Source organism: Dipteris shenzhenensis, chromosome 14 (genome assembly GCF_047967505.1).
Source record: "Dipteris shenzhenensis isolate YYH24624 ecotype China chromosome 14, Dip_SZ_1.0, whole genome shotgun sequence".
Taxonomy (NCBI): domain Eukaryota; kingdom Viridiplantae; phylum Streptophyta; class Polypodiopsida; order Gleicheniales; family Dipteridaceae; genus Dipteris; species Dipteris shenzhenensis.
This window is the reverse complement of record NC_141609.1, coordinates 13,099,530-13,171,618: the sequence shown is the minus strand read 5'-3', so window position 1 is coordinate 13,171,618 and position 72,089 is coordinate 13,099,530. Positions and strand designations below refer to the sequence as shown.

At 43.1% G+C, this 72,089-nt stretch overlaps 1 pseudogene; it reads left to right on the top strand.

Moving 5' to 3' along the window:
* Nucleotides 1-25,731: 25,731 nt before the first annotated feature.
* Nucleotides 25,732-64,250, top strand: LOC147894212 (uncharacterized; annotated as a pseudogene).
* Nucleotides 64,251-72,089: the final 7,839 nt, after the last annotated feature.

Below are 72,089 nucleotides of genomic sequence, written 5' to 3'. Positions count from 1 at the left end.
TGAGCTTATGCGTAAGTTTCCGCAAGAGCTTATACGGAAATAGAGAATAAGAGAAGCATATGCTTCTCTCATTCTCTTTTTCCGCATACGCTCCTTCTCTCATTCCGCTTAAGCTCATTCTCTATTTTCGCATGAGCATAAGCATGAGCTTATGCTTATGCTTATGCTTATGCTTATGCATAAGCATAAGCATAAGCTCATGCTTATGCTCATTCTTCGCATGAGCTTATGCGTAAGTTTCTGCAAGAGCTTATACGGAAATAGAGAATGAAAGAAGCATATGCTTCTCTCATTCTCTTTTTCCGCATAAGCTCCTTCTCTCATTCCGCTTAAGCTCCTTCTCTATTTCCGCATGAGCATAAGCATGAGCTTATGCTTATGCTTATGCTTATGCTTATGCATAAGCATAAGCATAAGCTCATGCTTATGCTCATTCATCCGCAAGCATAAGCATAAGCATATGCTCATTCATCCGCAAGCATAAGCATAAGCTCATGCTTAAGCATAAGCTCATGCTTATGCTCATTCATGAGCATGAGCTTATGCGTAAGTTTCCGCAAGAGCTTATGCGGAAAAAGAGAATGAGAGAAGCATATGCTTCTCTCATTCTCTTTTTCCGCATAAGCTCCTTCTCTTATTCCGCATGCAAGTTTTCGCAAGTTTCCGCATGAGCTCCTTCTCTTATTCCGCATAAGCTCCTTCTCTCATTCCGCATAAGCTCCTTCTCTATTTCCGCATGAGCATAAGCTCCTTCTCCTTCTCTTTCCCTTTCTCTCATTCTCTATTTCCTCGTTCTCATTCTTTTCTTTCCTTTACATCTTCTTTCCCTCTTATCTTTCCCTCTTTCCTTTCCCTCTTTCCTTTCCCTCTTCTTTCCTTTCCCTCTTCTTTCTTCTTGCCTATGCCTATGCCTATGAGAATGCTCATGTTTGTTTATTTGTTTTCTGTTTTCGTGTTTGTGTCTATGTTAGACATGGGATCACGTCGCTCATCGGACGAGTACGGACAGCCTCGCAGGAGGAGAGCTCACGATCTATATGCTCCAGAGGACTTTGATTCCTCTCAGGCGACTACCCCGAGGACTACCCCTGTTCCGACTCCTCTCGGTCCTAGCACTGTGACTACCCCTGGTCCGACCCCTCTTCCACGTAGCACTGCGACTACCCCTCAGGGGACTCCTTTGCTAGCCGCGCATGGCTTTGTTGGGACTCCCGACGAGTTTGTAGCGCAGATGAGCGATGAGGAGGCAGCGAGATTCTTCTCTCTGCTCTCTCAGAGGACCTCCGCAATTCCTTCCCCTACACCGACGGGTGGACGTACAGCCCAGCCATCCCGTCGCGCCCCTTCGACCGCGGGATCATCACCTGCGCATGCCTCCCGCAAGGGAAGGAAGAGTAGGATGGGCGGCTCATGTTGTGCTGACTCAGGAGATGTAGACGAGTCAGCACACTCACGCTCCTTTAGGTCTCCACTTGGTCCGGAGACACAGTATCAGTCAGGTCCCTTTCCCTCTCCTACTCCCACAGCTACTCCTCGATCCGGAAGCGGTCGCGCAGCTTCCACTCCTTCAGACTCTGCTACCGTCAGTCCCCCTTACTCATCAGGGGATCTCTCCTATCAAATCACATCTGCCGGAGAGATAATAGAAGACAAAAAGGGCAAAGCAGTGATGGCCGCCATGAGGCGGTTGATGAGTCATCACTTCAAGAGCGGAATAAATATCGATTGGCGGTATCAAGATGGCCAAAAGAAACAGGCGGTGATCGATGAGTTAAAACTCAGATTTCCTAATCCGCCAAATGTGGAGTTTAATAACAGTTATATGCTCGAGCGCATGGGTTTGGTCCTAAAGCATCGCAGATCAACCATGCGTACTTCCATTACAAAGGGGTTGTCTAAACCCAGCTGGGCAGACAAAGCTGATTGGAAGTTCTTGAAGAAGCAGAATAGGGACCATCCTGAAATGTTCGAGGGTCAGAGGAGGGCTGCGAAGAGACGGCTGGATGTCGTAGGTACTTCGCACTTTGGTGCAGGTGGACGGTATGCGTTCGAGGCAACCGTGGTAAGTTTACTTCTTTCCATTTAATGTATTGTTCTATTTGTTTTACTTACATATTACATGCACTTTAGCTAACTCTAACTCTCGTAAATTGGATCCACAGCAAGCTGCGATGGGTCGTCTTCCTACGGATGCAGAGACGCGACGCGCATTTCGGATAGGAACCAAGCCGTGGTTCATTGAGCAAGAGGCAATGGGAGCGACAGTCGATTGGGCTGAGGTGGCTGCTCGCACGGTATAAGTTTACTCCTGCTTGTAATCTCACTTTTTAATTTAAGTTCCAATCTAATTTTCGATTTATATGGTTCAGTCTCAGGGTCAAAGCTCAAGCGTCCCATCATCAGAGACGAGCGATCAACAGGGGCAAGGATCGGACGCAGGTGCCGATGACGAAGGAGAAGACGCAGGTGTCGGGGACGAGGGAGAAGATGCAGGTGCCGAGGACCAGGGAACAGCCCAACAAGACGATTCGGATTCGGATTCGGATTAGTAGTGGTAGTAGCATTTTTCATATCCGCTCGTTAGAGCCATTTTGTATCACCCTTTCACAGGGTAATTTTGTTTCAAACACAGTTGTATATGTATATGCATTTCTTCCTCATCGTTCACAAGAACAATTTTGTATCACCCTGCAAGCAAGGGAAATTTTGTTATAAAAAAATTTCTTTTGTAATTACAAAAAAAAAAAATGGTTAGTGGGGCTAAACAGGGCTTCCTTTTGGCCCTGTTTAGCCCCACTAACCATTTTTTTAACCTTCTGTTAATCGTCGCTATATAGCGACGTTTACCAGTGTCGCTATATAGCGACGATTAACAGAGTCGCTATATAGCGACGTTTTTATCGTCGCTATATAGCGACGTTTACATCGTCGCTATATAGCGACGATTAACAGCGTCGCTATATAGCGACGGTTTATAGCGACGCTCCTTTTCCGACGATTTTAACGACTTTTATAGCGACCTTTGCGCCCGTGAAAAAAAAATTTTTTAATGTAAAAAGCGTCGGTATTTCCGTCGGAAAATGGCCTATGCCTTGTAGTGATGGAGCAGCCAGCAGGTTATGTTCATGCTATTCATCCTGAGTTTGTTTGTAGGTTGAAGAAATCCTTGTATGGCTTGAAGCAAGCACCTAGAGCATGGTCTGACAAGATAGGACAGTATCTTGTCACTATTGGCTTTCAGATTTCCAAGGCAGATTTCTCACTCTATGTGAGAAAAACAGAGAAAGGGATTATGCTGCTTGTCATTTATGTTGATGATTTGATCATCACAGGTGATAGTGATGAAGATATCCTTCATGTGAAAATGCTATTGAGGCAAAAGTTTGAGATGAAGGATTTGGGAGAGCTACGTTATTTCTTGGGCATTGAGGTGATTAGATCACCAAGTGGGATACAGCTCTTGCAGAGGCAGTATGGATTGGACATGCTGTCCAAATATGGGATGACAGGCTGCTGTAAGCCTATTTTAGTTCCTTTGGAGCAGAATGTGAAGCTGAGCACAGATGCAGGTGAGCTTTTGGAAGACCCTACTATGTACAGACGCATAGTAGGAAGTTTGATTTATATGACTATTACCAAGCCAGATCTAAGCTATGCTGTTGGATTGGTAAGTCAGTTTATGCAGGCTCCAAGGAAACCACATTTGGATGCGGCTAGACACATACTCAGGTATGTGAAGTCCACATTGCAGTATGGACTATTTTATGAGGCTGGGGTTCATATACAGTTGCATGGATACACTGATGCTGATTGGGCTGGTAGTATTTCTGATAGACGATCTACCAGTGGATATGTGTTCTCTTTTGGGAGTGCTGCAGTCACTTGGAGCAGCAAGAAGCAGCCTACAGTTGCCTTGTCGAGCATAGAGGCTGAGTACAGGGGTGCAGCAATGGCTGCATGTGAGGTAGCTTGGTTGCATAAGCTACTTTATGATATGCATCAGATGGGCCAGTTGTCATTTATTGTGACAACATAAGCAGTATACACTTGGCAAAGAACCTAGTATTTCATGCTAGAACAAAGCACATTGAGGTGCATTATCACTATGTGCGGGAGAAGGTTTTACTAGGTCTTATTGATCTAGTTTATGTCAGCACAGAGGATCAGGTAGCTGACATATTCACAAAAGTATAGGGTGCAGAGAAGCTGTGCAAGTTCAGAGACCTGCTTGGTGTGTAGGAATTGGGATTGAGCTCGAGGGGGAGTGTTGAGATATCGAGCTCCACTCGCGATATGCCAGGGTGACCGTTGTGCATTTATGTCACCGACTTGTGAGCTGCAGATGCGGTTGGTACACCGCCCACGAATAATAGCTGGATGACAGCTATCCTTATCCACTCTAGTTTGTGGCTCAGTTAGTATGCCACCTTAGTTAGTTGAGTTTGGTTTGAGACCCACATATAGGGTTCTTCTATTTCTTTGTACTAGAGTTCTTTTGGCTTTCACAACTAAGAAGAGGAAAACTGTTTTTAGCCTCCACCTTTGTGTGTATTCCCCCATTGTGCATGTGAGAAAGCCGCAAGTGAGACTCCTTCCCTCTCTCCCACTATCTTCACATGATGACCTTGAAGATCATAATGTCCCAGTTGATGATGATGAAAAGATGGACTTACATGACCCGTTTAGAGAGAGGTTGGTGGATGAAGAGAAAGATGATGATGCCTTCTTTGATAATTATGGCTCATAGGGTTATGTAAAAAGGCCAGTACAACAATACTTAGCGGTATAAACTCTCCATTTCTCAACTAAATACCATTTTTTAAATAATATTTAAATTTAAAGATAATGAATCTAATCTCTCATATTTGTTTACAGGCAATAGAGGGGAAAGAAATGGATGAAGTCAATATGGAGGCACTCCCTTCTACTTCAGCAATGCAACCACCTCTATATTTGGTTGAAGATTCCCATGAGCACAAGAGCTTTAAAGACACCATGGAAAAGCAGAATGACTGCAAACATAGAATACAAGCTATGATAGAGACCCATTTTGCAAATTTAGCTGCATTGGATAAAATGGAAAGCTCATTTGAAGTTAGGATCGTTTTGAAATGAGAACCTCAGTATTTGAGCTTTGGTAGAGAGGAGGTTTCAATCCTCTCCAATCCTTTAAAAGAGGTTAATGACAATGTTATCCTGGCCATTCTCAGGTAACGTTTGTTTATTTGTTGCTTTCAATGAGCTAACATTTGTTTATTTGTTTACAGTGTAGTTATATCTCAGTTTCCTAGTGTAGAATGCAAATCAATTCTATGAGCTAACGTTTGTTTATTTCTTGGTTCAGTGTAGTTATTTCTCAGCTTCCTAGTGTAGTGCAGAATCATGTCTATATGCTCGATGCTCTCCTTTCTTCTATTCTTAGCTCTCCTCAAAAGACTTTAGAAGACAACTATTGTTGGTTTGTCAACTCAATTGCAGGCTTTCATGGCTCAGTGCAAACGTAAGTATTCTATTAATCTGTTGTTACTTGTATATTATGTACCTTATGTAATAGACACACTAAGTTTTTTTAATATGTCATGATGAGCAAGTCGGTTGAGAAGTTGGTATCTGCTATCGGAGAAACAGGATAGTACAAAGACTCGCTAGACTTCCAAAAGCATTTAGTAGTAGAGCAGGAAGATGGGCATAGTTGTGGGTAGAGAGTTACCTATAACTGCATGTTGATTTTCAAAGATTTTTGTAAATGTACTCTAGTTTTAATAACATGTCATGCCATTTTTTCTAATTTGATTTTTAAAATCTTACTTTTTGTCTCTTTTAACAATGTGATGTCCTCTTTTTTTAATGTACTTTAGTTTTAATAACATGTCACGTCATTTTTTCTAATTTGATTTTTTAAAATCTTACTTTTTTACTCAAAGTTTTGTTTTATAAGAGCCTCTTTTTTTTAAATGCTTTACCCAAAATTATCTCACAAAACGAATTTGGACAATTTACCGGTCCAAAATTAATGAAATAGGTGTTTTTGCCTTTCTAAGCATATGTCAATCTAGCTGGTGGCCTACTTTCCCTAGAAGACCATCTAAGCTGTTGTGGCTCTGCTTGGGGTATTGCTGGCAATTCTAGCTCTTCTTCATCAACCTGTTTTGTAGATGACTGTGAAGTCGATGCTTCCATCTCCTATGTATTTGAGGTTTTTCATTCTGATTCCTCATCAAAGATTACATCTCTGGAGATAATGACCTTGTGGTTGATGGGATCATACAACTTGTATGATTTACTTTCTTCATTGTAGCCAACCATGATGCATTTGTGTGACTTTGCATCCAATTTCCTGCTATGCAACCAAATATGCGAAGATGCCCAATGTGTGGCTTGTGTCCAGTGAATGCTTAATAAGGAGTCATACCCTATATTGGTTTGGTAGGAAGCCAATTAAGCAAATAGTTTGCAGTGGCTATTGCTTCTGCCCAATACTGATTCGAAAGATGCTTCTCACTAAGCATTACTCTAGCACTGTCTGTTGAAGTTCCATTCTTCCTTTTAGCACTTGCATTCTGCTGAGGAGTATATGCACAAGTGAATTGTCTTCGAATACCATGATTTTTGCAAAGTTCATGAATGCTGAAGACATGTATTCACCTCCTCTGTCTAATCTCATGACTTTGATCTTTCTACCTGTCCGGTTTTCTACCATGGCTTTGAATTCTTGAAATCTAGAAAAGACTTTAGATTTCTCTTTCAAAAAGTAGACCCAACAATATCTGTTGTAGTCATCCATGAAAGTCAAGTATAAAGTGAACTATTGATGTTGCGGGTCTGAGCATAACCCCATACATCTGTATGACTCAAATCAAGAATACCTCGTGCATGAGAGGTACTTTTGCCAAAGTTGGTTCTTTTTTGTTTGCCGAAATAGCATGCTTCACAAACTTTTCCAAGAAACTATAGCTTAGGAATCCCAATTGCCATATTTTGATTCCTGAGATCTAACAAGTACTTGAAATTGACATGACCATATCTCTTGTGCCATTTTGTAGATAGTGGCATCTGTTGTGGTTAAGATGACATGGCATGCTTTTCTGGTAGTGTAGCTAGCATTCTATATAAGTGTCCTTCCTTGACACCTTTTGTTACTAGCTGACATCTTCTAGATTTATCTTTGATAGTGCATTCATCTCCATCAAAGATGACTCAATAATTGTGTTCCGTCATTTGACCTACTAATAAAAGGTTCTTATTGAGTTTTAGAACATAGAGCACATCTTTCACCAATCCTTTTGTACCAGTGAAATTGTTCATAGGGATAAGACTTGTCCCTTGAACTAGATTCGCTGTATTGTCTGATGTGTAGATGACATTTTTTTGACCTTCTAATGGTTTCATCTCTGTGAAACATTCCTGATGATTTGTCATGTGAGATGATGCACCGCTATCGATGTACCAAGGATCCTGTTCCACTTGGTTGACTTGATAGCTGAAATCCTCTTTGGGATTGAATTCAGTAGGTATACTGTATTAGTTTGATGCATTTCCTTGCTTGCAAGAAACATATTCCCATGTTCATTTGCAAAGTGATTGTGACTAGAATGTCCGCCATGATGATTTCCTCTGCCGGGAAAATTCCCTCGATTACTGCTAGATTGAACGCCTTGGTCATACTGCTTCTTGTGCCAATCTCTTTCATTGTGTCCAAACTTGCGACAGTAGTTGCACTGAATGTTTGACACGTTCATGGAAGCATTCCCTCATCCTTGGAATCTTCCTCGATTGGAATGATTTTCTCTTTGCTGAATTTGATATTGCTGAGGATGATGCTGATGTTGATTTTGACTTTGTTGATGATGACCTTGTTGTTGCTCATGATTACCACTTTTCTCGAATGATCTACCTCTGCCTCTGCCTCTGCTTCTATCTGAAGCTGTGAATTCCTGATCATTAGAATGACCTTTTCGAGCTTGAATAGCTTGAGTCCTAAGTTCTTCACCAAGTAGGACTGATTGAAGTTCTTCCAATGTTGGAATTTGCCATTGAATGGCAATACTCTAGAATAGATTCTTGTATCCCTCTCCTAGTCCATTCAAGATTGCTTGAACCATTTCTGTGGGGTTCATAGTCTCTCCTAGTCTTTTATCCGGAGTACATAAGCATGACCGATTTTGCTGCTGTTGCGGAAACTCTGGTTGATTTGGTTTCTCAGTGTGAGAATCCTGGATGTGTTCTTGGACTCATAGAGAGCTATGAAAATGTCCCATGCTTCTTTGGATGTCTTGATTGTGTTGAGCTATCCTAGCATGACATCTTGCACATTCTTCTTGATCAGATGATAGGCGTACTTGTTTTTCTTATCCCATTCTACCTGAGCTCGGGCAACGGCAGGACCTGCTACAAGTGTGAAAACTATTTGTGTAGCTATAGATCCCATTGTAGATCCTGTTGCTGCTATTGTGACAATAGGTGGAGTAGAGCTACTACTGGCTGGATCATCTAATGGTCTAGGTGTAGACCCATCGACATACTCCCATTTGTCTGAAGTACTAGAATGATCTCCATTTGGTATTTCCATGTACCGTAATTGGAGTTGTCTAGCTTAGTAGATGCCTCTAGATTGAGGTTGTTAGTCATAGACATGGTGCAAAAAATGTACTCAAAGTGTCGTGAAAATCACTGTATAAATCAACTACAAAAATCATTGACTATGGCTAGTGAAATTTTTGAATTGTTGATGAAGAACTGCAATATATAAAATCAGATTTGTGTTACAAGGCTTGTGGAAAATCATGCCGGGAATAGCCAAGAGGCTTTACAAGGCTGAAATGATGTGAACACTACCATGAAATACCCGTGTAGGCTTTACAATGGTGGCATGTTTGTGTGAAATCAAATTCTATCTGCCCACTGAACAATCACCAATGCCTCTAAACTCTCTGAAGTCTGCTCACTGAATTAATGAACGTCAGGTTTCAGGTAATTTAATGATGTGAAACTATATGTGAGTGTATGGATTGATTTCCGAGTAGGTACTAGTTGGGAATTTTGGGCATGGTTAGATTAGCAACTTGGGGAGATTCAAAGCATCCCCTCTATGGCAATCTAGTCTACTCTGATCTACTATACCAACTATCGATTGATGAAAGAACAACAAATAATTTCTTTTCTTTTTTTTAAAAAAAGTGCTAGGTCAAATGCATCGATGTAGAGGCTAATGTGCATGTAAGAAGTGGTTTTGGCAGCGAGGCTAAAAAATGAGTTAAAATTGCATTGAAATTTGCACATGATGTGATGAGCGCATAGAGCACAAAAAATCAAGCGACTTTCCTTTTTGGAGCACCCTCAAATTCTTCCTGGATCAAGAGATATGACAGATCTAGTTGGAGGGACAAAAGGAGTGTAAATGGTGCCTCAATGGTGCTCAATGATGATGTGTCACTGTGGGTCACATGCAGTGATGATGTGGCACTGTGCCTAGCAAGAGGTGTGCCTGTGGAGTAGTGATGAGGTGGCAGGAGTGGTCACATGAAGTGCCTGTGGAGCACTGTGTGTGCTTGCACAGGGTGAGTGTGGCATGTGGCACTAATGAGGTGGCACAAATGATGATGTCAATAGATGATGTCATAATGCTGATGTGGCAATGATGACATGGTAATGTTGATGTGGCAATGATGTCATGGTAGATGACATGGCATAGGTGACATGGATGCTGATGTGGACTACTGATGTGGACTACTGACATGGCTACTAACGTGGCAGTGCTGACATGGACTGTTGACGTGGTAGTGTTGACATGGCTACTGACGTGGCAGTGTTGATGTGGTAGTGCTGATGTGGCTACCACCGTGGTAGATAAGGATGACATGGCAATTGACCAATTGGATGGTGACATGGCAACCGGGGCTACTGACGTGTCACTCGAGTCTGATGTGATAGATAAAGTCTGCCATGTGTCAACTTTCTGGCCAACCCCAAGGATAGCCTTAGCTTGCCACGTGCCACTGTGTGGCTGATCGAAATCTACAAAGATTCCCACAAGATGCGATGGAATCTAATACGATTCTATTGATGAAATTCTTTAGGATGCTAGAGCATGGGTGTTGTCGGTTGTGCGGGTCATCGAGCTTGCAGTTGATGAAGATTGATGGAGAGAGGCGTTGGCCTTTTGGAGCTATGCTATGGAAGTGGTCATCGTTCACATTGGAGCAACCATAGATATCGATGATGGCGCTGTGCTTGTGGATGCCGTGAGGAGCTCAAAGGCTGCGGGTCATTGCATGTAGCCTTTGATGGAGTTCGGAGTTGGCGCTACAGTCCAGATGGCGGAGCATGGCTCATTGGAGAGGTAGGCTTGTTTTGGAGTGCATGCGTCGATGGAGCCTTAGAGCTCCTTAGATGCAAGTTGCTACAGATTTGAGAAGGACCTGACATTCGTTGATGAGTTGGTGCTGGTTGTTGGCAAAGGGTAGCTACTATAGCTCTCATTGCCTATTGATGAGTGGGCTAGCTCCACAACTCGGCGGTGCAAATGATAATGGCTGTGGTGTAGAGACCTTGCAAAGGTCACTTGACATTGGCGGTATTGTAGAATCTTGCAAAGGGATAGATAGTCAACCAATGAGTCTTTGAGTCTGCATGCTAGTTGAATGGCTTTGGAAGAGTGGTGGAGCAGCTTATGTCATAGTAGCTATTTGAAGCTCCTTGAAGGGTCTGTTAGCATAGAGAGCATTTGGCAAAATACTACACAGGAGCACCTTAGAGCTGTCTTTTGTAGCTGTCGGAGGTCGCGGGGCTCATGTGTGCTGGTCTTTTTGAGTCATCTGCTAGCCTTAGTCGTTGTAGCTTGGATGAAGGGCTATAGTTTGCTAGGAGCTTGCAAAGAGGCTGGTTATAGCAATGGAGAAGGTCATTTGTAGTGATGCAGAGGCTTGTTGTTGTAGGGAGTCGAACTCTTGTGCTGAAGCTTCAGCTTGGCTCGAAGCTTGTAGAAGAATCTTAAGTCTCAGAGAACCTCTAGGCTCTGAGTAGAATTCTCATAGATATCCTTACAGAACATCTCTCCATCTCAAAGTAGGATAGGCTCCTCTCTTTTCCCAGAAAGCTCTTTCAAAAGGACAACGGAAATCTTTTCTCAAGACATTCTCTTAAGATTCTAAGTCTCTCTCCATATCTCTCTATTTCTCTCAATAAGAGAACTCACAAGGAATCTCTCTCTCTCTCAATGGATGGAAATCTCTTCCAATGAATAGAAATCTTTCATCAACGAAATGAAAGATAGAAACCTCTCAATCTCTCTTGCAAAGATCTCAATAATTGCAATGCCTCAGCAGAAGGCAAGGGAGCTTTGATACCATGACAAGATATGAAGAGGGGAGAGGAGCAGAGTGGAGTTGAGGAGAGAGGGCACAACTAGAGAGCACACCACAAATGACTAACTATACACTAGATTTAGTTGAAAAATGTAGAATATACAAACCCATTTAGGGTTAGGGTTGGGGCATCTAACCCTTTCCTTTATAGCACTCTATTGGGTTAGTGCTATGCACATATGATCACATGATGGTGCTATGCACACATGATCACATGATGTTGAGCGTGAGCTCTCAACACCCCCCCTCCACCTTCCCCCCCTTCTCCCCCCCCCTCTCCTTTCTCCCCTCTCCCCCCCCTTTCCCCCTTTTTCTCTTTTCCCCACTTCCCCCCCTCCCCCTCCCCTTCCCCCCCCCTCCTCCATTCCATTAATTTTATTTTTTTCCTACCCTCCCCAAGATAAATTTTTAAGGGCGAATATTTTTCCAAAGACGAATTTAGGTGCTTCTCCAAACTAGTGTGGCTAATATTTCAATCTTGAAATTTGATAAATTTGCCCAAAAATTAACATAAGCGGTCCAAATTTAGCCCTCCAAGTGCTCAAATCGATCGGCATAAGTCATCTAAAGTCATCTATATGGTTAGAATTTTCAAATTCTAGCTTATTAAACACTTGCGAATGAAGTCTATTAATACTATACTTAAACCCATTGAAGCCTTAAAAATGGTAGCATGGCTAATACTTGTAACTCTACACCATACCCTAAATCCTAAACCGTGATCCCTATAGCTTAATCCGTATAGCCTAAACCCAAATTCCTATACCTTAAACCCTATTTCCTATAACTTAAACCCTAAAACCTATACCCTAAACCCTATACCGTTTACCCTATATCCTAAACCTTAAGCTAGAAGAAAATAGTATTTGAGGGTGTTAATCGACCACACACACAATCAATGGACAAAATCCTTTGCACATGCTTCAATCAAGTCTATTTTAAAGGATGTGCAAAGTATCATGTCCATATCCCAACTCCAAGATGTTGCTGCTCAATGTAGAAGAAGAATATACAATTCTTCATAGAATCGTGCAAACCGATCATTCGAACGTGCAATATAGCCGATGGTCATGATACTCTCTACACACATTAATCCAACCTATTTCAATGCACGTACAAATTATCGTGCCCATCGTATATGCTTTGGATGGTCAAAGTCACCACAAACCCCATTTTTCACCAAGTGTTATGCACAACCATAAAAAAATAGTATTTGAGGTCCGTTATTCAAACGCGCACATACCCGATGGGCACAAAAATCTTCACTCATGTCAATCCAACCTATTTTGAGGCTTGTACAAACTATCATGTATTGGATATGCTTTGGATGATTAAACTTGCCCATAACACTTGGTGAAAAATGGAGTTTATCACGACCGTCAAAAAACAAGCTTTGAGGTGCGTCATTTGAACGCGCACATACCTGATGGGCATGATACTTTCACATGTATGAATCCAACCTATTTGGAGCTGTCTACAAAGTACAATGCCCATCAAATATGCTTTGCATGGTCAAAGTCACCACAAACCTCGTTTTTCACCAAGTGTTATACACAACCGTAAAAAAATAGTATTTAAAGTGTGTCATTCGAATGCACGCTCATACATAATGGTCATGATACTTTGAACACACATCAATAAAACTTATGTTTAGGCATGTACAAAATATCATGCCCATAGGATATGCTTTGGATGGTCAAATGCACAACAAACACCGTTTTTCACTAAGTGTTATGCACAACTGCCAAGAAATAGTACCTGAGGTGTATAATTCAAATGCTCTCATACCTAAAGGGTAAGATGCTTTGCAAAAGTGTGAATCTAACCTATTTTTAGGTGCATGCAAAATATCTTTTCCATCTGATATGCATTGGATGGTCAAACACGCCACAAACCGCGTTTTTCACCAAGTGTTATGCACAACTGCCAAAGAATAGTACTTGAGGTGTGTTATTAAAATGCGCTCACATGCGATGGGCACAATACTTTGTACATGCATCAATACAATCTATTTTGAGTTATGTGCAAAGTATCATGCCCATTGGATATGCTTTGGATGGTCAAAGTTGCCACAAACCGCATTTTTCATCAAGTGTTATGCACAACCACCAAAAAATAGAGTTTGAGGTGTGTTATTCAAACATGCACATACTCGATGGACATCATACTTTTCCTTCATGTCAATACAACCTATTTTGAGGTCTACGCAAAGTGAGGTGGGTTATTCAAACACGCACATACCCGATGGGCACGATACTTTACAAATTAGTCAATAAAACCTTTTTGAGCTGTGTGCAAATTATCGTGCCCATCGTATATGCTCTAGATGGTCAAAGTCACCACAAATCCTGTTTTCCATCAAGTGTTATGCACAACCGCCAAAAATAGTATTTGAGGTGTGTTATTTAACCACGCACATACTCGATCGACATGATACTCTTGATACAAGTCAATATAATAGATGTTGAGACTTGTGCAATGTATCATGCCCATAAGATATTCTTTGGATGATCAATCTCACCACAAACCTCATTTTTCACCAAGTGTTAACCATAGCCATTAAAAAACACGCTCCGAGGTGTGTTATTCAAATGCGCACATACCTAATGGGCACTATTATTTGCACGTGAGTTAAAACAACCTATCTTGATCTATATGCAAAGTATCAGGTCCATAAGATATACTTTGGATGATCAAAGTTGGCACAAACCCCGTTTTTCACCAAATGTTATCCATAACCGCCAAAAAATAGTATTCAAGGTGTGTCATTCGAATGTGATCATACCTGATGGGTGCTATACTTTGCACACACATCAATACAATATATGTTGAGGTGCATGAAAAATATTATGCCCATCAAATATGCTTTTGATGGTCAAACGTGCCACAAACTCTGTTTTTCACCAAGTTTTATGCACAACCGCCAAAAAATAGTATCTAAGATGTATTATTCGAATGCTCTTATACCCGATGGGCATGATACTTTTTGCATGTGTTAATATAACCTAATTAAAGATGAATGAAAAATATCGTGTCCATCAGATATGCTTTGGATGGTAAAACGCACCACAAGTCCCATTTTTCACCAAGTGTTATCCACTACTGTCAAAGAATAGTATATGAGGTGTGTTATTAAAATGCACTCATACCCGGTGGGAGTGATACTTTTTATACATGTCAATCCAACCTATGTTGAGGTGCATGAAAAGTATAATGCCCATCGGATATGATTTGGATTGTTAAAGCCGGCACAAACCCAATTTTTCATCAAATATTATGCACAATTGCCAAAAAATAGTATTTGAGGTGTGTTATTTAAATGTGCACATATCGTATGGGAACGATACCTTGCACTCATGTCAATTTTATCTTTTTTGAGTCTTGTATAAATTATCGTGCCCATCGAATATACTTTGGATGGTCAAACTTGCCACAAACCCTATTTTTCACTAAGTGTCATGCACAACTGCCAAAAAACATGCTCTGAGGTGTGTTATTCGAGCACGCACATACCCGATGGACATGATACTATGTGTAGGAATAATCTTGCATATTTTGATGCATGTAAAATTATAATTTCCATCGTATATGCTTTGAATGGTCAATGTTGCCACAAACCCCATTTTTTACCAAGTAATATGCACAACCACGTCAAAAGAAACTATCTGAGGTGTATCATAAGAGTGCACTCATACTTGATGGGCATGATAATTTACACACATGTGAATCCAACCTATTTTTAGGCATGTGCAAAGATGCTTTGGATGGTCAAACTTGCCACAAACACCGTTTTTCACCAAGTGTTATGAGTATTTGAGGTGTGTCATTCGAATGACTCATACTTGATGGCATGATACTTTGCACATGTTTTCTATAAGCTAGAATTTGAAAATTATAACCATATAGATGACTAGATGGCTTATGCCGATCAATTTGAGTACTTGGATGGCTAAATTTGGGTCTCATACTAGGAAGTTATGTTAATTTTTGGGCAAATTTATCGAATTTCAAGATTGAAATATTAGCTTACCTAGTTTGGAGAAGCTCCTAGGTTCTCCTTTTGGAAAATATTCACCCTTAAAATTTTACCTTGGAAAGTTAGGAAAAAAAGGGAATTAATAGAATGGAGGAGAGGGGAGCAGAAGGAAGTACGGTCACATTGGCAGGGAAAGTGAGGAGAGGGGAGGGAGGGAAGGGAAAGGGGGAAAGGAAAGTGGGGGGGGGAATGGGGTGAGGTGGGGGAGGAGAGAGAAGGGGAGGTGGGGGGGATGAGGGGGAAGAGGGAGGGAGGGGGGGGGGGGATAAGGGGGAAGGGGGGGATGAGGGGGAAGGGGGGGGGAAGGGGAAAGGGGGGGCGGGGGTAAAGGGGGGGGGAAGGGGAAGGGGGGGGAGGTAAAGGAGGAAAGAGGAGGGAGGGGAAGGGGAAAGGGGGGGAGGATAAAAAGGGAGGGGAGGGAGGAAAAGGAGAAAGGTGGGAGGGAAAAGGGGGGGCAAATAGGGAGGGGAGGGTAAAAAGGGGGAGAGGGGAAAGGGGGGAGGGGGAAGGGAGAATGGGGGGAGGGGAAAGGGGAGGAAAGAGGGAGAGGAAGAGGGGAACGGGGAAAGGGGAAAGGGGGGACGAAAGGGGGGAGGGAGGGATAATGGGGGAGGGGAAGGGGATGTGAAGATAGTGGGAGAGAGGGAAGGAGTCTCACTTGCGACTTTCTCACATGCACAATGGGGGAATACACACAAAGGTGGAGGCTGAAAACAGTTTTCCTCTTCTTAGTTGTGAAAGCCAAAAGAACTCAAGTACAAAGAAATAGAAGAACCCTATATGTGGGTCTTAAACCAAACTCAACTAACTAAGGTGGCATACTAACTCAGCCACAAACTAGAGTAGATAAGGATAGCTATCATCCAGCTATTATTGTGGGCGGTGTACCAACCGCATCTCCAGCTAACAAGTCGGTGACATAAATGCACAATGGTCACCCTGGCATATCGTGAGTGGAACTCGATATCTCAACACTCCCCCTCGAGCTCAATCCCAATTCTTGCACACCAAGCAAGTCTCTGAACTTGCACAGCTTCTCTATGCCCAATGCTTTCGTGAATATGTCAGCTACCTGATCCTTTGTGCTGACATAAACTAGATCAATAAGGCCTAGTAAAACCTTCTCCCGCACATAGTGATAATGCACCTCAATGTGCTTTGTTCTAGCATGATAGATTGGGTTATTTACCAAGTGTATGCTGCTCATGTTGTCACAATAAATGACAACTGGCCCATCTGTAGACTGATGCATATCATAGAGTAGCTTATGCAACCAAGCTACCTCGCATGCAGCCATTGCTGCACCCCTGTACTCAGCCTCTATGCTTAACAATGCAACTGTAGGTTGTTTCTTGCTGCTCCAAGTGACTGCAGCACTCCCAAAAGAGAACACATATCCACTGGTAGATCGTCTATCAGAAATACTACCAGCCCAATCAGCATCAGTGTATCCATGCAACTGTATCTGAACCCCAGCCTCATAAAATAGTCCATACTACAATGTGGACTTTGTGGGGGTTAAAGGTCATTGTGCCTTTACCCCGGTTATGTACAATACTCAAACACATATATAAATGAATGAAAAAGAAGATTAGGGTGGTTCTGCACCCACCAAAACTTGTGTGGCTCTCTGTCTCTCTCTCTCCTTCTTCCGTTCTTGCTTCCGTTGAGAGCACTCTCAACTGGTATCAGAGCTCGGGTGATCTAGCTGAGTGTGCATGAATGCTTGAAGCTCACCAGCTCTGTGGGAGGAAGGAGAAGCTCTGTGGGAAGCTTTGTGGGTGACTTTACTTGCATCTGAGTGTGTAGAGACCTTGGAGGAACCTTTGGAAAAGTCACTTTGGCTTTGCGAAGTGGTTTTGAGAGCCTGTTAAGTGGTTTCAAAGAAAAAGTCGTTTTTTGAGCTTTTCCATGTTCCGTTCGATGACAGAGACTCCATATTGACTTGTAGAGGTAACTATTGCTTGCTTTTGGTGTCCACTTCACTTCAGGAGCTTGGAAACACCTTCATTCTTGAATCTGGGATCATTTCATTGGATTTCTGACTCACTGTATCAGTTCCTGCGTTTTTTGCCCGGGTGTTGGAACTCAAGTTTGGAGCAACCATTTGCAGCTCTGTCAGTTCCAGTGGACTGACGAGGTTTTAAAACTTCTATGTTGCTCATCATTCGCACTCCGGTGGAGTTTACAAACAGCTCTGTTTCCAAAAACGTTTTTCAGTCCGTGTGTTGGACCCAATGATTGAGACCACGGTTTCCAAAACCGTCTGTCCCATTGCGTTCCGGATGCCCAAAAACCCCTACGTGTCAGTTCTTGCGCAATTCGGTGAAGGATTTTTAGAGCTATAGATCTCTGTGTATTTGATTTCGTCTCTCTGTTATGCATTTTTCATTCTAAGGTTTTGAAACCTTAGATTTATGCCACATGGCAGTGGATAAGTGTTGACTCCCATTTCTCACTTATCGGTTGGGATTTTGGAGTTCTGGCAGAAAAGAGATATTTGCAGATTTTCTTGCTGAGTCCGATTATGCAATGGCGCCCATGTTTTGAGGCATCTCAAGTTCTATTTTCAGTAGCGGTCATTACCGTGGGACTATGATTTCTTGAGCATACCTTATGCAGACCACTCTGGTTGCAGTTTGAGCAGTGTAGTTTGAGCAATGTGCGCTCATTCGTGGTATGCATTGGGTTGCAGTGGTGGATGATTTATAGGCCATTTGGATGCATTACAGTCCTTATTGGATGCGCTGATAGGCCCAAATTGCCTTGTGGGATGCTATTTTTATGGATGCTTTACACATGGATGCTATTTTATGCTGAGGGACAACTTTGACACATTGTAGGTGATGCACTGATAGTGCTATGCTCTCTTGGATGAGATATTATTGACGCATATGCCAGTGGACAGTGTTTATGCTTGAGTCATTTGGCACTTATTGGCATTTTCTTTTGGGCCAGATTTGCTCATATGGATGCATAGTATATGCACATGAGTCAGATGCATCTTTTGATGCTTTGAGCTTTGAATTTTGGTGATATTTCACTCTATTGTGGCATACACATTTGAGTGCACCTGGTATTTGGTGTGATTCTCTCTTGAGGCACTAGCATTTGGGATTTTGCTTTATTTGCATCATGGCATCCTCTTCCATGTCTGAAAAGGAGTTTTTCAGCATTAAAAAGTTTGATGGGACAAACTTTTCTTTGTGGAAAGAACAAATAAGGGATGTGCTTATTCAAAAGAAGCAGATTAAACCCTTGGCAGGGATTAAACCTGCAAATATGTCTGAGGATGACTGGAATGAGTTGGATGCATTAGCAAAGTCCACTATTAGACTCCACTTATGAGAAGGAAACTGCCTCTACTAAAGTTTACCTCATGAATTGGTTGTTTGAGCTGCAAATGAAGGAAGGGGTCTCCATTGCTTCTCACTTGAATGAATTCAATATTATTTTCAGCCAGCTTCAGGTGAATTTTGATGCGGAGACTAAGGCAATATTTCTCTTATGTTCATTGCCATCCTCATGGGATACCTTCCGTACAACTGTCAGTAACTCTGCACCTGGTGGAGTACTAAAATTTGATGATGTTGTCGGTAGCTTGTTGTCCAAGGAGATTAGACGGAAGTCTATGGATGGCAACAAGCAGGATGCATCCTTAAATGTGCAAAGGGGCAGATCACAGTTCAGGGGGAAGTCCCAGGAAAGAGGGAAGTCACGTAGCAAATCCAGGGCACGGAACATTGAGTGTTACCACTATGGCAAGAAGGGCCATATGAAAAAGGATTGCTACAAGCTGAAAAGAGAGCAAAAGGATAAGAAAAAGAATGCAAATTGGGGTGCAAATCAAAAGGAAGAGAGTCCAAGGGAGGACAAAGGAAAAGTGAAGATCGAGGAGATCAATGCAGTCACACATGATAGTGACAATGATGTTCTCTTCATGTCTACTTTATCTGCAGAGTTGCTTACCACTTTGGATGATGCATATTCCCAGGATTGGATTTTGGATTCTGGTGCTTCATTCCATGTTACTCCCCATAGGGAATGGTTCTCCACCTATGATAGTGGAAAGACAGGTTGTGTGCATCTTGGAAATGACTATGCATGTGACATAGTGGGAGCAGGTGACATAAAGTTTTCTTTTGCCAATGGGTCTGCATTTGTTTTAAAACATGTGAGACATGTGCCTAAGCTGACCAAGAGTCTTATTTCAGTGGGTCAGCTAGATGATGCTGGTTTTCACACCACTTTTGGCTTTCAAAGTTGAAAAATTCAAAAGGGCTCTCTGCTTTTGGCCAGGGGTGCCAAGTGTGGGACTTTGTATCCCTTACATGTATCAGGGGTATTTGATCATGTTGTTGCAATAATCGATCAGCCAAGCACTTCTTTGTGGCATTGCAGGTTGGGGCACATGAGCCAGAATGGAATGAAACTCTTATGCCATTTGCATTATGTACCGCATTTGAGTTTCTCTGATTTTGAATTTTGTGAGCATTGTCTCTATGGGAAGCAGACTAAATCAGCCCATAAAAGAAGGGGAAAGAAAGAGTTTGAAAAGCTTGATTTGGTGCATTCAGATGTATGCGGTCCCATGCCTACACGGTCATTAGGTAGGGCTGAATACTATGTGACATTCATTGATGATGCAACTAGGAAAGTGTGGGCTTATGCTATAGCTCGGAAAAGTGATGTGCTCCAGGTATTTCAGAAATGGCTGGCCTTGGTTGAGAATCAGTCAGGTAGAACGCTTAAATGCCTACGGGCTGATAATGGTGGAGAGTATCTCTCTCATGACTTTCAGCATTTTTGTGATACACGTGGGATTAAGAGGGAGCTCATATCCCCTTGTACTCCAGAGCAAAATCCAGTTGCAGAAAAGATGAACCGTACCATTCAAGAAAGGTTGCAATGCATGCTTTCCAATGCAAGTCTTTCTGGTGGTTTTTGGGCTGAGGCAATGAAGACTGCAGTGCATGTGATCAATAGATCACCTAGTAAGAGTTTGGATGGTGGTATTCCTGAAGAGGCATGGAGTGGCAAGAAGCCCTCTTACTCTCATTTGCATATATTTGGGTGTGAGGCATATGCACATGTGCCAAAAGAGCTTCGAAAGAAGCTAGATCCTAAGTCTAGGAAATGCATCTTTCTGGGTTATGGTGAAAGTGGAGAGATGGGCTATCATCTCTGGGATCCAGAAGCAAAGAAGATCATACGCAGCCATGATGTGGTCTTCAATGAGAAGAAGATGCATAAGGCACCCATGAGGATGTGGAAATAAGGAGAATCACTTTCCAGGATGCGAATCCACCTGCATATGTTGATAGACAGCAAGCTGTCCATGCACCAAATGTACAAGAAATGGTACCACCAAGTACTCCCATAGGTATACAATCAAGGGTAGATAATGGATCATCTATTGGTGGAAATGATGAGCCAAATGTGGCTGATATGCAGGTTGGACAGCTAGCTAAAATGCCATTGAGAAGATCATTTAGAGTGTCTAGACCGCCTGATAGGTTTGTTCCAGGGGTAGACTATGTGATGCTTACTGATTTCGGGGAGCCTTCTTGCTACAGAGAGGCTATGATGCATGAGGATCAATGCAAGTGGGAGTATGCTATGCAATCAGAGATGAGTTCACTTATGAAGAATAAGTCTTGGGACTTGGTTTCTTTGCCACATGGAAAGAAAGCATTGCCATGTAAATGGGTCTACAAAATGAAGGTCACAGGTGATGATGTGCCTAGGTACAAGGCCCGTTTGGTTGCTAAAGGGTTCAAGCAAGAGAAGGGTGTGGACCTTGATGAGATATTCTCTCCGGTTGTGAAGATGACCACACTTAGATGCATGCTTGGACTAGTGGCAGTAGAGGATATGTAGCTTATGCAAATGGATGTCAAGACAGTTTTCTTGCATGGGGATTTGCATGAGGAAATTTACGTGGTGCAGTCAGAAGGCTTTGAAGAAAAGGGCAAAGAGCATTTAGTTTGCAAGCTAAAGAAGAGTCTCTATGGTCTTAAGCAAGTGCCTAGAGAATGGTATCAGAAGTTTGATGCTTTCATTCGGTCCGAGGATTTTAGGAGGAGTGAAATTGATCACTGCCTCTACACTAAAAGGGCTAAGGATAATAGCTTGATCATCTCGGCACTATATGTGGATGATATGCTATTGGCTAGCAAGAATACTTATGAGCTAGATACATTAAAGGCCAAGTTGCATGAGGCCTTTGATATGAAGGATTTGGGACTTGCAGGTCATATTCTTGGTATGCACATCACACGTGATCGGAGTAGGAAACTCCTTTGGCTTTCACAAAAAGAGTATGTTACAAAAGTATTGCAGTGTTTCAATATGGAGGGGGGGAAGGCAGTGAGTACTCCATTGCCTCCATATGTGAAACTGAGTCATACAGATAGTCCCAAATCAGATGAGGAAAGGGCCATGATGGCCAAGGTTCCTTATGCATCAGTAGTTGGGAGTCTTATGTATGCTATGATAGCTACTAGACCAGACATTGCATTTGCAATGGGAGTTGTTAGCCGGTATATGGCTAATCCAGGAAAGAGGCATTGGGAGGTAGTTAAGTGCATCATGAGGTACATGAAGGATACCAAGGAGATGTGCATCTGCTTTGGTAGAGGAGACATGCGTGTATTTGGGTACACAGATTCAGACTATGCAGGGCATGTGGATAGTAGGAGATCCACTTTTGGTTATGTGTTCACCTTTGCAGGTGGTGCAGTGTCGTGGATGTCTCGCGCATAGAAGTGCATTGCTTTGTCTACCACAGAGGCTGAATATGTTGCAGCCACAGAGGGTTGCAAGGAGGCTATATGGCTTGATCGGCTAGTGGGAGATTTGGGGATTCATACAGGTGTACTGACATTGCATAGTGATTCCATGAGTGCTATTCAGCTAGCATGGAATCCGGTCTTTCATGCAAAGACCAAACACATTGAGGTCAGGTACAATTTCATCAGGGAGGTACTTTAGGACAAGCTCATAGAGCTTGTCAAGGTTCATACAGATGATAACCCTGCAGATATGCTGACGAAGAGTCTACCTAGTCAGCGGTTTGAGTATTGTCATGTATTGATGGGCATTGGATAGTATGCTCACTAGTTGTTCTCCCTTAAAGGCACATTGTCCTTTAAGTGGGAGGTTGTGGGGGTTAAAGGTCATTGTGCCTTTAACCCGGTTATGTACAATACTCAAACACATATATAAATGAATGAAAAAGAAGATTAGGGTGGTTCTGCACCCGCCAAAACTTGTGTGGCTCTCTGTCTTTCTCTCTCCTTCTTCCGTCTCCATCAAGATGGGTCATTTGAAGGTGTGTGATTAAAAACCTTTATAACTATTGCAAGGTGTTTATTGGCACCATTATGAAGTTCTTTGAGATTATACCATTGTTGCTTTTTGAAACTCTGAAAGGTGTTTATTGGCACCATTATTAAGTCTTGGAGATTTTAGAGTTCCAAAACTCTGAAAGGTGTTTATTAGCACCATTATTAAGTGTTGGAGATTTTAGAGGACTCTCATGGTAAATTAATCTCATGCATCGACCTTAACTATATGCATATACATATACATATACATATACACATACATACATATATATGTATATGTGTATATATATATATGTGTGTGTGTGTGTGTGTGGATATGGAAAATAATGGTCACTAGATAGCAAAACGAAAGAAGAAGGGCAGGATGTTTACATTGGATGCAGACATGCCTAAATTGAGTGCAACGATGTTTGCACATGGGACTGGTGTAGTTGTAGATATTGATATCTAGCATAAACGCATTGGTCATATTAATGTACAACGACTTAAATCAATGCAGGCCCAAAATATTGTTGCAAGATTGCCTAAATTCAAGGTTGCAGAAATGCATAAGGTATGTGAAGCCTGTCAATTTGGAAAACAAGCAAGGAAACCATTTCCTAGACATGTTCAAGAGAGTAAGAGGCCATTGGACTTAATCCACTCTGATGCGTGGACTACTAAAGCTACATCTATTAGAGGCTGTCATTATTTTGTCACTTTTATTGATGACTACAGCAGAAAAGTTTGGGTGTATTTTATGAAAAAGAAGAGTGAAGTGTTTGGGCATTTCAAAGATTTTAAAGCTATGGTTGAAAAAGAAACAGGCCTGCAATTAAAATGTTTAAGGTCAGATGGAGGGGGAGAGTACCTCTCAAATGAGTTTGCAGGGTTCCTACAAAAGCATGGCATAAAGCAGCAATATTCATGCAGTCATATCCCACAGAAAAATGGGCTTGCAAAAAGTAAAAACAGGCATATTGGAGAGGTATCTCGGGCCATGCTAAATGAAAAAGACCTACTAGATTAGTATTGGGCTAAAGCACTTGCTACAACAATTTACATAACGAACAGGACTCCCACTATAGCAATACATGGCATGATGCCAGAGGAGATGTATACTGGTAGGAAACCAGATATTTCTCATTTGAAAATTTTTGGTTGCATAGCCTATGTTCATGTGCCAGATGAGTTGAGGTCCAAGTTGGATCCAAAAGCTGAGAAGTGCATCTTTATTGGTTATTCTTTGCAGCAGAAAGGGTATAGATGCTATAACCCTTCTACTCGTAAGTTTACAGTGAGCATAGATGTCTTTGATGAGATGAACAGCTAGTATAAACCAGTAAATGTGATTGATGATGTAGATGCACAAAATGGTCATCTAAATGACATTCATAGGAAGCTGCGTGAGCTGCGCCAAAAGAAATTAATGGTGGAAAATTACGCACAAAAGTTCCATAATCTCAATGCACATTTGGAAGTGGCAAAAAGACCCACAACCAAAACTTTGGTATAATATTTCTACAAAGGGCTAAGGAAAGAGACCTATAGTGCCATAAGTGGGCTGGAGATCCCCAGCACGAATGGCTTCAATGATTTGATTGACATTGCTAAAAGGGCGAAAAGAAGATGCGGATCACAGAAGAGAAAATCTAGAAAAGGTGCCTCGGACAGTGAGTCTAACTCCCAATAAGATGAATTTAGTAGCGATACAGATGAATATACTCGGGGGGGTCACTACGTATAAACCCTCTATATCACGTGCGTTCAAGGCCTATATTTAAAGTCCCTTATCTGTAGATTTTTTCATTAATAAAATGTACCCCTTTTCTATACAAATCTGTAAATTTTTTCGAAAACTATTTTAAATAGTCCCTTATGTATATTTATTTCTGTAAATTTAAGGAATAAAAAATATCCTTCTATTGAACTCACGTGATAGGGTTACATATGATGAGTGACCCCCCCGAGTGAATATACGAATTCAAAAAGTGGTGACTCCGACAACAATTCAGATGAGGAGGATACTAGATCCAAGAAGATGAGAAAACACAAGAAAAAGTCACCTAAGAAAGAGTCTAAGAAGTCCACGAAAGCAAAGAAGAAATCCAAATAGAAGACCAGTGACATGGAAAAGCTGTTTGAGGAAAAGATGAAAAGCTTGGGAGTTAACCAGATAGTTTTAAAGATGGAATGTGGAATTTTCAATAAGACATGTGTTGGTACAACCCAAATACGGCACAACAGCTAGCAACGGGGGCCAACTAGGTGGCAATTGAACTAGCCATAGCACAAAATGTGGAATAGATACAACAAAGAAACAATTGGAATCAATAGAGAAATAATTGGAATTAGAGAGGCACTTGGGCTCCCAATAATACATGGGGCTAGAATTCCGGTGTAGATAAAGATTGCACGTATTGCAAACATAGAATAAAAAGAGGTCTAGAAACTACACGTTGGCCATTGCGACATGAACCACCCAATCAAGAATAGCCTCCAGTGCAAGCAAACATGGTGATAATCGAAGAATGGAGTGACAAATTGGTCTATCAAGCCAAGGCAACAGATAATCCGTATGAAGTCCAACAATGTGATTGCTCAACATGCACCATGAAAGAAGAAGTGCATCAGAAGAATTCTAAGTAGATCAATGTCTATGCAGTGATGAGATCTACAGGCTTAGTACGAGACCCTACTTTGGAAGCCCCACCATGAAAGAAAAAATTGCTATGATGGAAAGACTAGGAAGAGGTCCCTATGATAGCCCTTAAGCAAATTGAAAAGGTGTAAGTAGCCAGTAATCAAAAGGAGTAGTGGCGGCGGACGGAATCACACTGGCATTATGAGAACATGCACCATATTACTCTAGAATGAGTGCAGTTTCACAAGAGGATGTAGAGGTAACTCCCACAATCTAGATAGATAAGAAAAAGGGCCTGAATTGGATAATTTTTTAAAAGAACTCCTAAAGGTGTTGAAGAAAGACAAAGTGAAGATTCCAATGGATCGCTTGCTGAGCATGGTTCTAGAGGTCAGATGTAGATTGAAAGGAGACATGGTGTGGCCAAATGCCCAATATGGACATTCATACATCAGTCCACCAAGAAATCAGGATGAAGACATGCTGATAGCATGTCGCGCTGAACCAGAAGATGTGGATTATAAGGTGTCGATAGTGAAGGCACAGTTTGACGGCCATAATTTGGTAGGGGTCTTGTTGGATGGAGGTTTGGCTATCAACATCCTACCCCAATATATGTTCACAAGAATGGGATTGCCCAGTCTAGAGCCAATGCCATTTCTACTCCGCATGGTGGATCAAAGGAAAATTTAGTCATTGCCGATAGATATCATCCATAATTAGGTGATATGGATACATGTAATGGTGTTCAGGATCAACTTCATGGTCCTTTAGATGGAAGAAAATGGCGAGTAAATGGCGTTCTCTATCCTATGTTGATGCATCAAGCATGGTTCAAAGCAGCAAGAGTGAACAAGATTGGGGAGCCTCAATAATCATAGTAAGAAGTGGGAAGAAGAAACTAAAGATGCAAATGATCTCAGATATGATTTTGAAGAAAAGAGAGCATCTTGTAATAGTGCAAGGGGTGAACATGGACATAGAGCTCGATGACAATGAAGAACATAGGTTCTCGAATGCCAACCCATCAATGGTGCCAATCTTTGAAGTGGATGTGGTGGAGGTTTTCACATATTTATCAAAGAACGGAAACCACTCTTACTGCCCATGTAGTGACAGCTGAAGATATGGCACCAGAAGAACAACCAGATCAAACGGATTCTCAATCCACCATTCTAGATCTTGACCTAGATGATGGGGAGGTGTCATTGTACTAGAAATATGGGGAGGACCTAATTCTTCAAGTAGATTCAGCCTATGAAGAGAAAATGCAGTGCACGTCATGCATCAATGAAGATGACTTGGAGGAGTTCAACCTCAGAACAACACATGACCCGAAGCTAGTCAAAATTAGTGTCTTTGCTACAGATGAGATTTGGGAGGGTTTGGTGTTTATGTTACAAGAGTATCATGATATTTTCACTTGGAATTATATAGATATGAAGGGGGTCAACCCTAACTTGTATGTTCACCTGATAAACTTGAAAAAAGATGCTAAATCGTAATCCAACAAAGATATTGAATGTATCCAAATTATGCAAATCTAGTTAAGAAAGAAATAATTGATAAATTTCTCTGGGTAGGATTCACTTACCCAACTAAGGAGGTGACTTGCCTCTCTCCTATTGTGATTGGTCCCAAGAATGGTAAACTATGAATTTACGTAGATTACAACAAGTTGAATGTAGTAACAATCACAGATCCATTCCCCCTTCCACTTTGTGACACACTGCATGATGCTGTTGTTGTCGGGCATGAAAGTTATAGTTTCTTGGATGGATTTAGAAGATATAATTAGATCCAAATGACTGAAGAGGACAAAGATAAAATAGCTTGTGTTATAGAGTGGTGCGTGTTTGCCAGCAATGTTATGACCTTTGGGCTAAGAATGCGCCACCCACATTTCAATCTCGGATCCTGAAGGCATTTGCACCTTATCTCACAACCTTCATGCGAGTATTTCTAAATGAATTTAGTTTATTTAGAATGAACAATGAGCATTTGGGACACCTGCAGTTGTATTTCAAGAATTGCCACATAGCCCGTTTACATCTCAATCGACCAAATGTGCCTTTGCGTAAAACGAGGGGTGTTATCAGGCAACATAATCTCATAAGAAATAATGGCCATCGATCCATGTAAGGTGGAGGTGATTCAGAAGGCTAAGTTCCCCATCAATAAAGAATGGCCATTGATCCATGTAAGGTGGAGGTGATTCAGAAGGCTAAAGTCCCCATCAATGTGAAGGAGTTGCAACACTTCATTGGTCAGGTCAAATGGCATAATCAGTTTTTGTGATACCTTTTGTATGTATGCCAACATTTCACCAAGTTGACCAAGAAAGACGTCACTTTTGTGTGGGAATAGGGGCAATAAAAGGCATTTGATTGGAGTCTGCCTTTTCACATGTTCGTAGATGCTTTTGACATCGCAATAGGTGCAATTTTAATGTTGATACTAACTATTGTATTATGCAATCTGTATGCTCACGTGTAGAGAAGAATTATTCCGTAATATAGAGGGAGTGTTGGGGATGAATTATGCATTGGGAAAATTTCAACATTACCTTCTGGCAACCAAAGAGTCTTTCATGTGGATCACCAAGCCTTGTTGTATTTGGTGAACAGGCAACAGCCAATGTGTAGATTGGCAAGATCGTTTTTTCTACTATAGGAATTTGAGTACACTATAGTGCATATGTCGCGAATTCAACATCTCAGGATAGATTACGTGCAGACTCGATTTTGGGGAAATTACCTTGCTAAGGCATTCCATATGATTTATTGGATGCAATCCTTGAACCTATCTTGGGAACGTATTGGTACAATAGGATGCTGCAATTTTTAATGGATGGTGTGTTTCTAAAGGAGGTGTCTGTGGATCAAAGAAAAAGGATGGCCCTTAAGAGCATACCATTCATTGTAATTGTGGCAATGCTGTATAAGAGGGGTGCCAACCAAGCTTTGGACGTGTATGTCAGAATATGAATAGAAAGCTATGTTAACAAAAGCCCATCAAGGAGATTTTGGTGGCCATCTTGTAGGAGACATTATGGCAAAGAAGGTGTCTCAGGTGGCATTATGGTTTCAGGATGCCTTGCAAAGCGATGCTGGTATTGTCAGTGCAATGGACATCCAGAGAATGTGGATAGGATGCCACTGAACCCAAAACCTCCATTGGAACCATTCCACAAATGGGGACCTTATTTCATCGGGCCATTCAAACCGCCGGCGCAATGCACTAGCAACAAATATGTGGTGATGGTATTCGACTAAGTGGGTTGAAGCGAATGCGCTATGGGACAATACGACATCAACGAGCACTACAAAATTCATGTTATGTAATATTATCGCCTACTTCAGATGCCCGATCGTGCTAGTTTTGAATCAAGGAACTCACTTTCTAAATGACACCATGAAGCAGATGACTAATGTACACATGGTAATTCACAAGATGGCTAACATGTACCATCCGCAAGGAAATGGGGAAGCTAAGAGTAGTAATAAAATGATGCAACACATTTTGAAGCTGGCCGTACCAAAAAATAGAAAAGACTTGGATACCTAGTTGGACTCAGCACTTTGGGCCTACATGATAGCCTTTAAGGTCAGTTGGGTGTAGTTCTGTAGCACCTTTCGTGTGCGGTTCTCTGCTTCTGCGCCTCCAATCTACGTGTTTTCTACTTGCAGTTCTCTGTCTTTGTGGTTGTAGAACTTCTCAGTTTCTGCGCCTTCCACTTGAAGTTCCTACACATCTTCTAGGTTCTTGCGCGTCTTCTATGTGGCTCGCGCATCTTCTGGTCGACCGCATCTGCAAAATTGCTTCTGTGCATCTTCTGTATAGCACCATGCAAAACTACTCCTGCGCATCTGCAACAAACCTCGTGCCCCCCCTTCTATCTCTATCTTCTTCTCTTTCTCTTCTCTTCTCCTCTCCTCTCTTTTTATTAAGGAGTGGGAATTGAACCCAAGATGTCCCCATTCACAAAAGGAAGACTTACCAATGGGCCAGCAAATAGGAAGTGATGAAAGTGTAATGATATTGCTTATATGGTGAAATCTCATGAACTGTAACTCTCTAACCGTAGGGAGTTTCCTCTTGTGGTAAAAAGCAAAAGTACGTCATTTCATTTGCTCTATTCATATCTGATACTAGGTCGTAGATTCTGAACTTTTTCAAGTTCACTACTTGGACACATGCCACATGAGGAGGGTGGATATTTATGTCACTTCTCGATGAGTTCAAGGATTTGGTGCTTGGTCCTCTGCTCATTACGGCTACCAATTGGCGAGATCTCTTTCTTGATCTTCATGTCGATCTTCAACAACTGATTGTACAATGCATGGTTCAAGGAGACGACGGGTGGGATGTACATCAAGGATGATTCAAGGTGAAGAACTAGTGATACACTAGGAGGACTTTGATTTCAATTCTACTCATTGTGCGGTGATCGAGCTACTTGCTACATCGGAGGTAATTAAAAGGGTGACATTCTTCGAAGGGTGGGACGCTCCCCAAGCTTAGGGGGAGATTTGGCACATCTGCTTATTAATTCCTGTGGATAAGCTCGTCTTGAATGATTTCTTCTCAATCTCACTACAAAGGTTTCTAGGGCTTGGCTATCGTTGGTAATGTTTTGCCCAAGGAATCCCTTTGTACCTAATCAACCTTTTGTGCCTCATTTTGAGCTTCAAGTTGTAATTCTTTTTGGTCTAAAGATAAACTACCAACAAAGGATTGCAACTTTATTTGGTGCTGAATGTATTGCTCAAGTATTGAATTCTCCCCACCCTCTCTTTCTACCTATCTTGGACTACCGAGAAACTTGGGATGTCCAGATTTTAGTCTTGGTGTGATGACATCTTGGCTCCTCCAATTTGACGACGCATACAAACCTTCGACCAAGGCTGCTGGTGTGGGTGTGAAGCTCACTTCACCAAGGGGTGAGGTGTATTGTTATAGCAAGTCTACACCAGCAAGTACTTGCAACCAACCTAAGTACTCAACACTCATTTTTGAGCTACAAAAGGTGCAAGAACATCGCATCAAGCAATTGAGGTGCAAGGAGATTCTCAACTCGTGTGTGAACAAGTTAGTGTGGAAGGTGCGGAGCAAAGGCTTGGTTCCACGACATCAACAAGCATTGGAACTTTGCCAAAAATTCAATATCCCTCCAGCTCAAAATCTAGTTGTGGATTTCTTGGCACGTGAAGCTTGTACTTCAATCATGCATGAAACGAGTAGAAGCACCACCCCAACAAAGCCGCAAGCCACAAATGAGGGTGATCATTTGTAAGGAATGCAAAGGTTGTGGTCATCATGAAACTAAGTGTTGGGCATATTTGATACGAGTTTACCGACTTCAAAAGATCATCAGAAAGGTCCTCAAGGACATTGCTCAAAAGAAGGATGCTAGACCACACACCCCTTGAAGAAATAGCATGGCAATTACAAGAACTGGAAGAAGCTGAAGGTGATGTGCAAGCTCTCCAATTGTTGACAATTGTCATGGCATTCTTGTTTGCCTTGATGAACAACCTCATGCAGTGCCGTGTCTCTATCCCTCGCTTGTAAAGATGGATGTGATATCATGAGGGTTGGTCCTTTTAAGATTGTCTATGAGCTATTCTATTCTGAAGATTCTTCCCATGTAGTATTTCACAATACACCAGTCACACCTTACCTTGCCTATGTGTGCTTTGTGGATGTATCTTCACCTGATTTTCAGTTCAAGCTACCTCTTTCCATTGTTTGCCAATAGATAAGCCTCATTTCGTCTCTCTCTTTTCCATTTTTCAAGCATGGCTGAGATTCCCATGTTCTATGGATGGGTTGAAGAAAATCCAAACGAGTATCTTGTGGCCTTCAAGCGCCGTTGTGTTTCTCTGAACTTTCTTACTGAAGATAGATGGCTATTGGTTCTTCCCACATTTCTAGAGGGTTTGGCTCAAGTGTGGTATGAGAAGCAGGCTGACGACGTTCGCCAAAGCTGGCCAAGGTTGACAGCAATGATGATTGAGTATTTTGGCAAAGAAGAGGAGCTGGAGAATGTGTACCTACAGGTGGCAAACTTGAAGTAGACAAAAGGTGAGACGGCGTGTCGATATGTGGATTGAGCGGCCATGCTCTTGGATTGTTTAATTGCCACGCAGGAGGACAATGCCAAATTTTGAGCTGGAATGACTCATCATGTTGTAGTAGGAGCAAGTGACAAATTTTGCCTCAAGCTTAAATGGGAGAATCCACAGAATCTATGGTGCTAGCACATGAGATTGCTCAAAAGTTTGATAAAGTTCAGTCTGACCCTTTTTCAAAGAAGATTGTCCCCTCGCAACCCCCTCAATTCTTGCAACAACCTAGGGGTTCCAACTCAGGGGCATGCCCCCACTCCCCATCAAGGATGTATCCACTGCCTCCACCTCAAATGTATGGTCCTCCCTTAGATGCTTACCCTCAACAAGGAGTATATCCTCAACCTCCACCTGGAAGATTTCCCTAGCCTCGCCCACAAGCCCCCCCTCCTTCCTACTCCCCCGGCCCCTCCTACTAAAGAACCCGGAGACAATGACCTAGCCAAGGCCCTAAATGATCTTCGGCTTGAGATGGTGGGCATCAGAAATTAAGCCAATCGCCCTCCAAGAGAACGTGCCAATGTTGTGTGCTATGAGTGCCACGAGAAGGGTCATTATTGCATGGAATGTCCCAATATTCCAAAGGTGAATCTTCTAAGTGAATCAAGCACCGAGGATTTTGATGTAGAGATCCTTGACCTTGGGAAAAGAAGTCGTACCACCTCAGACCCCTCTCCAAACCATGGACCGAGCCACCCTAGGAAGAAGGTGTCCTTCTCAGAGCCCTCAGATGTTGAGATGGTAGACCCACCAATAGAGAAGACTAAAAGATCTCGCAGGAGTAAGTGGTTGCCCATGGATTTTCCCATCGGCTCAAGGCAAGAGGACTATTTGGTCATTTAGGACCTTGCTCATCGGTCTTTGAGCATCATGCTTCCTCAACTAATAGCATTAAGCCCTAAGGTGAGACGTGAGCTATAGCAAGGGCTCTCAACAAGGAGGAGCAAGAAAAAGGGAAAGGTACGAGAGGTTTCTTCTATCTCTGAAGAAATTGATCGGCACCCGCGTACAGTAGATGTCATCATAGATAATTGCCGTGTCAAAAGTGTGTGTGTTGATTGGGGAGCTGCATGCAATATCATGGTGCCCCGTATCATGAGAAAATTGAATTTGAAATGCACAAGGCATTCCTCCACTCGAATCAAGGTAGCAGTGGTCGACGGCTTACCACCCTAGGAGTCATTCAGGATTTGCCCATCACTATCAATGGGTTAACCACCACCATCAATTTCAATGTAGTGGACATCGAAGATACAGGCAGGAGTTACCCAGCCATACTCGAGAGACCATGGTTGAGAAAGAGTGATGCAGTCAGCTATTGGAAGATAGGACACATGTCTTTTGGTGCTTCTAAGGAGAGGATCCCGGTGCAACCAAGTGCCACTGAACCAAAAGAAGAAGAGGAGCAAGACAATGATATTCTCTCATCCTCAATGTCTGAATCAATGGAAGAATCAGACAGGGGGGAGGAGTTCTCAGAGGAGGAAGTTTACATGATGGGGGTGTCTCCGACCCTGCCACCTACAGAAAGGGTAACAACTAGTCCTCAATAGCTTGAATCTATGCTTTCCCTAGACCTCACTCCAAGTGAGAAAGATGAGTTCCTAGAAATGTTCAAAGATTTCCCTGACCTCTTCGCAACTAGCTACCACCACCTTCGCCATGTGATTGCCATAGAGCACAAGATAGAGCTGAAGCCTGATGCAAAGCCTGTGGCTCAGAAGTATCGGAGATTAGGGCCCCTACAGACTGATGCTTTGTGCTTAGAGTTGCAAAAACTTGTAGAAGCTGGGTTTATTGTTTCGGTTCACAATACTAAATGGGTTTCACTAGTGGTAGTCACCCCAAAGAAAAACAACAAGTGGCGGGTCTGCATCGACTATAAGAAACTCAATGCGGCCACCAAGAGGGATTATCATCCTCTTCCCTTTCAAGACCTCATTCTTGAGAAGGTACTTAGTGGTCATGAGATGTATACTTTCTATGATGGTTACTCCAGCTTTTATCAAATCAGAATTGTTGAGGAGGATGTGCTTAAAACCACATTTGCCACACCCTGGGGGATGTTTGTAATCAAAGTAATCCCATTTGGCCTCACCAATGCTCCTGCTACCTTTCAAAGAGTTATGCAGATGGTGTTTGCTCCATATTTGGGGGTTTTCTTGAAGGTGTTTTTAGATGATTTCTGTATATTCTCGGCATGTAAGGAGCATGTGATGAAGGTTAGGTTGGCCTTCCAAAGAGTTAATGATGAGAATGGCGGCCTCAACCCTGACAAATGCACCATTGGAGCCACTCAAGGGAAGTTACTGCGACATATTTCTCATCTGAGGGCATCAAGCTTGACCCCGAGAAAGTAGAAGCTATCCTCAAGCTCTCCCTGCCAACAACCAAATGTCAAGTACGCTCATTTGTCAATCTAGCAGGATACTATCGCCGCTTCATTGATCAATATGCTACTTTGACGTAACCCATGACTATGCTATTAAAATATGGAGTTGATTTCTCTTGGGATGAGGATTGTGATCATGGGCTTGTACAAATCAAGAGTGCTCTGGCTTTAAAACCCATTCTACGCAATCCTGATTGGTCAAAGACTTTCTATATTAATCCTAGGTTTGGTGAGCACACTCTGGCAGTTATTCTTCTCGAGCAAGGGGAGGATCGGTTCATGTATCCCGTTCGATTTGCCTCTCAACAATTGCTTGAAACTGAACGACATTACTCTAAGACTGACAAGCATGCTCTGTCTTTGGTGTTCTGCATTGAGAAATCTAAGCATTATGTTGCTGGAAAGTCCTTCATTATAATTTGTAGCAATGGTCTTGCAAAGTACGTTCTTCAATCACCAAATCCCATGGGCCGGTTGGCCAAATGGTTGGCAATTTTACAAGAATATGATTTTTCTTTTGAAATTGTAAAAGGGGGTTGTTCCAACTTAAAGAATGCTTTGATTGATTTAGAGGAGTGCCTCAATGTAACCCTTGTAGCGGCCATAGAAGTTGGGGATCCATGGTATGGTGGTATATAGAGGTTTCTGACCGCTTTCTCCTTTCCTCTAGAAAGTACTAGCTATGAGAGAAAGAAAATCCATAGAGATAGTAGGCGCTACACTCTCTTTGATGGGGTGTTATACCGTCAAGGCCTCGATGGGGTACTAAGACGAGCCATTGATGCAAATGAAGTATCTAAGGTATTGAAGCGTTATCATGATGGATTTTGTGGAGGCCACTATGCCGGTGACTATACAGCTAAGAAGATTTTACATGCTGGGTACTATTGGCCGACCTTGTTCAAGGATGTCACTATGTATTGCAAAACTTGTGAACCATGCCAATTCTTTGATAGGAAGGATTTCTGTCCTGGGCAACATCACCCAGTGATGTCCATTCATCCGTTTCAGAAGTGGGGAATAGATTTTGTTGGGCCCCTACCCATGACTGCCCGCAAAAAGAAGTATCTTTTGGTAGCCACTCAGTATGTCACTAAGTGGGCTGAACCTATCACCACTGCAAATGGTGAGGCAGTTTCAAATTTCATATTTGAACATATCTGCACAAGGTTTGGGACACCCATGGAAATAGTATCTGACCATGGGAGTCCATTCTTAAATGAAGCACTGGAGTTGCTCATGGATCACATGGGTATTGATCATCACACTTCTAGCATCTATTATCCAGATCCATGGGACAAATGGAGCGGACCAATGGCCTCCTTTGTAAATCCATGGGAAAAATGGCCATAGGGAATAGGATCCAATGGGATCAGAAGGTCACTGAAGTTGTGTGGGCTTACAACATCACTCATAAAACATCTACAGGTCACACTCCTTTTGAGTTGGTGTACAGTACTGAGACAGTTTTACCCCTAGAGATAGAGATTCTGACCTTGAGATTGGCACAAGAATAGAGGATGATAGAAGATGAACATGTAGAGGCCAGGTTGGTATAACTTGAGAAGTTAGATGAAACCCGATGCCTTGCACTACATCAAACAGAGATCCAAAAGAATCGACTTGGATGCTAAAATTTGCAAGGGATGGGAAATACACTTTTGCTAAGGGGGATGTTGTGCTATGCTTTGATAATAGATTGGACCACCAAATGGATAAGAAGTTCTCGCCACTGTGGACTGGTCCATACAAAGTCATCAAGGAACGTAGCAATGGGTCTGTACAAGTTCAGGAGTTGCATGAGCCATATGGCAAGAAGTGATCAACAAGTGTTATCTCAAGCCCTTCTTTGTGTGTGATGGTCCCCGGCATGGAAATGCTATGCATTCCCTGCCTTGGGGGGGCAACTATTATGGATAAATTTGACCAAAGTAAAAGGCATAAAGATGTGTGTGTGCTTGTATGTGTGGCAATAGTATAATAAAATATGGTGTGCATAAGGCCCAGGGTTGAGGTGGCAGGGCATGACCATGTGCCACCCTTCCACATAAGAGGATCCATAAGGTGTGTCGTACATAATCCATGGTAGTAATAATATAAAATGATAAGGTGGCATGGGTCCTCCATGTACCACCCCTCCACCTAGGCAGTCCCACGCCTGCATTTAGTGAGATATGGCCCAAGGACCATGGGAGAAGTAATATAAAATAGGTGGAGATGGATATTATATTGGATTATTCCCTCCATGTAGGATAGGCCCATGTGGGGGGGGGTGTAGAAAGTCCAAGAATGCAAGTTAAATAATGGGAAAGAAGGATGAGGTGGTAAGATTCCTTGTGCCAACCCTCCACTTGTCCTCCTAGATGTTTGAATGTATTATAAAATTGGGAAGAGACCAAGGGAGTATCTTAGACTTGGGATACGGGGGATTATTTATGTGGAAAAATGAGGCAAAGGGTTGTTGCACACAATTGAGAGTGCGTAACTGCCTAGCCCACATGGGAGACTCTTCCACACACACCATGCATATGGGAGGATGCATTTATTGGGAGAGACCCCCTCTCTTTGCTATAAAAGGAGGGGGCTATTCCTTGATGGGACACGCTCATTCTTGTAAAGCCACCTAGCTAGTACTTTGATTTCTTCCCCCCATCCTTCCTTTTAAATAAAGCATGACCCTCCTCCCTTGATGTCTCCATCTCTACATTCCTCATCCCATTATGTACATGCTCCTCTTTCCCCTCTCCCTCTCCCCTTGTGCCATATTCTCCCTCTTCATTCCCACCCCTCTTAATCCCTTTTCCCCACCCATGTTAACACTTCTCCCCTCACGTTCCCTTTTCCTATATGGCCCTCGAGCGTCACCATGCCTAGCGTCTAGCCTCTTGTCTCGAATTGTTTTCTAGTTAATAGTGTGTGTGCGTGTGTGTGTGGATTACATCTTCAATAAGTGGTATCATGTTTCTTGATCTCTTCCTCTCATGGAGTTGACTTTGAATAAGGTGCTCTTCCAAATGGAAGGAACGTTAGTAAAAACTATTTGAGGAGATGATGCAATCATTGTAAGAGGCTCCAATATCAGTAACTTTGAGCCTTGAGAGAAGCTTTATTCTGTGTTTTCCTTAGCAAGATTTTGGATTCCAACTTCTTGTCTCACCAAATAGGGGAGGATGGACAAAATCATCTTTCCATGATGTGTTTCAATCAAAAGATTTTGCCAACTTGATGCTTTAAGAGCTTTATTATGAACCAAGTCACTAGGGCTACCATGACATGTGACATCTAATTTGTCTTATGGGGTTCACACCATCGTGCTCTTCATCTCCATCATTTTAACTCCACAAGTGTGAAGAGTTTTGGAAATTAGTCCTTGTGGCAACTAAATAGTCAATGTGACAATGAAGAGTTTTGGCAATAGTCCATGTGGTAACTAAAATTTCACCACAATTTTTTTAGGACATAAGATATTCTTCCATCGATCCCTTTACCTTTTCATGAATAAGATTCAACCGTGTGAATCCCTTTGAAGTGGTTGGTGATGATTTAAGAGCTTTATTATGAACCAAGCCACTAGGGCTACCATGACATGTGACATGTAATTTGTCTTATGGGGTTCACATCATCGTGCTCTTCATCTCCACCACAAATCATGAAGTCCCTTTGTGAAATCCTTTATAGATGCATCTACTACAAGCAGGGCTTATAGTTTGGAAGGGGTATAAATGAGAGAATCTTGTTGCATAGGAGAACGTGGTTGTCATTGAAGAGGCTATACTATGGCTTAAGCTGGTTGGGGAGTGCATGCATGAGGAGTGAGTGCAAGGGAAGGAGGAAAATATTATCCTATCGGCTCTATTTGCACCATGATAATTCCATGGTGAGTGGACCCTTTGAAGTGGAGTCTTCCACTTAAGCTTGATCCTAAACTCATCACTAGTGCCAAGTATCATAGATTGAGCACATGCACAGTCATTCAAAAAACAAATCCCTCATTGCCAAGCTATGTGGCCTTTAGACCACATCCCAATATATGGAGAGTGCTCAAGTAAGCTTCCCCTCCCCTTTTCATGCATGTGGTATAGTTATTAGCATGGACCACACACACACACACACACACACACATGCACACACACTTACTTTTCATGCATGTGGTGTAGGTTTTAACAAGTGGGTACCATGCTTGTCATATTTGTGGTTATCAATTTTTGACATGATACTCTTGAGATCTAAAGAAGATGGTATCTGAAGTTCATGTTTGGCACCATCCACGTGGCCATCCTACATGAGATTGGGATCATTGGTCCCAAACCACAACACTTAGCATAATTGGCTACAAGCATGGAGATACAATGGAGAGTGTCCCCTGCTCAGGATGGAGAGACTTTCAATCTTCCATGAGCTAACATATTGGGATCATTTACAGATCAATCACCTCTTAGATCCCATGCATATATGAGGGTCAATATTTAGCTACTATAGATCTCGATGATATAGGGAATGTAGGGATAGAACTAGAGATAGACTTATTTGGAATGCAAAATTGGCTGAGGATCAAAATATTTATTTAAACACCATAGCAGACAAAGATAGGTCAAATTATATATATGATCCATAGGGGACAAAGATAGGACAAATTACAAGGCAATATAAGTCTAATATGAATGGTATTTTAGCGTACCAGATGAGTCAGTCTCATATCACACTTTAGGAGAAGGATATATCATCAATTGGTGATCATGATGGGATCCACAATAGATCGAGTGGAACCAAGACTCATGTGTACTAATGCTATAGCTGAGACTTTTAGCAACCATTCTCTTCTTTCTTGATGAAAGTCCCATCTATTATTAGAGGTATTGGTCAAAGGCATATGATGCTTCTATAGTCTAAACTTCCTTGTGAAGCAATAAAATTTCTCTTACTAGGTTCATCGATACTAGTCCCATCTACTATCAATGGGTTTGGTTGAGGAGTATACATTTTGCAAGATGTGTACATGTTAAGTAATCATATTGTCACATTAACACCATTTTGTGGCCCATGGATTCATGGGATTATTGGATTAAGCCATTTGATAGACTCCTTGTGGCTATAAACATCACATATTGTCCTTTAGGATGAGGCATGCGATTAAGCTTACATACTGAATGCTAAGTACTTATATATATATTTTATCCTATCTTTGTCCCCTATCCCCCATGGATACTCAACTAACACCACTCGTAAGTAGATGGAGCTATCATGTTTTGATGAACTTAGTAAGATAATTTTTCTTTCTCACAAGGAACATTAGTAGACCATACCAAGTATCATATACCTTTGGCCAGCACCTCTGAAAATATGTGTAGATATCATGTACTAATGACCCTAATAAATGAATTTATCTTGCTTATAAGTAAGATTGGACTGCAGCCATGCACCATATGCCCTACAATCATAACTTAACATGAGTGCTTTCAATCTAGAAGGAACCTATTGGTTGCTAAAGGTCTTAGCTGCTACATCAATACCCATAGATGATGATGAGGAGTTACCTCGACTGACAACTTGATCCTCATTCCATCGCATGTCTACAATGAATCATGGGTTCACTTAATCCATTATGCATCTCATTATGATCACTAATTGAATATTTTTGGAAAGTGTGATCCAAGGGTAAATCACCTCGTAGGCCAAAATGTCATTCATAAATTTTATAAGATTTAAAGTTAAGAAAACATGAAAATATAAAGAAACATTTAAGAAAACATATATTACACACACACACACACACACACACACACACACACACACACAAACGAGCACGCACATGCATGCACACATGCTAAGATCTAAATAGCATATACAAGGAATTTACTAACTCTAAACTGGGATGCAAAAAAATCGTGGAGGTTACAATGTAACTATAAAAGACCACGTGAAAGTGTGTTTCATAAGGTGTGAGGGATTGGACTCCACCTTATGAAGTTTTAAGAACTGCAGCAATAATATTTTTATGCTTACTTTGAGATCAACGGATGACATTTACATGATGTTGATTTCGAACAATTTATATGACATTCACATGATGTTTGTGAACAATTTATGTGACACATGAGACATATTTGACATATTTATATATCACATCATGACATACATGAGTGGTTGAGGGCTCTCTTTTTGTAATATCTTATGCCTACAGTGGATTGGGTGAGTTATTTTAGGTTGGGTATGTCTGGTGTGGGTTTAGATTTTAGTTTAATATAGAAACTTTTATTGTAGAATAAAATATAGGATTAAGTTACGTTCAGCAACGAGGTGAACTCCTTCTAATAATTGTTCTTTATAGTTTGTCTCATATCAATTGTGATTAAGAAGGTTATTTGGCGACAAAGTGGACTACATCTTGTATTTGTTCCTTATAAATTTTAAACTCAAAAGTATTCTCACTGGTGTGGATGTGTCATGAAGGATCATCGGTCACTTAGTTGTAAATGCCTTCACTTACTGATGAATAATGTTTAGGGTAATGTGCTCTAGTATTTTGATTATTTATTGAATGTCCCAATATTCAATTTTTATGATTATTTAGTATGTTCGTCAGGTGGTAACAATTTACTCCTTTTTAGAATGTTCATCAGGTGGTTTGTGGTTTTCTTGTCGAGGAGGTGGGTCTACTTAGCAGTTTGTCTTTGGTGACTTAGTGGGAGCAAATTATCTTCTTAGGGGTAGTTAGACAAATTGACGTTGTAAAGCTCTTTAAAATCTAATGGCCAAGATGGGTGATTTCAATTAGCTTAGGTGTAAAAATTTATTTCTTGCCAAAAGCATAATGGCTTGCCGTACATGGCACTGCGTTCTCTTTCCTCCTCACTGTTCTTTCGCTCTTCTAGTCATGCAAAGTCATCTTGGCTTTGGATCCTCTTGTGCGAAGTGTTTGACAAGAGTAGTGAGTTGTCTTCGCCTTTTTTTTCTCCTCCCAGTCTTCTTGCTGTGAGTGCCTATCTTGCTTCCTCTACTGATTTTCTCTCAGCTCTATTCGACAGCCTGATCGTGAGCTACTCGCCTTAGTATTCTTCAACCAACCTGCCTCTTGAGGAGTGAGATTGGTGCATGGTAGCCTGCTTCCTTTCCTGAGAGCCTTCCCTTCTTCATTACCTTGCCCAGGCAGTCTTCGGGCTAGTCTTTGTTGTTGCTTGTTGCTCTAGAGAAGCACCTCTGTAAAAGCGCATCTAGCTCTCCACATCATCCAAAGGCCTAGGTACACTAGTGAGAAAAGCTTTTCATGCTTGACACTTGATCAACGACATAGCTGGGAGGGCTCCTTTCTCCAATTCTGATAAGACAACCTCCCCATTACCGTTTCTTCAAGCATGCTTTATCTTAGACAATTGAGACAACCTCATTCAAACATACAGACAAAGGTGCTCATCTACAGGTTAATTGCTTGTTTTCATGTTCTAGTTCTTTTTGCTAAATTTGGTGGTAGTCATCTAGGTTGAGTACGAGCTGTGTTAGTTCTTCTTCTAGGATGTAGGTTGGTGGATAGTCTCTCTAGACTTGCACTTACATCATCCGGTTCGACCATTAAGGTGTCTGGGTCTGAAGCATGGTTATGCTGGCTTTGTCCATCTTGTTTTGTTTTTGTCTCTTGTGCATTGTACATTGATAGGTCTTGACCTTGTTGTTGCTGAGAATTTGACTAGTCACTATGCATAGTCACTCTCGGGTGGAACGTCCCTCCTTTGATCCTTGTTTAGCTTAAAAAAAGAGTGGGCTGGAGCAAACTTTTCCCTCGGACTGTGGGAGGTTGACAAATCATTTTGAAACTATTGCCAAGTAATGTTCATTAGCATTTGCTGTTGCTTTTGTTGATTTGGATCATTGATACTAATTGCTTCTTCCATCTTGTGGTCTTTTCAAGGTCTAATGTGGGCTCTGAGAATTGTTGGAGCATGAAGGTATGGGATTTTGTTGGTTGTTAACAATTCTTGTATGAAGCTCTATTTTATTCTCTAATCCTTCACGAAGCTCTTCTCAAAGTTATAGATTATGGGTTTGCCTTCATCTTGTGCATGGCTTTAGTATGTGCTGTTAATTTAATGTGTAGACGGTTAGTGTGTTTGTCAGTAGTGCTTTGTTCTTCGGGGAGGCTGGTGGGAGGATAGTCTCTCATATTGAACGTTTAGTTTTTCCCAGTGGACCAACGAATCATCTAAAGTCCTGAAGGTTTTATCCTTCTTTTGGACTAGTAAGACAAGAGAGCAAAAAGGAGAACTACTGGGTTGGATCAATCCCTTGTCCAAGAGTTCTTGGACTTGCTTGAAGATTTCATCTTGTTGAGATTGACTAACTCTATATGGGGGTCTATTTGGAGGTGAAGACCCTGGAACTATGTCAATTTTGTGATCCTCTGGTCTCTCAGGAGGGAGGTGACTAGGAAGTCCTTGAGAGAAGCAACTAGAGAATTCCTGAAGGAAATCTAATCTTTCTTTTGTGAGAGGATCTGACTTTTCTTCACTTGGTTGCTTATCACGTACAAACACTAGAAAAGAACATACTCTTTTCTTAAGCAAATTGAGAGATCGTGCATGACTTACCATAGGAATGGTGTTTCCTGAAACTCCTGCTGTAATTCCTTATGTTGGAGGGTTAAAATATTCTTCACATAATCGATTTGGGGGTTCTCTCTTATGCCAGGCCATGCCGAGAGTTACATCTGATCCTTGAAGTGGTGCCACCATGAAGGGTAGATGATCCAAGTACCCTTGGATGTGTACCCAAAGCTTGTCGATGATGGGGTACACCTTCTCTTCTTGGGCATTCGTAGAAGTTGTGGCCTTGCTCGCCACACTTGAAACACCACCCTTTGGAGTAATACTTTTGCTTCTGTTGTGGAGACAATGAAATCACAAAATATTAGTGGACCTGCAGTGTCCTCTAGCAGTGGTTCACATACTTCTCCATGGACAGGCAGATTGAGATTAGGAGAATCTCCTTAAAGCGATGCAGATAGTGGTATGCAAGTACCACGAAAAGGAAAAGAGAAGGTAGATCAGCCCATGTTTGATATGAATGCAAGTCACTCTTATGTGGATGGTGAATCCAGTGGCTCAGAACAGATCATCGATGATGAGTTGGGTATTCCTTCTATTGTTACACCTGGAGTAAGGAAGACCAGGGATGTTTTGAGAGCACCTGGAAGTGAGCCTATTTTGTGCAGGTCTACTAGAGCTAGATACCCTGTGGATAGGCTGAAATATGATGGATTTACAGCCATTCACTATGCATATATGGTCAAAGTGATACAGGAACCAGAACCCACTTCTTTTGAGCAAGCCATGGGAAAAGAAAAATGGGAGAAAGCCATGGATGAAGAAATGGATGCCTTGGAAGCAAATGCTACATGGGAATTGGTGCCTCTGCCTAAAGACAAGAATGCAATTGGTTGTAAGTGGGTTTATAAGGTGAAGCACAATGCAGATGGTTCTGTGAACAGATACAAGGCAAGATTAGTAGTCAAGGGGTATGCACAGACATATGGCATTGATTATGAAGAAACATTCAGTCTAGTTACAAGGATGGCAACTGTAAGAGTAGTCATTGCTATGGCTGCATCAAAGGGATGGTCTTTACATCAAATGGATGTAAAGAATACCTTCTTGCATGGTGATTTGCAAGAAGGGTGTTTATGGAGCAGCCACCAGGTTATGTTCATGCTGTTCATCCTGAGTTTGTTTGCAGGTTGAAGAAAGCCTTGTATGGCTTGAAGCAAGCACCTAGAGCATGGTCTGACAAGATAGGATAGGATCTTGTGTCACATTGCAATATGGACTATTTTATGAGGATGGGGTTTAGATACAGTTGCATGGATACACTGATGCTGATTGAGCTGGTAGTATTTCTGATAGACGATCTACCAGTGGATATGTGTTCTCTTTTGGGAGTGCTGCAGTCACTTGGAGCAACAAGAAACAGCCTACAGTTGCCTTGTCGAGCACAGAGGCTGAGTACAGGGGTGCAGCAATGGTTGCATGTGAGGTAGCTTGGTTGCATAAGCTACTTTATGATATGCATCAGTCTAGAGATGGGCCAGTTGTCATTTATTGTGACAACATGAGCAGTATACACTTGGCAAATAACCCAGTCTATCATGCTAGAACAAAGCACATTGAGGTGCATTATCACTATGTGGGGGAGAAGGTTTTACTAGGTCTTATTGATTTAGTTTATGTCAGCACAGAGGATCACAGGTAGCTGACATATTCACGAAGGCATTGGGCGCACAGAAGCTACGCAAGTCAGAGACCTGCTTGGTGTGCAGGAATTGGGATTGAGCTTGAGGGGGAGTGTTGAGATATCGAGCTCCACTCATGATATGCCAGGGTGACCGTTGTGCATTTATGTCACCGACTTGTTAGTTGCAGATGCGGTTGGTACACCGCCCATGATGGATGACAGCTATCTTTATGTACTCTAGTTCGTGGCTCAGTTAGTATGCCACCTTAGTTAGCTGAGTTTGGTTTGAGACCCACATATAGGGTTCTTCTATTTCTTTGTACTAGAGTTCTTTTGGCTTTCACAACTAAGAAGAGGAAAACTGTTTTCAGCCTCCACCTTTGTGTGTATTCCCCCATTGTGTATGTGAGAAAGTGTTAGCCCTCTCTACTCTGAAGACTAACTCGAAACGCACTACTGCGACAGATTTACATGCGTAATCGTACTTCAGAACTGCGTATGAAAATTCATAGAGTAGAACAGTGATCGACAGAATCATTCATGATAAAACAATAAGGCAGATGCAATAGAATCTCTGTATAACATTTCTCCGAGCAGTCAACACCGTACTCTCTGATACATAGCACTGATCCTTGCTCCGATCCTCATCAATGAGCCTCAATTGATCTCTCTGAATGATCGCTCTCTTCTCTCTTATCTAACCGGCACACATAACTCCTTCACGGTTGCCGTGCCTATTCAGTTCTCCGCCTGCCCCTAGAACTTCCGTCTTTTCATATCTCATTAATAAACTAGATACAACGTATTAATAATAATCTAAGGACTAATGATCTAAGGACTCCCCCCCTAGCTCCTCTTTACTGTTGCTGCTTTTGCCCCTAACACTTGGCACTCCCGGGGAATCGGATTCTGGATCCGCATCCGAACCCACCGGTTCTCCGCTACGGTTCATCCTCGACGTCGCCACCGTCATCGTCCGCCGCCGCCGCTGCTGCCGCGGCCACCGGAACTGCTGGAACTGCTGGAGCCGCCGGTGCCGGTACTGGTACTGCCGGAGCCGCTTGCGCCGGTCGAAGTAAAGGTAGCTACTGCGGGTTGAGAGCATGGGCATCCACAAAAATTTGGAGCTGTCCATAGAAAGGTGGTGCCGCCGCCCCCGCCTGCTGAGCTACTGCCGCCATCCGATGAATATAGCGGCATGCCGTCCGCAGGTCAACCAACATAGCTGCTCTCTCAACATGACTCGTTCTCCGCAGCTGTTGTAGCTCCTCTGCATGCAGTCGGGTCTTTTCAGATAAAGCGAGTTCGAGATCGGTTACCCGCATAGTGCGATCTGCTTTCTTCGCCACACTATCCAGTCGTTTCATTACCCGCCCCAATTCCTTGGTTTGGGCACCTGTTGAGGGGTCTGGCGTAGTAGCTCGGAGCTGCAGCAAATCGGCCATAAGGCTCTTCACCTCAACTTCATGTTGCTGGTGCTCTTCTTTCCGGGCGAGCTTGAGTGCCAACAGCTGAGATCTTGCATCGTCACACTGCTGTTGCACCACCGCGACGTGTTCTTTCAGCTGCAAAAAGTGCCTGGCGTCCAAGGATTCCCCGTCCGCTGGCTCCGAAAAAGCTGCCACAAAAGCGGCTGCTGCGTCTGCTCGGGGTCGTGGCATCATCGCGGTCTCGGGTCTTTTTCCTCTGGCCTTCGCTCTTCGGAGGGCTTCTTCCAGCTCGGCGATCTGTTTGACATAGCCTTCGGCAGAATCCACCGGTCCCGCCGCTGTCTGCTTCCCGAGATTATTTGCCGATGTAGAACTTCCACCCTCCAGTTGTGCCGCAGTTTCCGTCACCGGTGCTGGTGGTAAAAAAGCTGTTCCTGCGCCCCCTCCCGCCGGATCATCCTCATCCCTCCGGGCCAACCGTCAGTCGAGAGGCCTGCAAGCCCGCTCCAGCTCTACGCGCAATTGATGTTGATGATCAAGAAAAATACCCTGCATCTCTGCGACGAAGGCTTCCGATAAATCCAACAAAAGTGCCTCGTCCAGCATGCGTGTAGAGCTAGAGGGTTGCCGGTACGCCATCACTTCCGCTTCCAACAACTGCACCCTGGCGGTCGCAGTTGTAGCCTTCTCCGTCAATTGTTCCGTCAGCCGCAGGTGTTCTTGAGTTTGGGCGACAATCGCCGTCCTTGCTTCCTCCATATCCTGCTGTCGCCGTGCATCCACCTGTTGGAGTCGTACCAACTGCTCCTGCAGCTGTTGATTGCGTTCGAGCAGCCTGGCATTTTCCTGGCGCAACCTCGCCTCATTCTCCTCCAGCTGCCCCTTCTGAAAACATTGGAGCAAGCGCTCCGCCAACCGTCGTGCCGTGACCAGATCATAGGTCTCCACCGGCGGAGATAGCTGCAGCTCACCACTCCCCCTTGGGACTACACGGGCTTCCTCCTGACCGGCCTGTCTCCCCGAACTGTCCTCCCGAGTGTGGACTGAGCTTTCCCCTTGCAAGGCCTCCGCTTCCGGGCGGGTTTTCTTCAACATGCCTCCTTCCGGCGCGAGAGCCAACTTTCGTTTCAATAAACTGGCCATGCGGCTCGATGTTGCTGAGACCGCTGGCCTACTCCGCTGGCTGCCCTGTGGAACTTCGGCCGGAACCACCACCGCAGGTACTACCGCCGGAACCTCCACCGCAGGTACTACCGGAGTCACCTGGTACCTTGGCATCAGCGTCAGAACTCCCTCCGTTGTTGATCGCGCTGGTTCCACCTCCTTGGACTCCTTGTCCGAACCCTCGTCTGTGGACTCCTCCACCTCCACATACGATCCTGGGATGACCGGTTCCGCATCTGGTCCGAACAAAAAGAATAAGACCTGCCCCATCCGGGATGTTGCCGTGGGCTTCAAGAGCTTCTTGGCCACCTCCAGAATTCTGTCCGCCAGCAGCTTCGCCCAGGGAACCGGTTTCCCTTGCTCCGCCCTCTGGAAATAGGTAAACTGGGTCTGTCCCAGTAACTCTGCTTTCACCTTCTGCCAGAGTGCCTCTGCAATAAACTTGTAGCATATCTTCGTCGAAGCATCCAGCTTCTTCATATTATACTCCCCCTTGCAACCTGCGCCGAGAGCTGCCTCCATGGCACTGCTGGTAAGCTTCGTGACTTTGCAGGGGCCATCCACCGGCAAGTGCAAACGGGCCGCTACCAGCTCCTTGCATAAGGTGAAAGTTTTGCCATACACCACGACCTTGCGCCCGCGTGCAAGCTGCGCCAAGATATCTTGCGCCAATGGATGAACTGGTGTCGTAGCCCATGGCAAACCCGCGAACTCCACCAGACGAGCTCGTGTCAGCCAAGACTGCACAGTCTCATCCCCAACAGGTAACGGATTGATCAGATGGAAGACCACCATAGCGGCGAAAAGCTGGGATGCAAGGGAGAAGAGTTCTGGAAAACAAAGAGTTGGAAATAAGCCCCCTTTTGCTTCCAAAGTGCCTTTTGGATGCCCTGGTGAACTCCTTGTTTGCATGCAACGATCAAGTGTCCCATCATTCTGATAAAAGCCCCACTTCGAAGATTCAGTAGATTGCATGGCGGCGTCCGCGCCCCGCAACACGAAGCTTTGCTCCCACCGTTTCTCGGAATAAAGTGAGTGAGACCACACGTGCGTATTAATAGCCCCCATCATCGGTTTCTCCACCGAAATGGCTACAAATGCATTTGAAATGATCTTCACAGGTGGTTTCTCCGGAAATGGGTAAGGTGGCATGGGCCCTGTATATGGTCGGAGACGAAATCCATTTACCGGCTTCTGCAACAGCTCCCCCTGTAGTGTTCCTAATCGGAACGTGCCGTCACCATAACGCTCCACCACCCAATACGGACCTCCCCACCGTAACTTCAGCTTACCCGGATGCGGACCCATCCGAGTATTAAACAATATCACGGCATCTCTCCATTTGAAGGTCTTTTTCTTTGAATGACGGTCCACCCAGACCTTCCGTCTGTCCTGGACTACCTGTGCAAGATACGCACTGTAGAACCGCTCCTCACCCAGCCGATCCAGCTGTTCAATCCTCCGGTCTACGGACTCGTCCCAGCCCAATTTCTCTGCCGCTGCAATCCGCAGACTCGGTACTAGGAATTCCATGGGGACCACTGCTTCAACTCCGTAAACCAACTTGAATGGCGTGAACCCCGTCGCAACCTTATAGGAAGTCCGGAACGCCCATAATGCGGAGTAAAGTTTTTCATCCCAATCTGTCCGATTTTCATTGACCAGCTTTTTCAGAATGACTAGCAACACCTTATTCGAGGACTCTGCCTGTCCGTTTGCCTGAGGGTAATACACTGTGGACTTCTTATGAATGATTAGGTGCCGGGTAACCAGTTCCCGTAACACCGCATTAAGAAAATGCCCACCTTGATCCGTGACGAGCTCAACCGGACATCCGTACCGTGTCATAATGGCTTCATAAAGGAATCTGGCCACAGCCTTTGCCGAATTATCCTTCAGTGCTCTGGCCTCCACCCATTTGGTACAGTAATCCGTTGCCACCAGGATATACCGGTTACCTGTCCTCCGCGCCGGCAGCGAAAACGGACCTACAAAGTCCAGCCCCCACTTCATGAACGGTTCGAGGGCCAGTATGGGATTGTGCGGCATCCGGTCCCGACCTGATGGCTGGCCCAACCTCTGGCACACATCGCATCTTTTGACGAACCTATGCGCATCCCCCATTAATGTTGGCCACCACAGACCTCCTTGGAGTACCTTCCGTCCGGTTACTTCTCCTGCGAAGTGTCCACCGCTGATTCCTTGGTGAGCCTCTTCCAGGATGACCTCCTGCTCATGTGGGTACACACACCGTCGCAACACACCATCCAGCCCCTTTTTATACAATTGGTCAGCAATGATCCGGAAGTCTCTGCTCTTGAGCGCGAGCCGTTTCCGTTGGTCTCGCGACATTCCGTCGCGCATCTGGCCCGTGTCGACAAAGTGAAACATGTCATCGTACCACGTCTTTGGAGCTACCGGTACCACCGCCTCCAGTTCGAACAGCTGGGCATCCGGAAAATCGTCTTCCACACCCATCGGGTCTTCGCCAGATTCCAACCGCGAAAGGTAATCCGCTACGGCATGTGTACTTCCTGGTCGATGGACCACCGTGAAGTCGAACTCCTGTAAAAGCAGCATCCACCGGGCCAACTTGCCAGTGAGCTCGGGCTTGTGTACCAAATACAACAAGGCGGAATGATCCACATGAAACGTGAACCGATTCCCCAACAGGTAGTGACGAAACTTGGTTACGGAATAAATCATCCCCAATGCTTCCCGCTCCGTAGTAGAGTAATTCCGTTCGGCTTTTGACAACCTGCGACTTGCGTAATACACCGGTCGGAACCACTTGCTTGTCGCTTCCTGCATGAGGACACTACCAATAGCCACGTCCGAGGCATCCACGAAGACATGAAACATCTTCGTCCAATCTGGCGGCTGAACCACCGGTGCTGTCGCCAACATCAGTTTGAGCCGTCGAAAAGCTAAGTCACAAGCAGAAGACCAGACTAACGGTACTTTGTTGAGTTGGTCATACAGTGGTGTCGCCACATCCGCCAGATACCGCAGCATGCGGCTGTGCCATTTAACCTGCCCTAGGAATCTCCCGAGCTGCTTACCGTTGCCAGGAACCTTTGCCTGCCGAATCGCTTCGACCTTCGCCGGATCCACCGCAATGCCTTCCGCCGAGACAATGCAACCTAGCAGCATACCGCTGCCCACGGCGAATGCACATTTCATAGGGTTCAGACACAACCGTGCCTCCCTACACCGGGTTAAGCATTTCTTCAGATGCTCAAGGTGCTGCTCGCGACTCCCAAAAACACTGAAATCGTCCAGAAATACCTGCATAAAGATTAGTAAATAATCATGAAATATCTCTTGGACCATGCGTTGAAATGTTGCCGGAGCATTCTTTAGCCCAAATGCCATCACCAGGAAAACAAATGCTCCCCACTCCGTGATGAAGGCTGTTTTCTCTCGATCTTCTGGTGCCATCTGCACCTGGTTATACCCACTGAAGCCATCCAGAAAAGAATACATCTCGTGACCTGCCACTGTATCCAGCATAGTATCATTAAACGGCAATGGAAACGGATCCGTGATTGTCGCCGCGTTAAGCTTTCTGTAGTCAACACAGACTCGCAACTTCAAATTCTTTTTCGGAACAATCACGATTGGCGAAAGCCACGTTGCACGGTCAACCGGACAGATAAACCCGACCTTTAGCAACCTGTCCAGCTCCTCCTTCACCCTCTGGGCATAGTGCGGATTCATTCTATACCGTTGTTGCCGAACCGGTATCGCATCCTTCTGCAGATTGATCCTGTGCTGATAGAATTTGGGATCGATGCCGAGCAAATCTGTGTAGTCCCAGGCGAACACGTCTTTGAAGGATTTCAGCAATGTCTCCAATTTTCCCCGAAACCCTTTATCGAGCTTTGCACTGACACGGACGTTCTTTGGCTCCCCCTCCGTTCCGAGGTTAAGATCCAGCAGCTCGTCTTCTTTGACCCTCCGCGAGCGACGGAGTTCCTGCTCGAAAACTCTTTCCGCCTCCGCCACTCCCGCTTCGTCCGGCATGTCTCCTGTGCCTTCCGGTAGACTCCCTTCGACTGGTTCTTCCGTGGAACTGGATGACTGCTGCGTAGCCGAGGGAAGCTGATGCTGATATTGCTTTAAAACGGCAACCACATCTACCTCGAACAAGCTTACCAGCTCCGTATTCCTACTGAAGTAGCCATCCTCCTCTTCGACCCCCATTCCGTCCATCATATGGATACCTTCCGCCATCGTCGGTCGGAATGGCGTCCTCAGCCCTTGTTTGTTATGTACCGAGAGCTTCAGCTTCTTTTTTCCTTTCCGAATGGTGATGCGGTCGGATTGCCAGTCTTGTTTCACACGGGCCTGCCGCAACCACGGTCTTCCGAGCAATAACGGGTATGACCCGCTAATATCCTCCATCCGGAGAATCACCGCAGCGATTTCGAACTTTACGCCGCAAACCTCCATTTTCAATCCACGGAGCAAACCTAACGGCTGCACTCTCCGTTGGTCCGCCATCCGAACGGCGAAGGGTGCGGATTCCCATTTTGTGATACCCAACGGCACCAGCATTTGTTCGGACAGGATGTTGACCCCAGACCCTCCGTCCAGCAACACCCCTCCCACACGGCTGTTCTCCAGCGTTACGAAAATTACCGGGACCGCTTCATCAAAAACAGGAGGCTGTTCTTCCGCTTCAGGCTTTGCAGATCCGTCAGGCGACACTTCCATTGTTACCGCTTCCATCTCCGACTCCATCGCCCTGACTGGTTCCGTCAATTGTTTGATGAGAGAATTCCGGAAGTTGGGTACCAATGCTAACAATTGCTCCATTGTCATGTGTATTTGCTGTTTCCGCAAATCTTGCCATAAATCATATGGTTCAACACCCTCCTTGCCGGTCATCAGGCTGTCCTTCTGACTGGTAGGTAGACAAGTCGCTTCTGGCTGGTCTCCTTGCAGGCGCCTTGCCACCGTCGCACCATTCTCCGTCACCGAGACTGCCTTTTCCGCGCTAGGCCTAGGTAACACCGTTGGGGTTTTCTGGACCCATTCACCGACCGTCGACCGCACCTGTTGTTGTGCCTGCCAATCCAACGCCGGGGGTCGCCCCTTCTCTTGCGGGGCCTTGTAGTCCCGCACCTTTTCCTGGGATCGTGTGACCACGAGCACATCTCCGCTCGCACTTCCTCCCACTTTGCCTTCAACAGAGACACCCGCCGGTACTTCCGGTACTTCTTCGGACTGCGGACTAGGCTCCTTGCTATCCTGTTGCGGACTGTCATCATCGCATTCGATAATCAGAACCGCGTTCACTGCTGGTGCGGACTTGCCTTCTCCGGATCCCCGGGTTGCCTCCCTTTCCGCCTTGTGGCGCTTGAATAATTCGCAATCTACCTTTCGATGTCCGGGTTGATTGCAATAAAAACATAGGAACGTCCATTCCCCTGCTGGTTCATCTGCACCTGTTCCAGCCGTTCTCGGCCGCCAAGGTCTTTTCGCCGGTGCGGCTGGTACCGCGGCTGGTGCCGCAACTACCGCCGCCACCGCTGGTGTCGGGGCTATTCGTGCGTTATAGCGGCAGATCTCCGTGGTATGCGTCGCTGTTTGGCAAATCGCACACCACCGCTCATTCAAACCGCATTCCTCTGCTAAGTGTCCTGCATTCCGGCACCGATTACACCAAGTATCCTTGCGAACTTTTGAAGAGGACCCTATTCCACTATCCCGACTTTTGGCTCCGGCAGCAGATCCTTCCGGAAATAACTTCCCTGCCGCTTTTCCAGCCTTCCGCCTCATGGAACGTTTGTCCTCCTCCTCATCCGACTGATCCGACTCCTCCTCAGTATCAGTATCGGAGTCTCCCTCAGCCTCCTCATACTTCACTTTTCCTTTCCTTCCCTTGGAAGTAAACAGGACTTGTTCCGCCCTCACCGCTGCTTGGACGACTTCTTCCAATGAAAGAGCTTCCAGATCCAACGATGCCAGGGACCTTTTCAATCCTTTATTCAGCCCCTCCATGAAGTAAGCATTTTGGATGGGGACTGCTGGAGTAGTTGCTGCATCGAGGCGGCGGATCAACGACCGAAACCTGGCCGCATACGCCTCCACTTCTTGGTTCTTCTGTTCCAGTTTCCCCAGTTTGGCCAGGACATGAACACGGGTCTTGTCCTCCCGAAACCGGAGCAAAAAGGCATCCCGCAGTAGATCAAACGTGGCAAAATGGGTAGCTCCATATTGCGCGATCCATACTGCCGCCTGCTTCTGCAGTGTCGGGATGAAAGTCGCCATCTTCATAAGATCTGTCGCCTGCACTGGTGGAGCCGTATTCACCATCCATGCCATCTCAAATGACAGTATATGTGCATCCGCATCCTCCTTGTCCCGTCCCGAAAACTTGGGGTACTTCACCGTCATCCTGGATACCAGTGGTGGAATAGCCGCGCTGCTTACCGCCGGAACTCCACCCCCGCCTCCGCCTCCGCCTCCACCGCCTCCACCTCCCCTACCGGGATCTGGTGACGGACCTGGGGCTCCGCTTCCTGCAGGCACACCACCCTCCCGTCTCCTGGGACTCGGTGGTGGGGAATTCCGCAACGGTGACGCTTCGTCTTCCGGAGGAGTACCTGTTAAATCGAACGGGCTACTGCGTCCGGAGGATTCGCCTTCCTCCTGAACACCGGAAACGACTGGACCTTCCTCTCCTGGGATCAGCGGAGGTGTGTCAGAGCGGCTACTACTCTCACTATCCGTGAAGAAGCCGAAGAGAAGATCACGTTGAGCCACATATCTGTCATGCCGTTCCTCGTGGGTTGTACGTGCCGATACTGGAGTTGCAGGCTCCCGAGGCCGTTCCGGAGAGCGCGATGTTCCCCCTGGCTCACTCCCAGCGTCATTCATACGCTAGGCCTCGCACCGAGGAATCAGAGTGTTACAGATGGGGAGCATCCAACCTCTCCGGGGGAATCCACCGCGACGAACATGGAAATCTTCCGTGGTCGCCAAAGTGTTAGCCCTCTCTACTCTGAAGACTAACTCGAAACGCACTACTGCGACAGATTTACATGCGTAATCGTACTTCAGAACTGCGTATGAAAATTCATAGAGTAGAACAGTGATCGATAGAATCATTCATGATAAAACAATAAGGCAGATGCAATAGAATCTCTGTATAACATTTCTCCGAGCAGTACAACACCGTACTCTCTGATACATAGCACTGATCCTTGCTCCGATCCTCATCAATGAGCCTCAATTGATCTCTCTGAATGATCGCTCTCTTCTCTCTTATCTAACCGGCACACATAACTCCTTCACGGTTGCCGTGCCTATTCAGTTCTCCGCCTGCCCCTAGAACTTCCGTCTTTTCATATCTCATTAATAAACTAGATACAACGTATTAATAATAATCTAAGGACTAATGATCTAAGGACTCCCCCCCTAGCTCCTCTTTACTGTTGCTGCTTTTGCCCCTAACAGAAAGCCGCAAGTGAGACTCCTTCCTTCTCTCCCACTATCTTCACAATAAGGCCCCAATCCCAAGGAAGAGGCCGTGCGGACAACACCAACTCCAACAAGGAGGGAAGATCATCCTCTTCTTCCCCTCCTCGAGGTAGACGGCGTCATCGGAGTCCACCATCTCCTTCGAGACATCCACGGAGATGAAGGTATGAAAAGCATAAGGTACCTCTTGGAGATAAGCTCTTCAAGTTTACCAAGTACAAGGGAGAGGACAACAAGCTCGAGGTCTTGCTGGCCTCGATCCGAGACCTTGAGTATTTGTTTGAGGGGGACGAGTACGAAGACAAGGCAAAGATCCGGTTTGCTATCCTGCACATGCAAGATCGTGCTTCTCTCTGGTAGGCAGCTATGGTCAACACTGGATAGCAAGCCCACACCTAGAAGTGCTTCAAGAAAAACTTGATGAGGCACTTCCTACCTAAGGAGTTTAAGAGAGATACAATGGTGCAGTGGGATATCCTCCGCCAATGCCAAGAAGAGAAAGTCAGTGAGTATGTTGATCATTTTTGGGATACTTTGTTAAAAGTTCAAGCATTCAGTAGGAAGGATGAAAAAGAGCAACAAAGGAACTTCTTTGCTGGCCTACGATATGTCATTTAGCATGAGGTGGACATTGCCACTCCTACTTCTCTTGAAGACACCATGAACATTGCCTTGAAGGTGGAGAAGAAACAGTCTTTCTCCAATAAGCGGAACGGCAGCAACAACAAGTGGAAGACCCAGGGAACCTCTTCCAAGGAACAAAAGGGTAAGGAGATAGCAAAGGACACGCCAAACGAGCAAAAGTCAGCCAGCCAGCCTCCTTCAAAGAAAGCAGCCCGCACTTTTAGATCTGTGCAGCATTACCATTTTGTGCATCTACATCATCAATCATATTTACTGGTTTATACCAGCTGCTCATCTCATCAAAAACAACATCTTTGCTCACTGTAAACTTACAAGTAGAAGGGTTATAGCATCTATACCCTTTCTGCTACAGAGAATAACCAATAAAGATGCACTTCTCAGCTTTTGGATCTAGCTTGGACCTCAACTCATCTGGCACATGAACATAGGCAATGCAACCAAAAATTTTCAAATGAGAAATATCTGGTTTCCTACCAGTATACATCTCCTCTAGCATCATGCCATGTATTGCTGCAGTGGGAGTCCTGTTGATTATGTAAACTACTGTAGCAATTGCTTCAGCCCAATAATAATCTGGTAGGTCTTTTTCATTTAGCATGGCCCGAGATACCTCTCCAGTATGCATGTTTTTCCTTTCTGCAAGTCCATTTTGTTGTGGGGTATGACTGCATGAATATTGTTGCTTTATGCCATGCTCCTACAGGAACCTTGCAAACTCATTTGAGAGGTACTCTCCCCCTCCATCTGACCTTAAGCAGTTTATTTGCAGGCCTGTTTCTTTTTCAACCATAGCTTTAAAAGCTTTGAAATGCCCAAACACTTCACTTTTATTTTTCATAAAATACACCCAAACTTTTCTACTGTAGTCATCAATAAAAGTGACAAAATAATGACAGCCTCGAATAGATGCAACTTTAGTAGTCCACACATCAGAGTGGATTAATTCCAATAGCTTCTTACTCTCTTGAACATGTCTAGGAAATGGTTTCCTTGCCTGTTTTCCAAATTGACAGGATTCACATACCTTATAATTATGCATTCTTGCAACCTTGAATTTAGGCAATCCTGCAATAATATTTTGGGCAATGCGTTTATGCCATATATCAATATCCGCAACTACACCGGTCCCATGTGCAAACATTGCTGCACTCAATTCAAGCATGTCTGCATCCAATGTAAACATCTTGCCCTTCTTTCCTTTTGCTATCAAGCGACCGTTATTTTTCATATCCTCAACAAAGCATCCATGAGGATTAAATCTGACGTGCAAGCCCTGCTCAGCCATTTGACCAACAAAAACCAGGTTCTTGGTGATATTCGGGACATGAAATACATCAGACAGGTATTTCTTTTTCCCATCTTACATAGACAAAGGAATTTTACCAATCTGCACAATAGGATGTGCAATATCATCACCAGTCTCCACAAATCCTAGTCTTTCCAGTTTCCTTGCATCCTGCATCCATTCTGCATGACCTGTCATGTGGTTTGATGCACCTGAGTCAAGATACCACACATCATTGCTTTCTTTTACACTTGTCACAGAATTGGTCATGTGCTGCATTATAAACAAATGCTCATTTCTGTCATCACCCTATCTACTAGAAGATGCATAATTTCCTTGCTACAATTTTCCATTCATGATGTTATTCTACTTTTTGTCGCAATCTTTAGCCATATGACCCATTTTACCACAGTAGTAGCATTCAACATTGCTATTTGCATTTTGACCTCTCTACCATCCACCACGACCTCTTTGGCTCCCCCTGCCTCTAGAGTTACCACGTCCTCCTCCAGAGGACTAGTTTTCTTGAGTTTGCTGCATATTTTGATTTCTACCATGGCCTCCAGATCGGCCTCCTCTACCTCTACCTCTACCTCTTCCAGTATTTGAGTAGAACACAGTATCTTAAGAAGTTCCTCCTGAAGAAGATGCACCACCATTCCTCTGCTCTTTAGAAATTAGAAGAGCAAACAACTCCTCAAAATCAGGACATTTTTCACGGACGGCAATGGATGTCCGGAACTGTGCATAATCCTTTTCTAGACCATTCAAGGTCATAGAAACTAGATCATCATCTTCCACTGGCGACCCAATGGAAGCAAGTGCATCTGCAATTTTCTTCACCTTCATGAGGTAGTCATTGATGCTCATATTTTCTCTCTGCACATTGTGCAACTCCTGCTTGAGCTACATTTTCCTAGCTTGCGTATTTGTGTTGTACATTTTTGCCAAAGTATCCCATGCCTCCTTTGGCGTACTTGCATCCTGAATATGCACAATCATAGAATTTGAAATACTGATAGAAAGCCAGTACATAACTTTTCTGGCTCTCTCATGCCATCCTTTAAATGCGTGCATTTCCTGTTGATTGGGAACATTAGGAAGAACTGGTTCTTCTTCATTTCCTGTAATGAACTCCCAATAGCCTTTTCTCATAAGGAAATTCATCATACTAAACTTCCATGCCTGGAAGTTGTTCTTGTCAAGCTTTTCAGTGACAATCTATGAAAGAGAATCAGACACCATTACAGAACACTACAAACTATTATGTCACTGCAAAAAACACAGCTTTTGCCTCACACGGACAGATCTGCAAAACTAACAAAAGTGGTATTTGACCACACAGTCACTTCCTAGTGACGATTTTGCATCAACAGGCAACAAGGATGATTCTACAACTCCCAATATCTCTGTACATAGGCATACGATGCAATTTCTACAGCAACTTTTCACCCACCTGCAGAGCAGTGGTCGCACAGCAAAAACGGGGCCTTTTTCTAAGTGCCTGCAAAGAACTTCCACCTTCAAAACGGTGGGCCCCAAAATGGCCTCAAATTAGAAAAATATATTGCCCTCTCACCACACTGCGATGGGCATCTCAATATGAGACAGTGCACTCTTGCACTTCCGGCTGTGCTACATGCAGAGATTTTCTCCCAAACTCGAAAAAGGAAAGCAACACTGGTCCTCTTACCAGGACACTGTGAACTTGGTTTGCTTTCTTGAGCTCGTTACCACGAACCAGCCTCTGATACCATGTGAAGATAGTGGGAGAGAAGGAAGGAGTCTCACTTGCGGCTTTCTCACATGCACAATGGGGGAATACACACAAAGGTGGAAGCTGAAAACAGTTTTGCTCTTCTTAGTTGTGAAAGCCAAAAGAACTCTAGTACAAAGAAATAGAAGAACCCTATATGTGGGTCTCAAACCAAACTCAACTAACTAAGGTGGAATACTAACTGAGCCACGAACTAGAGTACATAAGGATAGCTATCATCCAACTATTATTCATGGGCAGTGTACCAATCGCATCTACAACTAACAAGTCGATGACATAAATGCACAACGGTCACCTTGGCATATCACAAGTGGAGCTCGATATGTCAACACTTATGTCATGAGTTTTTGCTTGGTTGCTTTCTAGCACTTGAACCTATTGAGTGATGTTTGACAAGAGAGCACTCAACTCATGCAGGTTAGGAGGAGGGTCAAGTCCATTGGCTGCCATGATGACAAGATGAGTCAATGAAGGAGAGACTCAACAAGAGAAAGCACAGAGTATAGGACCACTTCTTAAGCTCTGATACCAATGTAAACTACTCGGTGCTTTCTATGAATTCAAACAACAAATTTTGTAGAGGCGTTTGAATGAAATGATTGCGAGTTGCCAAACACATATACTTGAACTTAAGAGTATGGTACAGGCTCCTACAGGTTCAGCAAAGCAGAGATCTGAAGCATTGCCTGGTGCTCAAGAGGAGGGTAGCACCTCCCCTTCCTTGATTTAGACTACTCATATATCTCAACATCGCTTGGTGGCACCGATTGTCTCACCCGAGATGCTACTTGCTGACAATATTTCTACCATGAGGTCTCCATGATGGGTGTTCATGACACTTGACATAGAGGATGCATTGATGTATGGATGGACTCTCGAGCTCTCCTAGCCTATATTATCATTGCAGGTTGTACCTTACAGAGATGATGTATATTCTGGTATGGGCTATTTCTGCCTATTTGTACTTTTTCAGCAGTAGCCTAGGTAGTTTGCTATTTTAAGACGAGGGTATGTCATGAGGACATGAAAAGTGATGTAAAGTATCTTTGTAACTCAACCTATGCTTAACCCAGGGTTAACGATGGTTGAGTGTTGTAATGGTTTAGCCATGAGGGACTAGCTAGAGGAAGTGTACACTTCCTAGAAGTTCCTAAGGGCAAAGTCTAGGTGCACCACTAGGTCTTAGGGGCAAGGCAAAGGCTTTAAAAGAGGGGTCTAAAAGTTGGGCCCAAGGACAACCAACATTGTCCTTGGTATGGGGGTTAGGACTTTAATAAAGGGGCAAATGGAAAGGAGGAGGTGCCATTTGTTATGCATGTGATACATGCCCTTCCCCCACCTTCCATCTCTCTCCCCTCACTCTCTCGGAGGTGTTGGATGTTTTCAGTTGTGTAATTTTGGAGCTGTTTGAGCTGTTTCAAGACTTTTTCAACCATTTTAAGCTATTTTAAGTCGGTTTTCACTGTTCCAACTAGTACACACTTCTAGGAAGTGCTAAAAGTCATTTCTAAACTTTTAGAAAAATTTTATACGAACTATACGATTGTCCATACAACTGTACGAAATTCGTACATACGTGTTCAGCTACCTCCATTAGGTGCCCGGGGTTGTCTTTTGCTATGCTGGACCTTTGTGCACATGTTTCTAGCTACATGGTGGCCTTTGGAGCTATTCTGGAGTAGTGGGGCTGCAGGAGGAACTTTCCCTGCTACTTTTGGCACCCTCTCTTAGGACTCAGGCATAGATCCCGATGCAATCATTTTGGGGCAGATCTGTGAACCATCTTTCCTCTACAGCTCTTTCTTGGTCACCCTCCACTCTCTACCTTCATTTCTCTCTTCTCTGATTGCTGGAAGACACTTGCACCCTACGGGGAGCCTAGACAGAGGATAGGTACGAGGAAGGAGCTCACCCCTCTACCACAAACAGTGGGAAGTTGGTTCCAGGTTCTGTTTTTCCTTATTCTTCTTGCTTTTCAGCTTTTTGTAGTGCATGCATGTTGTGTGCAGTCCTTTCAGGACTCCTATAAGTTCTAGCAAGCACCCAAAGGCAAGGGTGATCTTGTGGAAGGCCTAAGGACAGTGTGGATGCATGTGATAGCCTTGAGGCTACCTTGAGCTCAGTTTGCCAGTGCTTTGGATGCCTGAATGCCTCTAAGTTGTGTCAAATCAGAAGTGAATGCTTGACTATGCCTTGCCAGTGGGAATTCCAGTGGTGCACTTAGATTAGATGCCTTGAAGACAAGTAGAGGATTTGCAAAGAGGAATAGTGTAGGGTTGAACCCTTGTTGTAAAGCATTTCCATTCAAAAGCATTAAATAAATATCGTAAGGGGCACCAAGGCATTTGGGGCCTGTGGGTGTACTATGTACTATTTTCATTGAGCAGGGGCATTCTAGCCTCACCTTTGTTGTTGGTGAAGCTTGTTTCTAAGTTGTGCTAAGTGATTGAAGTGACTAAAGCTTGCATTGTGGCCATTTATGAAGTTTATGACTGAGTAGAAGAAGATCACTGCCCTTTTGTTTATTGAAGGCCGGTTTCATGGGCATCACTCAATGACTCCTAGAGCTAGAAAAGAGGCTCTCTTCTCTCTCTCTCTCTCTCTCTCTCTCTCTCTCTCTCTCTCTCTCTCTCTCTATCTTTCTCTCTCTCTCTCTCTTTCGAAACTCACATGAAGATGCAGTTCTCTCTCTTTCTCCCCCCCCCTGCATGTCCCTCCACCTCTTCCAAGAGTTTTGCAAAAGAGAGAATAAGCAGGTTTGTATACACGTGTGCATAAAATCAATGTATATTTGTGTGTGTGTGTGTGTGTGTGTGTGTGCAAAGATGGATCATGACCCCCATATTTTCTTTCTCATTAATGAGGAGAAGATGTACTTCCTCATTCTAAAGATGATATGACATCGGGTTAATGTGTTCAGTAGTATCAATATTGAATCTTGCACAAAATTCGTCTATGGGAACGTTCTGGAGCCACATCTCTAAGTCATATTAAGAAAACATAAATGCCCTATAATTGCTATTTACTTAAGATTGTGTCTCCTCCATAGTAAACGAAAGGTATAAGATTCTCACCATCATTTACTTATTAATTCACTTATCATCTGGACAATCATGCTCACAGTAGAGAGCAAAGATATACAAAAACCTTCATCATGCAACTGCTATTCAAGTTCACTACATAGAATTGGTATTCAAGAATACTAAGTGTAGCCACATCATGTTATCATTTCATTAAGACCTAATCAAGTTATCATTTGATGAAAACCTTGTAACAGATTATTAGCAGACAACATACATTTGCAACTTAGCTTCATTACAACAATAGGTCTGGTTAAAATTCTGATCTTCCCAATCTATTTTCTATAAACACCATACTTCAGCTATGCCTACAATAGGCCAAAAAACAAAAATATGGCCATAATAGAACGACGCCTTTCCTTTTTAAAAAAACTACACCTGCATACCAACACAAACATATTGTCAAAATCATATATCAAGTTTGAACATATTACCTCTTGCTCCTTCTCTACTTTGTATCTTTCTTCAAGCTTTCAATGGCTCTATATAAACACTCATCCAGAAACAAATGAGCATTGTTCCTATCCACAACCCTATGAAGAGGTCTAACAAGTGGAAGGCTTCATGTTTGGACATGTCATTGTGGATTCACCACTATTAAGCTTCTTCATGGTAGAACATAAATCTACCATTGGAGTCGTTACTACACGCTGGATGTACCCTATAGCATACCAATTTCTGAATTTCTCTACTACCTCCTCATCCCTTGGATTGCTGATTCTTTTCTTCTTATTATGCTTATATATTTTATCTATGCACAACAATGAGAGAGCATCCATATTGCTCACTTTTTCTCTTGTCTTCATTTGACATAATATAGGCATGTACTTACCAATGCTAGGTACTTTTAGGATCAAAATCACATCAGGTCCACAGTCATTTTTTGGAGTTGTATGGAAATAAGTAGCAAATGGCATTGATCCAATCAAGCAACCTGTACTCATGGCATACATCTTGTACGATACAAGTTACCATGGGATCATTAAACTCTACCAAAAGAGTCTTCTCTTTGTAAACATTTGGCACAATCCCACCAAAACCATTGGGCAAGATGTCAATAGGTGCCCTACCATTCCAAGCTCGGTTGATGCATGCAATTCATAATCCTCTCCAATCTTGGAGTCAGAAGCTGTAGCACCACGTACAAATCTATTTATGTGATGTTTCTCAAACTCAAATTTATCTGACTTCAAAAAACACAACAGTGTGCTACGCACGATGGGCTCATCAATTTTCACAGATGCATATCCATAATCTTCATTAAATGGAAGCCTTATGTTATAGAAGAAGGATGAACCATCACAATCTTCAAGCATTAACCTTCCAATACCATATTCTACCAGACTTAGTGTAGCCACATCATAAAAGTGTAAGATGGACATACCCCAAAAGTAAATTGCAAGATCAAGATCGATCACAAATGAAACTAGGCATGGATCATTTCGTTGTTGGAAGAGTTTCACAACATCATCTTTGACACTTCTAAATAATTGCAATTCGCACCAGTACTTGTAGATAATAATGTGGCAAAGTCAACAAAGAATTGTGTACCACCTATACATTGCTAACTCTGATATCTTTCTAATGCTATCACAAAGAATCTGTATCTCCCTTTGTAAATGGACCAAATTTTTTCCACATCCAAATGATGTATATCAACAAACTTGTTCACATAGGTTTCTATCTCTATTGATTTGAAGAAGATACCTCACTATGGATCTTGGAAAATGTAGTATCTTAATGGGAAAGAATATTTTTGCACTTTTGGATCTGCATCGCCTCCAAGTCTACTGTGGATTGCATTGGATAGACCACCTGAAGCATCAGAATATCATGCCTGTAGAGTTTTTGATCAGCCTATGACACATTTGGCAGTTATTTTGGGTGCCAGTGGTTTTGGAAAGACCAGATCCATTTTAGAATGGGGATTGGAGAGGAATCATATTATCCTCACTGGTCATGTAGAATCAACAGTGGGAGGCTTTAGGGGTCTAGTGATGTCTTGGTAGTTGCTAAGCATATGCTAAACTTGTTTGGAACCGAGAAACCAATTACTAATGATGCAGCATTATCTTGTTGTGTAGGGGCCTAGCTTATTGCTTCCTTTTACATTTGGCAAAAAACTGTAGAGCTCATGAATACGTTTGTTCTTGGAAGTGAAGAAATGCATTGGAGCGAGGTGTTCAAAATGTTTTGGCAGATGGTTGAGGAATTGCAAATATAAATGAGCTCGAATGGGTTCATTACCATCGATGAATGCAAAGAAATAAATAAATATCTCTCTAATAGGTTTGCATCAGTGAGATCACGACAGGCACAAAGTTCTATATTAAATCCCCTTCTCATAGAATTATCAAAGTGTCCAATAAATCAAGCAATAGTGGTTTCTCATACTGGTGCAACTCTTCTTGAGCTGAGAGTGGCATTCCAATCAAGGTCTATAAAGCAACAGTTACATTACTCAAAAGTGTTGGATTTCAAAGGTTTTGACAGCAAGATATAGATAGAAACCTATGCAAACAAGCTTGATTATATACATCATTTGGACATGGAAAAAATTTGGTCCATTTACAAAGGGAGGTATAGATTCTTTGTGACAGCATTGGAAAGATATCAGAGTCAACAATGTATAGGTGGTACACAAAACTTTGCATAAATATTTTTGTACGTGGTGCTATAGCTTTTGACTCCAAGATTGGAGAGGATTATGAATTGTGTGCATCATCGGGGCTTGGAAATAGGGTGCCTGCTGACATGTTGCCCAATGGTTTTGGTGGGATTGTGCCAAATGTCTACAAAGAGAAGACTCTTTTGGTAGAGTCTGATGATTCCATGGTAACTTGTCTTGTACAAGATGTATGCCCTAAGTACAGGTTGCTTGATTAGATCAATGCCATTGAATGCAATGGCTCATTTGCTACTTATTTCCATACAGTTCCAGAAATTGATTGTGGACCTGATGTGATTTTGATCCTAAAAGTACCTAGCATTGGTAAGTACATGCCTGTATTATGTCAAATGAAGACAGGAGAAAAAGTGAGCATTATGGATGCTCTTTCCTTATTGTACAAAGATAAAATGTATAAGCATAATAATAAGAAAATAATCAACAATCCAAGGGATAATGAGGCAATAGAGAAATTAAGAAATTGGTATGCTACTAAGTACATCCAAGGAACAATGCTCATTTGTTTCTGGATGAGTGGTTATGTAGAGCCATTAAAAGCCTGAAGAAAGATACAAAGAGGAGAAGGAGTAGGAGGTAATATGTTCAAACTTGATATACGATTTTGACAATATGTTTGTGCTAGTATGCAGGTGTAGTTTGTTCTTTAAGGAAAGTCATTGTTCTATTATGGCCGTATTTTTGTTTTTTGGCCTACCGTAGGCATAGCTAAAGTATGGTGTTTGTAAAAACAGATTGGGAAGATCAGAATTTTAACTGGCCTATTGTTGCACTGAAGCTAAGTTGCAAATTTATCTTGTTTGGTAATCTATTATAGGGTTTTCATGAAATGATAACTTGATTAGGTCTTCATGAAATGATAACATGCTGTAGCTACACTTAGTATTCTTGAATACCAATTCTATGCAGTGACCTTGAATAGTACTTGCATGATGAAGGTTTTTTATATCTTTGCTCTTTGCTGTGATCATGATAGTCCAAATGATAAGATAGTTCCAAAAGAATCTATGTAGTGGACTTGAATAGCAGGTGCATGATCAGGATTTTTATATATCTTTGCTCTTTGCTTCTCTTTTAATCTCTAAATTAATAAGTAAATGACGGTGATAATTTGGGCATGGCATATGCTGGTATGACTTGATCTCGCATGCTGGTATAATGGCTTGCAAAAACAATACGGCCTACCTTCCTATCATGTTGGCAAGGGAGAGGCTCCTATAGTGGGCATTTTGTGCTGCTATCCATAACTTTGGTTTTCTCATATGATTTTCTGCTAGTACGATATGTAGTTTTGGTTGATCATAGATGGAGTAGTTTCAATGTTGAGGAAGGAAATTTGGGTTCATCATACATGGATTAGTACCATTTCCTTGATACATGACCGGGCATTAGGTGCAAGAATGGCACTAGCATACCATTCCAATTGTCAGAGATACCGGCTCACAAACATACAAGAAGAGGATGATGAAACATATAATTGAACTCTATGTGACTTGAAAACCAGGCAACTAGAAAAAATTCCATTTGTCTTCTACTTTGATGTTCGTTTTTATAGTTTCAAAAGGCTTGGAATTTTCCCTAGTACATAATGTGGGAGCAATCTTTGTTTTCTAGCCCATTTTGCATTTGCCTAAGAATCTTAAACTCATGAGAGTTTAATCATGAATTTGAGGTCATCTTTTCTTCTGCCAATGGTGGCATACAAGAAGTCTTCTTGCACATAAACCAACATAGGATTCTCTAAGCTCTTCATGTCGGTGGGACTCCATCCAATCTTCAATCTTGAGTTCAATCACATCTTCATTGCCTTTAGACATACTAGCTCTCTTATTTCAGTCTCTATGTTTGGCAAGTTTTTTCACATCCACTCCCCACTATTGTTTCCACTTTTCCGTATGATCCACTATGGATCTATGTCACTAACTCTAGCATGGCTCAATGTGGCAGCTGTGTGTGAACAATGCTATATGGATGGTGTCATGTTGGGGGAAATGAATGGATGTTGACAAGTTTCCTTTTGTAATAGCACCCCAAACCATAAGGTGGGAATCACTCAATGACTCCTTCTAGAGCTAACAAATATTTTCTCTCTCTCTCTCTCTCTCTCTCTCTCTCTCTCTCTCTCTCTCTCAACTCATGAAGATGCAGTTCTCTCTCTTTCTACTCCCCCCCCCCCCCACATGTCCCTCCACCTCTTCCAAGAGCTTTACGAAAGAGAGAGTAAGCAGGTATGTGTATACACGTGTGTGTAAAATCAATGTAAGTTTGTGCGTGTGTGTGTGTGTGTGCATGCACGCGTGCATGCATGCGTGTGTGTGAGTGTGTGTGTGTGTGTGTGTGTGTGTGTGTGTGTGTGTGTGAAGGGTGGATGATGACCCCCAAGTTTTCTTTATCTCATTAATGAGGAGAAGATGTACTTCCTTCTTCTAAAGATGATATGCTAGCGGGTTATATCGAATCTTGCACAGGATTCATTTATGGGAACGTTTTGGAGCGACATCTCTTTGTCATATTGACAAAACATAAATGTCCCATAATTGCTATTTACTTAAGAGTGTGTCTCCTCCATAATAGTACTAAATTATGTCCATGAGATCTCTTTCCAAATATTTTTATACTTGCCATTTAATACAATCCACTCCCCATTGCTAGTACCAAACCATGATAAGTGTATATGGTCACAAAACAGGTGAAGGCATGATCTTCAGGGTAGGTCTTTCCATTACCATTCATGGATGTTTTGGTATCCAAGGTCCAATATATAACCCATGCTCATTATACTTTAATACCGCAATATAATCCAATGAAAATGTCTATAACCTCACTTATGTTATTGGCATGAATGCTAAGTGGGGAAATCCCTTGTCACAGCAAATCCCACTATCTCCCTAGCATTAATGGCTCTTCTTGGGGTACCAATGGTTCCTCCAAATTTTTCCCATTTTTCCACCACTTCTAGCCATTTTTTGAGCTGGTATCACCAACTTGTGGTAGAGGAAACGTGTAGATTAGGTATGGTTTTCATGGGTGTACCTCCTCCCATGCAATTCATGCGTGCAACCATTGAACCGCCCATATCCATGAGAGATATGATGTAATGAATATTCCTCAGTTCATCCACCAAATCTCGGTTTAGTACAAAGGCTCCCATCACACAACTATAGGACTCTAATAATTATCCTTGTAATCATAGCTCTTTGTATTTTTCTTTATATATATCTATATTAAGTCTAATATCATGTCTGGAAGCTACTAAGTCACCAAATTTTGAGCTATTGTGGGTTGAGCACTAATACTCTCTTCAATCAAAAGAGAAGATCTTCAAAATAATGAATCTATCAAATCCTAATTGGGTATGTGGATCCCATCTTCGCCACTACTGGAAAAAATGGAATAAATAAGTACAGTGTGAATGTTCTTCCTTCGCGATGAAAATGAAACAAATCAAGTGCACAATTCCCAATGCTTACAAATACTCTCCCCCATGTTCTTCTCACATCAATGTAGAGCCTTTTTGCCAATATCTGGGTTAGATACAAACCATGTTGTAGCAAAAATGTTATCAAAATGAGCCACACCCCTAGAAATCAAGGGTACCCAAGGGGGAGGTGTGTGTGTGTGTGTGTGTTTCCCACTAATCGCATTCTCGAAGGTCTGACACACCATTCAAGTGAGGGCAGTAGTCTGCCCATCACAATGGATCGGGTCAGACTACTACCCTAGAAAGAATAAAAAATAAGTATAATAGTGTTTTCTTCCACGGCAAGTTACTATTGATTACCCTATGTAGTGGATCTATATTTGTAAGCAAAAAGTAAGTAAAGTATCAATCCTCTCTAGCCAGTCGGTGGAGGGTGGTCAAGTTTCCATAGTCATGGAAGAGTCCTTAGACTAGTAGGTCAGGGACATTCATAGAGTGTATCAAGTGACACACCCTCCACTAGTTAGCTGACGGTATCAATCCCAAGTATCAAAAGAACATGTTTCTTGTGAGCATTAACACTTCGAGATTTTAGATAGATTATCTCTACATTATGGAGACTTTTTGTGAATATCAAATATGTGAAGAGAAATTGTGTCTTCATGTAGACCTTCCATATATCATGGGCAATGGATGCATCCAATAATTTGATGTTGGTCCAAGCATCACAGCCTAGCCACCAAGGGAAGGGGCTGGTCCCAGAGTCCTTGTGCCACAATCAGGCCTAAAACTTAAATTTGTCAACACAAGTCAACCCAAGTACAGCCATTAGTTGTCATAAGATTTTTCTTATCTTATAATGGACATTGTGATGCCAAATTTTGATATTTTTTATTTGGCATTGGTATTGGTTTCTTCTATGTTTAAGAGTTTGAGTATCAAGTGATAGCCTAGCGGCTCTCACTTATTTTTATTTTCTAAGATATTGTATGGGATTGAGAGGATGAATGGAATGGATTATTGTAAATACCATGTGTATGAATTATAAATACCTTGGTATGGGGTGAGAGTTATTTGTGTATGGGATATTATGGGGTTTTTAGAAAATAGGAAGAGTGAGCCATATAAAGAGGTTGGCTCATGTCCATGTGTTCCAATAATATAAGAGAGATCACATGCCAAGCGTGTGGAAGGCATGTGGAGGAGTGTGGAGTCAAGAGGAATCCTTCTAGAATTCCTGTGTGGAATAAGGAGGATGTGGACATATGGAAAAGAGAGGGTCCCTATGGGCTCCATGTAGGGGGACTCTTGACTTTCTGAATATTTTAAGAGTCTTGAGCATCTTTTGATGGGACACATGGCAAGAGTAGCCAAAAAGGACGTGGATGGTGACATACGGGCTTATGTGATTGATGGGGAAAGGAATCTATAGGCAACAATTGTAAATGGGTAAAGGAGGATGACAAAATCTCTATATAAGGAGCCCTCCTCTCCCTTGTTCATCATCTCTTCCACCATTAGGCCTCATGTTGCTATATCTCTAGTCTCCTCAAGCCTCTTCCATGAGCCTTCTCTCCCTCTTGTAGATATTCTCTTATGTAGACTCTTGAGTCCATCTCTCTCTAGTTCATTCTCCCTCTATGACTAGTCTTGGAGCTTCCGCTCCCTCTTGTATGTATGAAACCTCTTCTTCTCCCTTGTGGTTATAGTATTTTGAGTTGCATTAGAGTGGAGTCTCACTCTATTGGTAATGAAGGTCACTTCAAGTTCTCTCTCTTGAGTGTCTCTTCCCTTTTTCCATTGCTTACTCTTCCAAAGTGCTCAAAAGTGTTGTCTATTCGGTCACTCATTGCACATACATGGTTTATCTATTTCCCAAGTCACAAAGGGAGCTCTTTTTTCCCTCTTAGGTGACCTCTATGGGACTTGGATCGTTGATTAAGTCTAATCATGGAGGTAGAATTCTCCCAAGTCGGCACCAGTAGAAGGAGTTGGTGTTTTTCATGACAGTTTGACCCCCTGTCAATATTTTGCTCATAAATTTTTGCTCGATGGTCCGATTTGAATGAAATTATATCAACCGAATCTCTTTTTAAGGAGCATCATCCTATGTCTTTAGTTATTATATAAGATGTCGAACCGAAAATCTATGACTCTCTATGTGTGACTGTTTTCTTTTCAGATAGTTGTTACCCTTGCCTAGTAAATTGCCCATATCTTTAGGATCGCTTCTCTGTTTCTTATGAAACTTATATCAGAGCGAAGCCCATTTTAAGGGCATCTAGATATGTGGTTGAATATTTTATATGATGTCTCTGCTGAAAGTTATGGGTCTCTATGTCTTATGACAATTTAGAGAGTGTTTTGAGCTTGTTTTGAGCTAAGTGTAAAGGTGTCTATGAAGGAGGTGCAAAGTTTCCTCGGAACCTTCCCATCCGACCCAATCAGCCCCTTCAAACTCCTTGATATATATCAGTTCATTTCATGTTGAGCTGCAAGATCTTCTTCCAACAACGTATCGCTCTTCTCTTTGGCGCAGACCGGCTTGTTGAGATTATGGCCTCCACTGATCCTTTCCTTCTCCCTATGCTTGAGTACAACATCACTTGGGATGTTACCATCTTCATTCTCATATAAGGGAGGATAGTATGGCATGGTCTCTTGGTATAAAAGCTTCTTTTTAATGTTCCTTTCCTAGTGATGAATATCTTTATCACTCAGTTCGAAAGCAGCAGGAAGTGAAGAGGTGCGTGAAGTTTATCACCCCCAACTTCATGTCACATCCTTTTGGTGGAGACGCCGGGTACATTTGGTAATGGATTCATCCCACCTTACTTAACGGTCTCAGGTGTAAGGGATTGCATGTTGTGCCTAGTATGGGCATGTGTTTTTTGATGTGAAAAAGAAGATGCCTGAAAGAACTCCATTAGAAGAGATTGTAGCTCCTTTAAGAGAACTAGAAGATTGTGAAGGTAATGCTCAAGCTATTCGCACAGTCATCATGATCATATCCTTTATGTTTGCACTCTTGAATATGTTGGTGAAATAACAACACTGGCACTGGTAGCTTGGTGTGAAGAAGAGTTGAGACTTTGGGTAGTTTCTGACTATAATAATGGAGTGGTTATTCTCAATGCTTTCAACTTCTTTTGCTATGCAAATGATGAAGAGTACAATATCTTGAAGTTGTTATGTGCACTTCCAATTGTGACAAGGGTGATTCTTGAATGCATGTATACACAATGTTTTCACGGTGCTGGTTGGTCACTTGTTTTTGAAGATTTTGTTGAGGATCACATCGTGGAGGGTTTCCAACAAGTGGTTATGCATAATAAGTTGGTCTTGGTATACTAAGGCTCTATAGGATCTTGTTTGGATCTTGTTTGGGATATTATTTGGATCTTGGTGTTTCCTTTTTGTGTTTCATCATGGTGAACATTCCAATGTTTCGAGGGATCCAAGGGGAAGACCCAAAGTCTTATCTTCGGGATTTTGTTCGAGGATGCCGGCTTGCTTGATGGTCCATGAAGGATCAGGCAGAGATTTTTCCTGATTTTCTTAAAGGTGTAGCCTTGAGTTGTCATGAGGCCTTGCTGGACTCTACCAAGGAGGACTAAGTGTTGAGGTATCAAGCTCCACTCGTGATATGCCAGGGTGACCGTTGTGCATTTATGTCACTGACTTGTTAGCTGCAAATGCAGTTGGTACACCACCCATGAATAATAGCTGGATGACAGCTATCTTTATGTACTCTAGTTAGTGGCTCAGTTAGTATGCCACCTTAGTTAGCCGAGTTTGGTTTAAGACCCACATATAGAGTTCACCTATTCTTTTGTGCTTAGAGTTCTTTTGGCTTACACAACTAAGAAGAGGAAAACTATTTTTAGCCTCCCCCTTTGTGTATATTCCCCCATTGTGTATGTGAGAAAGCTGCAAGTGAATATCCTTCCATTTCTCCCACTCTTTTTACATAGTATCAGAGCTCGGTTCGTGGTAAGGAGCTCAAGTAAGCAAACCAAGTTCGCGGTGTCCTAGGAAGAGGATTAGTGTTGCTTTTCTTTTTTTTTGAGTTTGGGAGGACTAAGTGTTGAGGTATCAAGCTCCACTCGTGATATGCCATGGTGACCGTTGTGCATTTATGTCACTGACTTGTTAGCTGCAAATGCAGTTGGTACACCACCCATGAATAATAGCTGGATGATAGCTATCTTTATGTACTCTAGTTAGTGGCTCAGTTAGTATGCCACCTTAGTTAGCCGAGTTTGGTTTAAGACCAACATATAGGGTTCACCTATTCTTTTGTACTTAGAGTTCTTTTGGCTTACACAACTAAGAAGAGGAAAACTATTTTTAGCCTCCACCTTTGTGTATATTCCCCCATTGTGTATGTGAGAAAGCTGCAAGTGAATATCCTTCCATTTCTCCCACTCTTTTTACATGGTATCAGAGCTCGGTTCGTGGTAAGGAGCTCAAGCAAGCAAACCAAGTTCGCGGTGTCCTAGGAAGAGGATCAGTGTTGCTTTCCTTTTTTTTTGATTTTGGGAGCAAATCTCTGTAGGTAGCACAGCCAAAAGGTGCAAGAGTGCACTGTCTCAGATTGGGAAGCCCTTTGCAGTGTGGTGAAAGGGCAGTATATGCTACGAGGCCATTTCGAGGCTCGTTTTGGTAGCGGAAGTTTTCCGCAGGCACTCAAGAAAGTGCCCTATTTTTGTTGTGCGACCACTGTTTTGCAGGTCGATGAAAAGTTATCGTAGAAATTACATCATCTACCTGTGCGCAGAGATATTACGAGTGATAGAATCATTCTTATTGCCTGTTGATGCATAATCGTCACTAGGAAGTGACTGTGTGGTCAAATACCACTCTCATCAGTTTTGCAGATTTGCCCTTGTGAGGCAGAAGTTGTGTTTTTTTGCAGTGACAAAATATTTTTCAGTGTTCTGTAATGGTGTGTGATGCTCTTTCACAGATTTTCACTGAAAAGCTTGACAAGAGAAC